This window comes from Triticum aestivum, chromosome 3D, assembly GCF_018294505.1.
Source record: "Triticum aestivum cultivar Chinese Spring chromosome 3D, IWGSC CS RefSeq v2.1, whole genome shotgun sequence".
NCBI lineage: Eukaryota > Viridiplantae > Streptophyta > Magnoliopsida > Poales > Poaceae > Triticum > Triticum aestivum.
Genome location: NC_057802.1, coordinates 374,571,659 through 374,643,747, shown reverse-complemented (window position 1 = coordinate 374,643,747; position 72,089 = coordinate 374,571,659). Strand labels below are relative to the sequence as shown.

At 44.9% G+C, this 72,089-nt stretch overlaps 2 protein-coding genes across 2 annotated transcripts; one reads left to right on the top strand and one right to left on the bottom strand.

Moving 5' to 3' along the window:
• The first annotated feature begins 37,058 nt into the window (after nt 1-37,058).
• On the top strand, nt 37,059-38,920 carry LOC123078986 (30S ribosomal protein S20, chloroplastic). The gene is made up of 3 exons (XM_044501651.1): nt 37,059-37,334; nt 37,416-37,600; nt 38,375-38,920. Exons 1-3 carry the CDS (start codon nt 37,190-37,192, stop codon nt 38,609-38,611), a joined length of 567 nt encoding a protein of 188 aa, XP_044357586.1. The 5' UTR covers nt 37,059-37,189; the 3' UTR covers nt 38,612-38,920.
• A 1,862-nt stretch (nt 38,921-40,782) lies between these two features.
• Nucleotides 40,783-48,528, bottom strand: LOC123078985 (transcription factor-like protein DPB). Its single transcript, XM_044501650.1, has 9 exons — nt 48,341-48,528; nt 48,125-48,240; nt 43,064-43,107; nt 42,665-42,718; nt 42,064-42,204; nt 41,907-41,975; nt 41,616-41,711; nt 41,223-41,293; nt 40,783-41,141 (listed from the first exon to the last, which is right to left on the bottom strand). Exons 1-9 carry the CDS (start codon nt 48,442-48,444, stop codon nt 41,051-41,053), a joined length of 786 nt encoding a protein of 261 aa, XP_044357585.1. The 5' UTR covers nt 48,445-48,528; the 3' UTR covers nt 40,783-41,050.
• Nucleotides 48,529-72,089: the final 23,561 nt, after the last annotated feature.

The window sequence follows — 72,089 nt, the reverse complement described above, 5'->3', positions numbered from 1 at the left end:
GATCATAGAGATGAATATCTGAGTTACGAGTTTGGCACACAATTAAGACATTGTGGAAATTGTTTCACAACTAATACCGCCTGGAACACCACAGTGTGATGGTGTGTCCGAACATCATAACTGCACCCTATTGGATATGGTGCATACCATGATGTGTCTTATCGAATTACCACTATCGTTTATGGGTTAGGCATTAGAGACAATCGCATTCACTTTAAATAGGGCACCATGCAATTCCGTTGAGACGACACCGTATGAACTATGGTTTAGAGAAACCTAAGCTGTCGTTTCTTAAAAGTTTGGGGCTGCGACGCTTATGTGAAAAAGTTTTAGGCTGATAAGCTCGAACCCAAAGAGGATAAATGCATCTTCATAGAATACCCAAAACAGTTGGGTATACCTCCTATTTCAGATCTGGAAGCAAAAGTGATTGTTTCTAGAAACGGGTCCTTTCTCGAGGAAAAGTTTCTCTCAAAAGAATTGAGTGGGATGATGGTGGAGACTTGATGGGGTTATTGAACCGTCACTTCAACTAGTGTGTAGCAGGGCACAAGAAGTTGTTCCTATGGCACCTACACCAATCGAAGTGGAAGCTTATGATAGTGATCATGAAACTTCGGATCAAGTCACTACCAAACCTCGTAGGTCGACAAGGATGTGTACTACTTTAGAGTGGTACGTAATCCTGTCTTGGAAGTCATGTTGCTAGACAACAATGAACCTACAAGCTATGGAGAAGCGATGGTGGGCCCAGATTCCGACGAATGGCTCGAGGCCATAAAATCCGAGAGAGGATCCATGTATAAAACGAAGTATAGACTTTGGAAGAACTACTTGATGGTCATAAGGCTGTTGGGTGTAGATGGATTTTAAAAGGAAGACGGACAATGATGGTAAGTGTCACCATTAAGAAAGCTCGACTTGTCGTTAAGATGTTTTCCGACAAGTTCAAGGAGTTGACTACGATGAGACTTTCTCACTCGTAGAGATGCTAAGAGTCTGTTGGAATTATATTAGCAGTTACTGCATTATTTATGAAATCTTGCAGATGGGATGTCAAAACATTGTTTCCTCGACGATTTTCTTGAGGAAAGGTTGGATGTGATACAACCAGAAGGTTTTGTCAATCCTGAAAGATGCTAACAAATATGCAAAGCTCCAGCAATCCTTCTAAGGACTGGAGTAAGCATCTCGGAGTTGGAATGTATGCTTTGATGAGATGATCAAAGATTTTGGGTTTATACAAAGTTTATGAGAAACTTGTATTTCCAAAGAAGTGAGTGGGAGCACAATAGAATTTTTGATGAGTACATGTTGTTAACATATTGTTGATCAGAAATGATGTAGAATTTCTGGACAGCATACAGGGTTATTTGAAAAGTGTTTTTCAATGGAAAACCTGGATTAAGCTACTTGAACATTGAGCATCAAGATCTATAAGGATAGATCAAAAACGCTTAATAGTACTTTCAAATGAATACATACAGTGACAAGATTTTGAAGGAGTTCAAAATAGATCAGCAAAGGAGTTCTTGGCTGTGTTACAAGGTGTGAGTATTGAGTAAGACTCAAGACCTGACCACGGCAGAAGAGAGAGAAAGGATGAAGGTCGTCCCCTATGCTTTAGACGTAGGCTCTACAGTATGCTATGCTGTGTACCGCACCTGAAGTGTGCCTTGCCATGAGTCAGTCAAGGGGTACAAGAGTGATCTAGGAATGGATCACATGACAGCGGTCGAACTTATCATTAGTATCTAGTGGACTAAGGAATTTTCACGATTATGGAGGTGGAAAAAGAGTTCGTCGTAAAGGGTTACGTCGATGCAAACTTTGACACTAATCCAGATGACTCTGAGTAGTAAACCGGATTCGTATAGTAGAGCAGTTATTTGGAATAGCTCCAAGTAGCGCGTGGTAGCTGCATCTACAAGATGACATAGAGATTTGTAAAGCACACACGGATCTGGAAGGTTCAGACCCGTTGACTAATAACCTCTCTCACAAGCGAGATATGAACAAACCCCATGGGTGTTGGATTCATTACAATCACATAGTGATGTGAACTAGATTATTGACTCTAGTGCAAGTGGGAGACTGTTGGAAATATGCCCTAGAGGCAATAATAAAATGGTTATTATTGTATTTCCTTGTTCATGATAATTGTCTATTGTTCATGCTATAATTGTATTAACTGGAAACCGTAATACATGTGTGAATACATAGACCACAACATGTCCCTAGTAAGCCTCTAGTTGACTAGCTCATTGATCAATAGATGGTAATGGTTTCCTGACCATGGACATTGGATGTCATTGATAACGGGATCACATCATTAGGAGAATGATGTGATGGACAAGACCCAATCCTAAGCATAGCACAAGATCGTGTAGTTTGTTTGCTAAGAGCTTTTCTAATGTCAAGTATCATTTCCTTAGACCATGAGATTGTGCAACTCCCGGATACCGTAGGAATGCTTTGGGTGTACCAAACGTCACAACGTAACTGGGTGGCTATGAAGGTGCACTACAGGTATCGACGAAAGTGTCTGTTGGGTTGGCACGAATCGAGACTGGGATTTGTCACTCCGTATGATGGAGAGGTATCTCTAGGCCCACTCGGTAATGCATCATCTTAATGAGCTCAATGTGACTAAGGAGTTAGCCACGGGATCATGCATTACGGAACGAGTAAGGAGACTTGCCGGTAACGAGATTGAACGAGGTATTGGGATACCGACGATCGAATCTCGGGCAAGTAACATACCGATGGACAAAGGGAATTGTATACGGGATTGATTGAATCCCCGACATCGTGGTTCATCCGATGAGATCATCGTGGAACATGTGGGAGCCAACATGGGTATCCAGATCCTGCTGTTGGTTATTGGCCGGAGAACGTCTCGGTCATGTCTACATGGTTCCCGAACCCGTAGGGTCTACACACTTAAGGTTCGGTGACGCTAGAGTTGTTATGGGAAATAGTATGTGGTTACCGAAGGTTGTTCGGAGTCCCGGATGAGATCCTGGACATGACAAGGAACTCCGGAATGGTCCGGAGGTGAAGATCGATATATTGGACGAAGGGTATTGGAGTTCGGAATTGTTCTGGGAGTACCGGGTGACGACCAGCGTGACCGAAAGGTGTTTCGGAGGCCCCGGCAAGCGTTGGGGGGCCTTATGGGCCAAGGGGAGGGGGCACACCAGCCCACTAAGGGGCTGTGCGCCCCTCCCAACCCCTCTCACATAACGTGGAGAGGTGGGGGCGCCTCCCCTAGGGCAGCCACCCCTCCCGGATTGGGGGGCAAGTTTCCTAGGGGTGGGGGCGCCCAAACCCATCTAGGGTTTCCCTTGTGGCCGCCGCCCCTCCCCTGGGGAACCCTAGGGCGCCTCCTCCACCCCTCTTCCCCCTATATATAGTGAGGGAGAGAGAGGGCAGCCGCACCCTTTGCCTGGCGCAGCCCTCTCCTCCTCCAACTCCTCCTCCTCCTCCGTAGTGCTTAGCGAAGCTCTGCCGGAGAATCACGAGCTCCATTGCCACCATGCCGTCGTGCTGCTAGAGTTCTCCCTCAACTTCTCCTCTCCCCTTGCTGGATCAAGAAGGAGGAGACGTCCCCGGGCTGTACGTGTGTTGAACGCGGAGGCGCCGTCCGTTCGACGCTAGATCGGATCTTCCGCGATTTGAATCGCCGCGAGTACGACTCCATCAACCGCGTTCTTGTAACGCTTCCACTTAGCGATCTTCAAGGGTATGAAGATGCACTCCCTCTCTCTCGTTGCTAGCATCTCCTAGATTGATCTTGGTGACACGTAGGAATTTTTTTGAATTATTACTACGTTCCCCAACACTCTCCACGTACAGTCCACGTCCGATGGAAGCCGTTCCTTGACCACGTTGACCACGCCGCGCCGAGAGAACCAAGGCGGTGGACGACGGCGAGGCCTAGGAAGGGGAAGATGCGGAGCCAGGGAAGACGCGACAGTGGATGCCCACGCTTAGAGGAGTATGAGGGTTCACTGGTTCGCTGCGGTGTGAGGCTGTTGTGGCCGCAGAATAACAGGGGGTGTGGGTGAGTAGAGGGATGGCCTGGCCAGCGGTGGGAGTAGTAGGGGCGGTGAGGCTTCCACGGCATCTTAGCCGGCCACGGGAGGCAGGAGCACGAGGCACGACCGGCGCTGATTTGGGCGGCTGGAGCAAGAAGACCAGAGGTTGAAGAAGCACTACGGCCGTTGGATGGACATCGTACGGTCACTAGAGCTAGAATCGTGCATATTGACTAAGTTGACAAAGCCCTCCGTCCCCGTCAACTTAGTAGGCCCACAAGTCAGTCTGCCACTATACTGGGTCCCAGCTAGCAGGGGGAGTATTCATTTTTTGCGTAATAAGGAGGCACTTCCTTGCGTGCGAAGATATAGCTGGTGGGTCCGAGCTGTCAGCGGCGGTAATGTTTTTTCATGAAATACAGAGGCCCTTTCGGTGGGTCCCAGATGTCAGGTGGAGGAATCATTATTTTGCGTGTAATAAGGAGGCATTTCCTTGCGTGCGGCCATGGACCCAGCTGTCAGCCTCTCAACGTACAGTCCACTTCAGATGCATGTCGGTCGTTGACCACGTTGACCAGGCTGCGCTGAGAGCACCAGGGCGATGGACGACGGCGAGGCCTAGGAAGGGAATGACACAGAGCCAGGGAAGACTCGGCAGTTGTTTCCCATGCGGAGGGGAGTACGACTGTACGAGGGTTTACTAGTTCGTCTGTCGTCGCCGGAGAATAACAGCAGGTGTGAGTGAGTAGAGGGATGGCTAGGCCAGCGATGGGAGTACGGTAGGGCGGTAAGGCTTGCGCGGCAGCACAGCCGGCCGCAGGGAGGAGGGAGCAGGCAGTCTCGTCGGCGCTTGTTTGAGCGGCTGGAGCAGGAAGAGCAGATATTGAAGAAGCACGACGGCCGTTGGATGGACATCCAACAGTCACTGCTTGTGCATCAACCTTTTTTTAGGAAAGCCTCAAATCTGTGGAAAATAGCATACATCCCATCTGCCATTATTTCTAATAATTTACAGCCCATTTGCTAATTCTTAAGGGTTTTTTGGAGCCCATATTCTTTTTGTTAGCATTACAACCCATATTGTGGCCACGGTTAAAAAATTATACGAAATTTTGCATATTTCGGTCCAGTCTGAACTGTTTTTAATCCCGAAATTTCGAGTCACATTCAAACTGATTTTAAAAATAAATGTATATCAATATAAAATCCAACAAATTGTTCACGCATAAAAATCAATGCAATTTAAAATCTTGAAATGAAAAAAAGAAATTTGAAACTAATTGCCAGTTTGATGTGTTTTAAAAATGTATAGCCCATTTCTCATTACTGATAGGCCATTTTCTCAGCCAGCCGAATGAAGCTCTCCTCGTCTTGAAAGATTTGTAGCCCAACAGGCCTGACAAAGCGACTTATTTGGCAAATCACAAAAAAACTGGGCTAGGCATTTTTAGAAAGAAAAAAAAACTACTGGGCTGGTCTGTGGTAAACATAAAAGAGAAGGTTGTCTAGACAGGCCAGAGTGCCCCGCACAGCCCAGTTGACACCCTGCTTCCGTCTCAAAAACAAATTAGATAAATGCCACTCCAATTATGGCAATTCATAAAAATACCACTGCAATTTCCAAACTTTGAAAAATGCCACTGCAATTTTTGCAAACTTTGGAAAACGCCACTGTAATTTCCAAACTTTGAAAAACGCCACTCCAGACTTCAAAAAATGCCACTGGAAATGGCATGAAATGGCATTTTTCAAAGTTTGGAAATTGCAGTGGCATTTCTCGGAAACACCAGATTTGGAGTGGCATTTATCAAATTAACCCAAAACAAAAAAACTGGGCGAGCTGCTGGGTCCCTGGTGTCAGCCGCTCGTTGTGCAATTCTCTCGTTTATTGACTACGTTGACAATGGCATGGGACCCAGATATCAGAAATCCATTAGGAGGAGCCATTTTTTATTGGCTTGAAATAAGGAGGCACTTGCTTGCATACTGCCATGACCTTGGCGGGTCCCTGCTGTCATCCTGTCCACGTAAAATCATCTCCTGATTGTGTACGCGTCAACTTGGTAGGCCCACAAGTCAGCCTCTAAACCCGTGGAGGACAAATACAACCCATTTAAAAAATAACAGCCCATTCCATATGTTCAAACAGAAAGTTCAACATTCAGAGCAAAGTAACAGGTCTGATCCACATATAGAATACTGAACTTCCACGTTGACAACCATCATAGCCAAGTTAACTATCTACTCCCACTAATACTCTAGTAGCGTACAAGTACTAACTTACTCTTAGCTAACTAGACGATGCCGGCCGCCATCTACGGTACATGCTAAACGCCGGCACCGGCGTCCTCCGCCTCGCCTCGGACTTGCCAGAGGTGCGATAGGGCGTGGTGCTCGCGCGCATTGGCCCTTTCCATGCCGGCGTGGTCCACCGAAGCTTCAGCTTCTAAGCGGGAAACCCACTTGACGAGCTGGTAGTAAAAATCGGCGTCGCAAATGCGTGCGTGCCCGACAGCCTCCAGGGCTATTTGTCGGGCGCCGGCCTCCACATAGTCGGCCCAGTTGCGGGCGCTCTACTCACGACTCAGAGCGTCGGTGCGCTACTGCTCCATGTCCCGCTGGCAGCGCAAATCGGCGATACGCTGCTCCTCCGCCAAGCGGTCGCGCTCCAACAACTCCTGCTCCTCCGCCAGGTGGTCGCGTTCGAACAAGTCCTCGATCTCCGCATTGCCATCTAAAGACCGATAGAATGCCTCCTCCCTCGTCTGCCTTCCGGTGAAAAACCGAACACTAGTTCCGGCGGTGACCGCCTCTGGCCTCGCCTATCGCGGACGGGCGGGGGCATGGCGGACGTGGCGAGAGCGAGGATAAGTGGCGAGCGACGTCGAGCCGGTGGGGTCTTATGAGGATAGGGCGAGTTGGGTCACGGTGCCACCGGAGAAGGCCGGGAAATAGTACTTATAGGCGGAAGGTAGCGCGACGGTCATCAGAATTCAATGCATAAGCAGGCATGGCTTAGCGCGCCAGCTTGCCGTGGAAAACTACAGAAACTGAAATTATGACTGTGCCGTCCCGTCCCGTCCGTGCTAGGTCGCACGCCGGCATGACGGTCAAACGAGTGCACTCGAATCATCTCCCTCCTTGTCAATAATGATTCCACGGATTTAAAAGGCCCGCAACAGTTAAAGCGCATCTTTTTTTTGCATCAGTTAGCTGCCTTAATTACGGCCGGCTGCATGCAGGCACTCAGAATCCCTCGTAGCCAGTACGCAGAGCAGCATGCAACGAGTCGCAACCGAGGGCATTACTTGATGAACTTTAGCTGGGAGATAAGGCATTTGCGAACGTTTTCGCTGGCAGTTTCTTCAGATTCGCATGGCATTTTCTTCAGATTAGCTTGTCAGTTTCTTCAAAGGTAGGCATTTTTATTCAAAAAACTGCCACTTTGGATCTTGCGTCGCAATTAAAACTGCCAGGAGCGCATTAGTAGGCTAGCTAGTGATCGATCAGTAACTTGTACCCATCTGGGAAAATGATGACAGATCTAGAAAAAACATTTGTTCTTCCAACTAACATGGATGCTTCTCTTGGCCAACATTCAGTACAGACTGAAAGACAATTTTTTTGTGAAGTCTACAATTCCTCTTGCAAACGTAAGTGGTTTCACCAACAGCTGGAACCATGAGAATGAACCACACATCATGGAGGAACATCCACTGCAATATGATTTGCTCTTCTCTCGATCACACGGCGAGACTATTTTCGGAATACAAACTTTAACTTAGGCAAAATGATGCCCATTGTATAATCAGACCAAAGCAATGAAGCACCTAGTGTTGGCCAATAAATAGTACAGTACTACTTTTCTGCAGTCCATGAAGTGACTATCCAATCTTTCTGTGTCTATTTTCAAATGGCACTGCATGCAGTGACTATACTATTCTCTTGTGCAGTTCAACCAAAATTGCGGTCACTTTGTGTGTTCGCCAAATAGCAACGGGCAGACATCTCTGTCTGCACAAATATCAAGCAGCTAGTAAACATATACCCACCTTGTATTTTCGGTTTAAACATGTCTCTTCCGCTTAGCATCTGTCATGTTTTGCACTGGACAATTTGATACAGTCATGTTTTGCCCTGGACAATTTCATACTAAATTGATTTGCTGGTTCAGAGAAGAAATATAGCACCTATTCTTCATCAGACCAAGGATATCCATGTTCGCAGTGATGGAAGAGGTGAAATCGATACAACCGAAATTGAGCATCCAATCATTGAATCTTGTCCTGCACCTCCAATGTAGGTCCCCCCTGCCAATAAATTCACATGCAAACCACTAGTATTACTATCTAATGATAGTACAAAAATAGTAGCAATATAGTAGCAAGCCATGTACCTTCGTAATGAACAACTCATAGTGCCACCAATTGGATATAAAGGTTTGGAAGAAAACATGCTCCTAATGTTGAACCAGTTGGACTTTTTGTGCAGTTCCACTAAAATCGAGCATCCCTGTTTGCATAGATATTGAAAGTGTGATTACTATAAAAGTGGCACTAGTTGAAGCATAGACTCACAAATATAAGCATTCCAATTTCTTAATGGGAAAAGGTAGCAAGAATATTTCTAACCACCTGTTTGAAGGAATAAATAAGGCAACAGCGGCTGATGTTAGAAAGGCATATATAGTTCTTTCTGAAAGAATGATCGATTCCTGACCTTTCCTCTTCTTTTAAGCATATTTTGTGCAGTTCAACTAAAATAAAATGCCATCACCGCCTTGACAATTCAGTGACACTGTACAAAAGGAAATGACTTAACATTACTTCATGATGTCAGGTATGTAGTCGACAGGCATTAGAGACAAACATACAGACCTCCTCCGATAACATAATGAACATTAATTTTAACAAAGGTGTGACTAACTTTACCGGGATAATTTGATTGAACTCTACACCCTCTATTCCTTAATATAAGACGTTTTCGCGGTTCAATTTAAAGTACCCAAACGTCTAGTATTTAGAAAAATAGGTAGTAGTTTTCTTGAGCACATATCTGGGAAAGCTTGCCACACTTTATTTATGTCCATACGCTAATGCAACACCATTCGAATACTACAAATATACACTAATCCAGTGGCTAGTGCAATAGTAGAGTAGTTATTTATTACAGGGTACAGTACAATGGTTTTACTGAACAGATTTCAATAAACTCTAGCACTGGAAGATTTCTATAAGAATTAACAATACAAAATGTAAAGGTAATAAGTTTCAGCATTGGTATACTAGCTGTGCATGAGCATTAAACCAAATAAAAAAGTCTGAAGGTAACTAGCATTATTAACTAATGATAGTATAAAAAATTTGCAAACCATGTACCTCCAAGGTAAATATCATTTCGAACTCGGGGGGACCTTAAAAATTGCTATCCCAATCTTGATAATCGATCAAACATAAAAACTTGATCGAACGAATCAAGAGAACAGCCGAAGGAGGAGGTGCCCACTCTTGACCTTTCCTCTTGTCTTCATAATTTTTTGTGCAGTTTAACCAAAATAAAATGACATCAGCACCTTGGCATTTTGGTGACACTGTACAAAAAAATTAACTTATCTCATGAAAGTGAGGTATGTAATCTATAAGCATTAATAGTGCAAAAATCTGAAGGTAGTAACAAGTTTCATTGTTGGTATACTGGCTGTGCAACAGCATTAGAATGCCTTAGCTAAAAAATCTTTAATACATCCACAATCAATAGCTAACCATGAAATAATCCAGTGACATTAAATGGCATTGCTTAAATCTATCGGTGGCATTAGACTGAGTGCGGCATTAGTTAAATGTGGCATCACTTTAGCAGTAGCATTGCTTGACTTGACTACTGGCGTTATACTAACAGCAAAAAAGTGACAATAAGAGCATGGGAGGCCCATTCAGACAGTGGGCGCACCAGTACGATGTACCTCCACGGACGCATAGAGTGGTGAGGGAGGTATGGTTGCCCAGAGCAACAAATATCCAGGCAGCATATGTGGATTACGTCCCATTTTTGTTCTCTTTAGCCACCTTTTTCTATGTGATGACAACAAACTGATCGACCTGGTCATTCTCTATTGCGTTGTCATGCCTTTCTACCCTTCTTCAACCAAGAGACACGAGACTCATTCCTTAGCTACTGATCTTCCCCTTTTCAACCTAGATGCGGGTTCGATGCCTACTCTCTTGGACAGTATAGTCTCCCTTCCTTTCCTTATTCAACCCAGACATGGATTAGTCTGCATGAAGTAGTGTTTCCTTTAATAGTGCAAATTAAGGTTTTCGTCTGCGTGACCAGCAGGGCAGAGGATAGCAAATTGAGAAGATAGTGGAGTGCAAAAAGATCCACATGTAGCGACGTGGCAGATGGGGCAATAGAACAAGGGTATGGTTCAAAAAGAGGTAGCATACCTGAGGGTTGGCAGGAAGTGGCTTCGCTTGTGGTCGTCGTCCTCCGCACGCACTACGGCAGTGATCTTGATTTGGAACTGTTGTCGCACGCTCTTCCTCCCTCCTCCATTTGCCTTCACCCTTCCTTCTTCCATTGTTCGATCGTCTTCTCCATGGAGGGAACAAGCCGAAAATGACCCCGTTATTCTTGCCCCGATCTGAAGGATGATGTGGTGGGGGAACTCATTGATCGGTGCGACATCATCACCTCGGCTAGCATGGCAGGTTCGTTCAAGACCATTCTCGACTCAACTAATAACATCATTACAAGGAACCCAAGGGTCCAGGAGCGGTTTGATCTCCCTTATCTTCTTTGCTATAAGCCTGTTCGCATGGGCGCGGACGGCGGAGGCCTCGCCTTGTGCAAGTTGATGCCGCTTGATAATGATACGTGTGATGTCAAGATGCCATCGCTTAAGGGTAAGTACTGGGCTGGCGCAAATGGAGATTGGGTTGTTTATATTGGGTACAATTGCGAGTGGGAACTTGTGAATGTGTACAATCGTCAGCGGATTCCACTTTCAAAAATCTCAGAGTGCCCTGAGGTTGAGCACACAGATGATCTACGTACGTTTTAAAATACGATCATGGTGGCTGTCGTCTACGAAAGATAGCAATTTGTCGAGTTCCCAACCGCTCTTGGAATTACAAGAACTATGAAGTTGTTGCTATGTTTGATAAGCTTGTTGCCGTCGTTACTGATTCCACTGTTCGTCCATGGATATTGCTCAAAAATCAGTTTATGTACATGGATGAGTACTGTGATGCAATTGAATACGAGGATCTTGTGTTTGCTACCACCACTCGTGGCACTGTTTTTGCATGGGATCCTCGTAGTTTCGGTAGGTTTGTCTTCCATCGTAATTATAATTGTTTCAGCCACATGCATGCGGGTTAGCAAGTTTCCCTTTACTAATTAACCTTCTTGTGTTTCCAAGGTCCTGTGAACATTCCACCACCTATACTTGAAATTTTTTATAACCAAGGGGAAGATGACTATGGTGATGATCACGAGAAAGAGGACGAGCAGAACTTATATACTCAGTGGCGCCTGGCAACTAATTCCGATGGGTCACCTCTTCTTGTCTGTATACAGTGCACTGAGATTGTTACTACTGAGGGAGCACGTGTTGTCTCCCATGGTCGCCCTCTCCGGACCTATTCCAACGCCTGTTGCAGGGTATTCGGGATGGATATTAGTGTGCTAGCACCAACACCTTCTCCCTGGTTCAGTATTGATAGTCTTGGAGAAAACTCGCTCTTCCTTGGACCAAACTATCCAATGATGGTGAAAGGCGATCCGGCTGCTGTTGACACAACATTACTACCATTTATGAGAAGCAACTGTATCTATACCTCGGACATTGCGGTGGTTCCCTACCCTGGTCCTGATATATGCCGCTTCAGCCTGGATGACCAGTCCTGCGTTGCTCTCGATATTGACAATAGCTAGCCCTTCCCAGAGCACCTATGGTTCAAAGCAAGCGTTTCCAACACCGAGAATTGGTTGAGTTGAAGTTCATTTCATTGCTTGTTATTTGTTGTGTGATGAAAACTTCAGTATTTACTAGAATGTTTTGTTGGAAATAATCTATAATCCAACATGTATCCTAGTTGTCGTTGTGTGTTCATGACTTGTTGTATGTAATGAATGGTACATTTGCAAATGCATGTCATAGACTCAATTTATGAATGGTTTTCAAGTCACTTCTTGGAGTGTGAGTACCGTAGTAGTATAGCCACCATCCGGTTAGTATATGAAGTTGCCACATCACATAGAGCCAACCTAATATTGGAGTATGCTAGCCCTCCACCGGCGCGCCGCTTCAAATGGCGGACGAAGTGAGAGGTCGCGTCACCTTGTGTCGAGATCTGAGATACCACGTGTACCAGATGAATGACTCCAAGTTCAACCACCGTGATGCTAGGTGCGAGCCGAGGAACACTGTTGGAGAGACCCCCCTCATAATTTTCCTTCATTGGTCGTTTGATTCATAGGATAGAATGCTATAGGATTTTTTCCCTATCTAATCATGTTTTAATTGGCAATCTAGCATCCACTCCAACTTTTGTTTCACTTCCTTTGTTCCTACGAAGAGAGTACTTGCTCTAAATGATGTGCCGCTGCAAGAGCCGCCTATATTAATTAACCATGCTCTAAAAAGGTGGACCAGCTTTGGCTATAGTAGTACTGTACTAGGTTAGTAGGTGACCTTGCACTTGGCTCTTCTCCTCTTCCGGAAGTCGAACAATAATGATGGTACTACAATAGTACTTCTGGCAATCTGACACCAAATGAACTGCTGCACGTCCACCGCTTGTAAGCAAAAGTTTCTCCTCGTGCTGCGAGCCACTGCGCACGTGTTGGCGAGGGAGAAGGCGTAGTAAGCAAGCTTCTCGTTGTTCTGCGAGTTGATGGGACACATCAAAGTTACGTATTTATTAGTACTCTCTTCAAAAAGGGCCGACCATGTCCATGGCTACCATCCCGTGCTCTGTCATTGAGTACATGCACTATTCACGTGCCATCGAGGAGAAAAAATATCGCGTAGTACTAGGTGCCATCGAAGTGCACGACTCACTTACGCACTGCATATCTCCATTTTCTTGCATGACACGCCACCTTGATGCTAGATGTCCCGTGTGTCATGGAGGCATATAGTATGATTTTGTAAAATGGAGGCATATAGATGTCCCGCGTGTCGGCAAAAGGATGAACAAAGCTCATGTCTTAAACGAAAGAGTGGAAGAACATAGATTCCCGACGACCGAGAAGGAGCAACAAACCTCGGGGTGGAGCGTCTGCACTCATAATATTTTATATTATTCAGCGATATAAAATCAACCAAATCTCTCCATGTTCCTATACCATTCTATAGTATGAGAATAACTTTGAACCTAAGCCATTGATTCACTCTATCCAATGGTCATAGTTGGAAAATCCAAACAAAACCAAGCATTGGATCAACTCTTTTTTCGAGATCAACTCTTTTAGCACTTAGATTGTTGCCGCCTGCCCACCTAGCCCACCTATATATCCGCTCATGTGTGATGACCACAGGAGCTATCCACTCAGATTGTATGTTAAAAAAATAAAGGTCGATAACTAATGCGGCACCTCGGGCCAATGCGGCCAGATCGCATTTTGCACGAGAAATTACACACCATGTTTCGTTGACATGTGGTCCTGTTCCAACATGTCAGTGAGACGACGACGAGTCCTTTTGTACAATTTCCGAAAGGACGTGTAGGCCGGGGCGCCTCTTCGTGTACCGTGGCAAACTGGCAACCGTCCACCGACTCTTCGCCTTTCCCTCTCGATTTGGAAATGCTATGGCACGCTCTTCCTCCCTCCTCCATTTGCATTCACCCTTCCTTCTTCCATTGTTCGATCGTCTTCTCCATGGAGGGAACAAGCCGAAAATGACCCCGTTATTCTTGCCCCGATCTGAAGGATGATGTGGTGGGGGAACTCATTGATCGGTGCGACATCATCACCTCGGCTAGCATGGCAGGTTCGTTCAAGACCATTCTCGACTCAACTAATAACATCATTACAAGGAACCCAAGGGTCCAGGAGCGGTTTGATCTCCCTTATCTTCTTCGCTATAAGCCTGTTCGCATGGGCGCGGACGACGGAGGCCTTGCCTTGTGCAAGTTGATGCCGCTTGATAATGATACGTGTGATGTCAAGATGCCATCGCTTAAGGGTAAGGCCTGGGCTGGCACAAATGGAGATTGGGTTGTTTATATTGGGTACAATTGCGAGTGGGAACTTGCGAATGTGTACACTCGTCAGCGGATTCCACTTCCAAAAATCTCAGAGTGCCCTGAGGTTGAGCACACAGATGATCTACGTACGTTCAAATACGATCATGGTGGCTGTCGTCAACGGAAGATAGCAATTTGTCGAGTTCCCAACCGCTCTTGGAATTACAAGAACTATGAAGTTGTTGCTATCTTCGACAAGCTTGTTGCCGTCCTTCGTGGTTCGACTGGATGGATATTGCTCAAAAATCAGTTTCTATACACGGATGTGTACTGTGATGCAATTCAATACGAGGGTCTTGTGTTTGCTGCCACCACTCGTGGCACTGTTTTTGCATGGGATCCTCGTAGTTTCGGTACGTTTGTCTTCCACCGTAATTATAATTGTTTCATCCACATGCATGCGAGTTAGCAAGTTTCCCTTCTCTACTAATTAACCTTCTTCTTGTGTTTCTAAGGTCCTGTGAACATTCCACCACCTATATTTGAACAATTTTATAACCAAGGGGGAGATGACGATGGTGATGATCACGAGCATGAGGACGAGCAGGGCCCATATACTCAGTGGCGGCTGGCAACTAATTCCGATGGATCACCCCTTCTTGTCTGTATACAGCCCACTGCTGATGTTACTACTAAGGAAGCAGGTGTTGTCTCCCATGGTCACACTCTCCGGACCTATTCCAACACCCGTTGCATGGTATTCGGGATGGATACTAGTGTGCTAGCGCCAACACCTTCTCCCTGGTACAGTATTGATAGTCTTGGAGAAAACTCGCTCTTCCTTGGACAAAACTATCCAATGATGGTGAAAGGCGATCCAACTGCTGTTGACACAACGTTACTACCATTTATGAGAAGCAACTGTATCTATACGTCGGACATTGCGGTGGTTCCCTACCCTGGTCGTGATATAGTAGGCCGCTTCAGCTTGGATGATCAGTCATGCGTTGGTCTCGAGATTGACAGTAGTTGGCCCTTCCCAGAGAATCACTTGTGGTTCAAAGCAAGTGTTTCCAACGCCGAGGATTGGTTGAGTTGAAGTTCATTTCATTGCTTGTTATTTGTTGTGTGATGAAAACTTTAGTATTTATAATGTATCCTCGTTGTCGTTGTGGGTTGATGACCTGTTGTATGTAATAAAATGATATGCCTGTGATAAACTTACTAAATTTATGAATGGCTTTCGAGTCGCTTCTCTGAGTGGGTGCTGCGACGAGGCAAAAAAATATTTTTCGAATACATAATTGTACGTGCATTGCAACAGGTTATTGGATGAGGCCAATCAACAATAGTACACTATTTGTACTAGCTTCACATGCTGCACTATCTCTACGTCTACGTACGTAATACAACAAGTTTTAAACTTGAGACCAGCCACCCATCCTCACAAAGAACACTTTTTAACCTAGCACAGACTCCAGGAAATTTGGCCACAGTGTGAGGTGGGCCATATGTTAATGTGTTCGCTGTACGTAACCAGCACCTCGAATCCTCGATACTGCTACTATAAGTAGTAGGAGTAGTAGGGTGGCATGGTCCAGAACAAGCATTCACGTCCAGGAGTACGGCACACGCCACCAGCACGACTTCCATCTGACACCATATTTCTTGGAGTCCATGCTACAACAATCTCTTCAACCTCGTCATTTCTCTAACTCAGCCATCGCGCAGCGGGCGAGGTGGGGGTTTGCCGATAGTCGGTTTCCTCAACTGCGGTCCCACTTGTAAGGCCAACTCCAACGCATGACCCCAAACGGACCTCCGTTTTGCCTGGATTCTGTCCGTTTGGGTAGGGTAATGGGGTCGTGTCCGGGCCATTTCTCGGATGCGGTGGCCGTGCGCCGAACGCGCGGACGCATCCCGACCGCGTACATTTTTCTTTGCAAACACATATTTTTTTTTCATCATTGATTTTTTGGTACATGGAAATACATCACCAAAGTTTTGACTAGAAAAGCAAGACCAAAGAAAACAAGAACCACAATAATACATTTTAGAAGATATCCAACTTCCATAACTGCTCCATCTTACATTGTTGATCTACAGAGGCTCGATCTTACGTGTTTATTTCTTCTTCGAGTGTAAAGAAGTAGACGTGTCTAGCCTCTATTCTATCAACAATTGCACTAGTCTCATCTCTAGCCTCTATGCTAGCTAAAAGTGCTAGAACATCTACTAAATTGCACTCTATCAATATATCGTTGTACTCTTCTTCCCAATACCAAAACTTGCATCCATTCTACACAATAAAATTTTAAGTTAGCACAACTAGTCTAATCCGAGAGCACAACCGAAGATTTGGTCGAGTTCTTCCTTCTTTTGCCGACACGTGGGACATCCAGCATCCAGGTCGTGTCATGCAAGAAAATAGAGTGGTAGTTGAAGCCACGTGATGTGCATCTTGGGTTAAACTGTAAATAGAATCTTACTACTCTTGAGTAACTCCAAAAGCGGCCACCGAAGATCTTTATTGGATTTGTTTTTCATCACCAGCACGTCGAGGTGAAAGATGTGCAGGTTCAGTGGGTCCTCTTGCGTTTTCACTGACATGTGGGACCGCATATGAGCAAACAGACGATGGGCTCCGCGCGTCTGCTGGCTGGCTGAGAAGAGAGATAGAGGAGGGCTGAGCACGGACTCCAGGAAATTTGTTCTACGTAACCAGCACCTCGATATAGTGGGGTGGCATGGGCCATAACTAGCATTCATGTCTAGCAGTACGGCACACGCCACCCACACGAGTCCCATCCGACACCAATTTTCTTGGAGTCCGTGCTACAGCCATCTCTTCTCCCTCCTGTTTTCTCAGCCATCGCACGGTGGGCGGGGTGGGGGTTTGCCGATAGTCGGTTTGCTCAACTGCGGTCCCATTTGTAAGTGAAAATGCAACACAACACGCATTCCCCCTTGAGCGGCGTGCCAGACCAATCGTGTGGGGGTGCGATGCGAACACGGCAGGCTTTTCCTTTTGAAATTGTAACTTGTAAAATTTGGTTCTGCTCCATGGCGCGACCGATAGATAGAAATACTGATTTTCCCTAGAGTAATGAGAAGTTTGGTTCTGGTGCGGTTCATGCATGGAGTACGTATGAAAATTATGAAGTTGATGCGAAAGGTAAGATAATTACTAGTAGTACCATATACTACTACATGGATTTGACGGAAAGATAAAGATACATACAGATCCATCAACGACATCCTCACGCCCTAGTGCACCGGGTCACCAACCGACGTGTGAGGAGCAGCGGTGTTGGCGGCAAGCTCAACGTGCTTATGAACAATGTCGTCCAAGGTTGCCCTGCGGTCCAAGAAGGCCAGCGTCCTATCGCCCTCCTCTTGCATGTAGTAGTCCTTGTGGACGATTTGCGACATGGGTGATTATGTCGATGGTGTCTTGCTGCGCCAGGCGCTACGCAGCGAGTGCGACCTCGAGGTGGACATTCTCCGGCGTGACGACGGGCAGTCGCAGGGCCACCAGTGCGTCGAAGAGGTTGTCAACATAGAGGCCGTTAAGGGTGGCAGGCATCACAGAGCCTGGGCGCGTGGGCTGGAGGCGTACGTCAAGGTCGTCCGCGAGCTTCTTGACGACGGTGAACTTGTCGAGGAAGCCGACGAGGACCTCGTCGAACAAGGAGACGAAGTTGTCGTCCAAGCGGCCCCTCGCCCTGGCGGCCTCAAGCACTACCTGGAGACGTTCCTCGGTGCCGGGCCGCAGGCCGGCATCGTGGACCATCTGGCACAGCTGGCTGATGCTCGCGCTCATCGCCTCCATGGGTCTAGCTTCTAGTCAACTGATCTTGCGATTGGAGTGATCACTCTTGCCCTTGGGTGCGTAGGTGCGTAGGATTTCGTAGATTGGACTGGCGGGAGCCTTTATATGAGAAGTGCAGACTGCGTTGAATTCACGTGCGTGTTGGCCATCTACTCCTCGCCCCTCTACTGCACCTGCCTTTGGCTGTATGACAGGTTGGCCATCCACCCGTTGGGCCCACGTGTCATACACCCAAAGGCAGGTGCAGTAAGTCAATGAAGCTGCGTCCCCCTCCGTGCCGGTGCAGTATAGTCATCTCACCGGACCTCTAGTTGGGGCCAAACGAGAGAACTTTGATGTTTACTGGTTTATTGGTCCCCTTTGCATTTTGCGCCAAGTTTTGACCTTTGATTTAACTAATAAAATGTTAATGCATGTAACCAAAAATGTTGTGTAAGTCACCTTACGAAAACCAAATAATCCCAAAACACTTAGGCACGGTACATTAACTCCCTCCTCGTTTCTTATTTCGTGACATATCAACCAATGAGAGATGTGGGCCGTGCAGCTTTCAATGACTTGAGACTACCAAACATCACATGCGGTGGTTAGTTCATTGCATGTAATCCTATTAAGTAGAAAAATACATTAAGTTATCTCGCCGATAGGAATAGAACAATACACCTTGTATTTATTTACAGAGGGAGTAGTACATTTTTTGTGACATGCATTACTAGATATTGCTAGTCAAATACTAAATCCAGATGGACGTGGTAGTACTACTAAATCCAGACGGTGGTGCTAGTACTAGTAGTAGTACTACCAATGTAGTAGCACTGTACTACCCGTTGGTCAAATTATTACGTGCTGCTCCTCACAGTGAAGTGACAAGACCCTACGCCGGAGATGACACCTGAGTATAGGCGCCGTGTTCGGCATACCATAGTCAGCCTCACCGTCTGCAGTCACTATCATCATGGCTGTAGACCTAGCCTGCTTACAACTAGCCGTGTTCGACATAATTTCCCATGCGTAGATGCCCGTGCATTGCACGGAACACCAAGATTGGGGGGTGGACGGTGCCGGCAGCGGCCATCGCGCCAGATTTTTCCATGGCCTTCTAGATGTGGTGGGGAGGAGATAAGGCTGATTGTGAGAGACAAGGAGTTGTTTGTAAATAGGGAACAAGTGCGGGCATCTTTTTGCAAAACTGGAGAAGTTTGGTTTGTATGCGTCAGATCTAGATCCGACGGCTATTGGTGAAAGATGGCAGGCACAACATCATCACCAACTCAGGACCTGTTTGATTCGCAGGATTTTGAAAACGCAGGAATAGGACACGGCAATATTACAAGTTTCAAACTGATATTACAAATGTTAGGAGTAATGCTGCACCTACGAAGAGGGAATTACTAGGAAGTTTACGTAAGAACTTTCGTTACTTTAGGTGGATGCAGCATTATCGTACAAACTAAAATCCACCGCCCTGACAAGTCACTAATGGGCAAATAAGTTTTCGAGTCTCTGGCCACTTGATGTTTCAAAAACAAATTCAGCTTCTGCGGAGACTTTGTCATTTAGGCTTAGACGCTTGCGGTGATCAGCACGCCATTCATTGTTGCGCCAGAGAACGCCAAACCTCATTACCTTGAGCACACTTGCCTCCAGAACAAAGAACCTGGCCAATTTAATCTCAGATGTGCTGCCTCGGTAGTCGATCAAATCAATTTCTGTAAGATGGAGATCAAGGCATTCGATGAGATTGTTATAGTGCAGCACATTTTTCACTTTCGGGTCTTTTTTATCTGCAAAAGAAGAGAACATATTAGAGCAGCTGGCTGTATAAGATTGCCGTGTCATCAAGAGGTACCAATATCATTCGCTCATACGATAGGGTTGGCTGGCTAGTGATATTTTTTCACTCTCTCTCTCTTTCTCTTTCCTCTCATTTACCTAGGAGTACGTGAAGAGCTTGGGCATTTGTTGCCTTCCACTATGTGGCCGATGCCATATTTCGCAAAAGTATGCCACATAATACGCATCGATGTCAAATCAAAAGATTTTGGCACCGCTCTCGCGATGTGAGAGAGTTGGCACCGCTGTGCACACAGACCCACATGTATAAACAAATCAATCAAACCAACTACACCAGCCTCTCACTCTCCCAAACAAGTGTTTTTTTATTGCCTCAGTCCTCTCTCTCTCCCACGCAAGTGTTTTTTCATTGCGTGAGTTAATTTGGCACCGGAGCAAAGTAGGTGATCCAGATTGGGGCACCAGGTGAGCAATGGAGGGGCATCGATGCCAAATGCATCACAAGTGAATTTGGCACGTGTTTTGGCCTACATAGTGGAGGGCCGTTATAGCCCACTTTTGTACTACCTCTTATTTAGTATAATATTTTGACCATAGATTTACGTAAGAAAATGCCAATGCATGTCACTAAAAATTACACCATTTGAAATTATGTTCAAATACGAATCCAACGATATAGTTCTTAGTGACATGCATTAACATTTTGTCAGTTAAATCTATGGTCAAATTTTGATACTACAAAATAGGAAGAGTAAACCAGGACGGAGGTAGTACTTGCTCTTAGGGTAACCATAGAGTTACTGGAGTAGTCTAAGTTACTTTCCACTATGACTAGCCTAGGCTACTATAGTAGTACAACAAAAAAACGATGCAGGTGATCACGTGAGAAAAAATACTAAAAACATTTCTTTCGGTGCAGTGCGTAGATGCAGTTTTGAACACTACACTTGTCATCGTAATTTGGGAAAATTACGAAAAAATTGAGCTACGTTGTGATTACCGTTTACTAATAGGAAAGACGTTTCACCTCGATGAGTAGCTTCTCCGTGCACGAAAAGCATGTAAGGAATCCAACAACTTGATCCAGATTGGGCCGATAGATTTTATTGCCAAGATCTTCACTGTGCACATAGACTGGGTCAAGCTTGTGGGAATCATTTTCTGGAAGACGGTCGTAAATACATCAAGAAGAAATTTAAAAATGTGAATTTCAAGAAGACGGAGAAGAAGATGAGTGTTGTACCTGAACGATTACGGATCCAATAAAGAGTTCGGAGAATTTGGCAGACGAGTGCACCAACGCTGTCAATTTGGCGCGTCAATGACCCTGATTTTTGTTGGACCTTCTAGATCCGATACAAGCAATCTCTCAAGGAAAGGCGCATTCTCAATGACCATAACATGGAACAGCTGGAGTGATCTCTTCCCAATTGATGTCTTGTTGCGGGGCCAGCAAGACACATAAATCCATCGGAGATTCGTCGAGGCGATGTGGAGGCTAATGAACCCGTGGATCTGCTCAAGACGAAGGTACTCGAGCGCAGTACAGCTGCGGAGTAGGTGCTCCATAGCCTTCTTCGAGATGACAACGTCGAAGAGGTCGAGCTGCTTGAGTTGAGGGAGAAGAAGGGCGGGCGTGACATTAATCTGGGGAAGATAGCAGGAGCTGAAGCTGGCGCGGCGCAGCGTTGGTGCGAGGCGGAGCGCGGACGGCGGCAGAGAGCGACATTGTCCAGCTTCAAAGCTGAGCTCCTCGAGCTGATCTAGGGCGGGGGATAAGAACCACTCGTCGAACTTGGGTTGGACCTTGCAGTTGGTACTGAACATGCGGATGTCAAGGCGTCTGGCTGGCCCAGGGTGCGATGAAAGGATCTTGGAGACTGCGGCCATGCGTTTGCAATCCCCGTCGCAGAGGCAGCTGTCGACGGTGAGGTTGAGGGGGACGCGGCACCAGAGGGGGCGGCACCACCCAGAGAGTAGGGTGGTCCGCACGGCAGATTTGGTGGGGAGGAGGCTGATGATGACAAGCAGCATGTCGTCGGGGAGGCTGCTGATGAAGTCCAGGCTCGCCGGATGCGGTTTTGGCTCGAGCCGCCTCCGCTTGTTGGCTGCCTCGCCATCCATCTCAACCGGCGGCGACGCCGGTGTACACGTGTGCTGGTGTGTGTTGTGTGCTGGGTGTGCGCGAGTGCGTCCTTCGGTGCATGCCGCCGTGCAGTGGTGAATTGTGCGCGAGTGCGTCCTTCACGCGGAAGAAGTGTGTCCTCAATGCGCCCTCAATTTACTAGCGTGCGGGGTGCTACCCCGAGTGGTTTCAACTTTGTTTACTTCACCGCGTGTCAGATGGGCCTCTAGTTTACTTATTTTCACCCACTGCCACATGGGCCAGCACACGAAGATACAGAACACGAGCTGACAAGGCAGCATGTGGACTGGTTGACCGGTCAACTAAACAATATACGGAGCTATACGCTGACACAGTGAGCGTATAATCCGTCGGTATAGAGTGTTCGAGTGAGAGGGGAGGCCCGTGAGAGATAGCAGAGAGAGAGAAAGAGCTACTCCCTCCGTTCGATAATGTAGTTCCAACATTTTTTTAAAAGTCAAACTTTTGAAACTTTGACCAAGTTTATAAAGAAATTACTTATATCTACAATACCAAAGATAAATGATAGTATGAAGTAAGTACATGTTGTGATGAATCTAATGATCGTTCCAGATGTAAATGTTTTTCTCCACATATACCTGGTCAAACTTTTCTGAGGTTTGACTTTTCAAAACATCCATATGCTTATGGACGTGAGAGAGTCCCTAACTAGAGAGAGAGAGAGAGTGAAATAGAAAGAGTGAGTGAAAAAAGTGTGTGTGCGTGTGTGAAAGAGACATGGACAACACTCGATAAAAGTCGAGAAAAAACGTGTGTGTCTTATGCAAACATATCACACATGCATCTTCGACAACGGAAGCAAGGTGAGGAGATAGTGTGTGGTTGTTTGCAACCGAGAGAGCAAGACCCCTAGCACGTGGCCAAGAGGGGTCTGACAAACAAGGGAGAGAGGTCGAGAGAGACGTACGGAGAAAATGCAGACATGGGGAGGAGAGAGTGTATGTTTGTCATAGAGAGATCCCCTGGAGATCGTGATGGGACTACATGGGTGGGAGATCGAGTGACAAGGTGTGTGCGCGATAGAAGATACCCCGAGAGATATCGAGATAGACGTATGGATGGAAGGAGACAATACGTGTGTTCCTGATGGCTAGTGAGAGATAATCATACTTAGGGGGGGAGTGCTTGCGCCTATGATGGAGTGAGGGATTATGGTACTTATTAGGGGGTGCGTGTCACATAGAGAGAGAACAAGGGCGGAGAGTGTTGGATGGGTCTATATGTATAGCGCGAGCGAGACATGTGTATGTGTGAACCAGGGAGATATAAAGTTTGAGAGAGATTGAGGAGCCCCGATAAGGCTGAGTGGTGCGTCAGATAGCTGAGAGGGGGAAAGAGATATTCCATCCGCTCGATAATGCAGTGCATGTAAATTTTTTAGAAGTCAAACTTTGGAAACTTTGATCAGGTTTACGCAAATGTTATTTATATCTACAATACCAAAGATACATCATACGAAACTACATCTCATGGTGAATCTAATGGTATATGTTTGCCGTTCTAGATGTAATTGTTTTTCTCCACGTACATGGTCAAACTTTGTGATGTTTGACTTTTCAATAAATCAATATGCTATGGACCGAGGAGAGTGCCTAAGTCGAGAGAGATCAAGTGCGTGTGAAGGAGAATGAGTAAGTGTGCAAAAAGAGTATGTGTGTGAAAGAGAAAGTGACAACAAACGATAAATTAGAGAGAGTGTGTGTTTTTTCGTTTCTTAGGCGAACATCTCACGCATGCATCTCCGAGATAGAAAAGCGAGGCGAGGAGATACACGAAGATAGCTAGTGTGTGATTGTTTGCAACGGAGAGAGACACCCCTATAGCACATGTCCAATAGAGGTCTGGCCAACAAGGAACAAAGGTCGAGAGGGACACATGGAGAACATGGACGCATGGGGAGGGCGAGAGGGTGTGTTTGTGATAGAGAGATCCCCTCGAGATCGTGAGGGGACTATATGGGTGGGAGATCGAGGGAGGTGCGTGCGCGATAGAAAGATGCCCCGAGAGAAATCGAGATAGACCATGCACATCTTTGTGATGGAGACTAAGATTAGCTAGTCATATACATATAGGGGGGACTGCGTGTGCCTACAATTGAGTGAGAGACCATCATACTTGGCTAGCTTGGCATGAGATTGTGTGTGAGAGAGAGAGATGGAGAGAGAACGAGGGAGAGAGATAGAGTTTTAGATGGGCCTATCGAGTGCGAGTGAGATATGCATGTGTATGTGTGACCCAGGTAGATGGAGAGTTTGAGAGAGAGGGGGAGAGCTCCGAGACGACAGAGTGGTGCGTGAGAGAGTTACGGGCAACGAGCCAAGGAATTTGTGTGCGTACGATGAGTGCACCCAAGATATCTAGCTTGGACTAGAGAATCATACATAGTGTGTGAGAGAGACCTATAGATGGAGTATATATGCATGCGAACTAGAACGACCCCCCACACACACACAAAGAGAGAGAGAGATGGAGAGACAGCGAGAGGGACCAACAAGGTTTGTGTGTTGGATGCGTGCGACAGAATTGAAGATTGTCGGCGAGAGAGAGAGAGAGAGAGAGAGAGAGAGAGAGAGAGAGAGAGAGAGAGAGAGAGAGAGAGAGAGCAGGAGTTCGGGAGAGGGGGAGGTCGCGTTTTATGCATCAAAGACTGATATAAACCATGTTTCAATATAAACTTGCATTCAAATATTTAAATTGGAGAACATGTTGTCTGCAATCCACACATGAATGGATATATGCGTATATCAAACAAGTTCATTAATTTGACTTTCAACATGTTCATGGAGTACTATAATACTGTACAACATGCTACTCGATTGAGGTGTTCAATTTTGGATTTAGTTCACTATTTTGACCTGGTGAACGAGCTATTTCATTGAATCGAGATATTTCATTTTGGGTTTGATTCCCGTTTTTGAGTGGGTCAACTATTTGTCATATAGTAAATCGCTAGCAACGAGCATGTAAAAACACATTACTCCCGAGCATCATCTCTCCATCTAAAAAAGAAGTGGCAAGCTAATATTTCAAAATTTGATTCGAATCGACTTGGTAAGGTAGACGTGGATGCTCGTTCTCCCAAATTTTGAACGAACCGTTAAACATCCTCTGCTCGGTGGAATTCGGCCGAGCATATAAATGGGAGACGCGAAATTACCGTCCTATGTGGGACACACATCAATTGGCCCGTTGTACATCGAGGGTAGGTTCGTAACTTCATCCAAGCACGCCTTCTCCTCGTCCGAAATGACATGTGCCGAATAATTCATAAACCATGGTCGGCAAAACATGCTCTCCTCGCCCGAAATAGCTCGCGCCCACTATTTCAAAACACGCTCTCCTCGCCCGAAATCGCTCGCACCCACTATATTTCAAAACACGCCCTCCTCGCCCGAAATCGCTTCCGCCCACTATATGGGGAGAAGCAAAGTTACTCTACTACCCCCGACCCTCAGTACACAGACCCAAGCCGAGAAGCCTAAAGGCAGGGGTAGAACTGTAACTCCCCCTCACATTTCAGACAAATGCGTCCGTAAAACATGGTTCCACTCCCCTCCCAATCCCCCCCATTCATACCTCGTGGGCGCCAAATCACCTTCTCCTGAGCCGCGAAACCTCAGCCCCTCCTCCATGGCGCCCCCCACCGCACCTCACAGCCGCCCTCCTCCCTAATGCTGGAGCTGGAGCGGCTCCAACTTCGGATCCGTCCAAAGTACCGGCGCTGCTTCCCCGTAGCCGTCGACCGTCGCGACATCGTTGTTTCCCTGCCACCGTTCGCCACCGCAACCGCGCCGGCCTCACCGGCTTGGCAGCTAGACCTGCCTACTTCACCATGCCACCAGATAGATCGCACCCTCATCTCAAATCACTTTATTTAGGCGTTAATTGTCTGAATTTTTATTCTGGGCCAATCGATTCCCAATGGGAAGCAGCACCCCTCAAGGCGGCGGAGCTCCTAGGTTGCCGGTTGGCTGGTGTCTAACGTAAGGGTGCAGGCCGCAAGTTCACCGCCGAAGCAGCGCTTAGATGGCTATCTTAGAGTTGCGTGGGTTGAAGGTACTGCCGCCGCCGGATCTGGATGACAGGGAGTCTTTGTGGATTGGCCCGGGGGCGACGCAACCACGGCAGTGTGGTGGGGCGGGTAGCGGGGTTTTGGCCGGGGCCATAGACGGCGGCGGCAGGCTGCTCTGCCATTGGTCGCTGGCTCTTCGGGGAAGATTCCTAACAGTGTCAGCCGGGAGGCACAAGACGGCCATCAAGCCATCCGGCATAGATCGGACAGTACCAAAATAAAATAAAATTGTGTGACCCCAATTTAGTCTTCAGTCAACAGACGTGTGACCACTCTCGTACCTTGTTGTTGATCTCTTAGTGTATTTCTTCAGATCAAAGAGATGTGTCGTTCTTAAAATTATGCGTTATCTGCATCTTCAGCCACACCGTCTTCCGACTCACCGCAGCTGCTCCAACAAGGGAAGCATACACCAGAAGGGAGCTATAGTCCCCACTCAACAGTTCCCTGCATCGAATGCGCGTGCCCGACATGGACAGCCACAACAACTGCAGGGCCATCGACAAGTCAGCACATGATGCTCACTCCTATGGATGGCGGCCAGATAGGTTGTACCCTCATCTTACTTGTGTGCAACATTTATGGCTTTGTTATTCATCTAAGCATGGAAAATAGATTATCACATTTCACTGTATATTCATGCTGATCTCTTACGGGTCTTGTTCAGGAGTTAACGTTGTTCCATAGTTCAGCTAAGATACTTGTTCTTTAGGTAACGCTGTTCCATAGTTATCATCCATCAGCCAATGCTATCCCACAGGCTGGTGATTATAGTATTATACCACTTCTAGTATTACCTATGTTGTTCTTTAATACTTTTGTGTGCCATCTAGTTAATCTCGAGTACAAACGATACATATTCTGTAGCTTTCATCTGTGTTCTCCCTTTAGTTTTTGAGACCTGTTGCTGCTAGTTAACCCCAGTCCTACTATTTATGTCGTCTCCTACAGGCACTCATTACATAAATCTAACTACTAGTTGTCTTCCATGCATGTCAGATATAATTGCACACACTGATATATCCACAAGAACCTCACGGAGCAATGTAAAGGCCAATAAACTTGATGTCAATGATACCCAATATGATGGAACATGTAAAGGCAGTTCTTCAGAAGACTTGCAGAAAGATGTTGAATCCTCTTCACCCCACAAGGTCCTTGCTCTAACTTGGCCCGTGATATGGGTACAACATGCATATAATGTCCTGGAGTGTATCTACTCTGTTGCAATGCCATGTGCTTAGCATGCTGATCATGCATGTAAATATGTCATGCCTTCCTGTTTTTCAGTACCTATTCCATTCATGATAACATGTTTTCAAATTCAAGTACTGTCATTCTACTCTATCGCAATGCCATCTGCTTAATTTGGACATCATGCTTCTGAATATCTTATGCATTGTTATTCATCAGTATGTACTTCATCTGTCTACCATACCATGTTTTTTTACATTGAAGTGTTGTTCTAGTGCTCTGTTGCAATGCCATCTTAGTTTCCCAATCATACACGTGTATGTTGCCTTAGTTTTTTCTGTACGTATTCCGCTAGCATACAGTTTTACATTCAACTAGTGTTTTTTTACTGTGTTGTCCTGTCGTATCCCTAGCTCTTACACCATACTCCCTCCGTCCGGATTACATGTTGCCGAAATGGATAAAAAGGATGTATCTAGAACTGAAATACGCCTAGACCCATCCATTTTTTTCCGGATGGAGGGAATACATGTCAATATGTCATGCCTTTCTATTCTTCAGTACCTATTCCATCTCTCTGCTGTAGCATGTTTTACAATTGAAGCACCATTCTTCTATACAAGGCATGCAAGGGGAAGACGACTATGTTAGAATTTGAAGGGTTACAAACCAGGTCTTTGCAAAAGATCCAAACGCCAGGAGATAATAAACCAACTCCAGTTTTTATAGATACTGCTCCAGCACAGAGAAACCCAACTCCTACTGATAATAAGAAGATTCCAGTGGCCAAAGAACTAGTCCGCTCCAGTCCAGCAAAAATATGTCAACTCCATTCTAAGAAGCGTGTGCGTATCCTTGCATCATGAAATTTTATAGCATGCTAATCATATTTTGTACATGTTTCTTACCCATCTCTCTTTTAGAAAATAAGCTTAACAGATAGAAGAATTTCTGCACTGGTATCGTCTGTGAGGAAAGATTCTTGCTGGAATTCTCTATGCTCCAATGCAGATGTAAGTACCTGTTGTATATCACTATATTTTTACATCAGCATGTATTTTGTTAATCGGCGTGAATCTAACCTTTATCTGATCTAAATTTAGTTGTAGCAAAATGTATGATTAAAGGCCATAATGTTGATTTTTGTAAGGAAAACTGCCTGGTAGTTTTGCATCCTGAGCTGCATGAGTGTACTATCTCATATCAGTGGGTTTGATTACTTTGGTTCTACAGTGGGTTTTCAGTGTTTTTTATTGTGTTGTCCTGTCGTATCCCTAGCTCTTACATCATACTCCCTCCGTCCGGATTACATGTCACAGAAATGGATAAAACTGGATGTATCTAGAACTGAAATATGCCTAGACCCATCCATTTATTTTCGGATGGAGGGAATACATGTCAATATGTCATTCCTTTCTATTCTCCAGTACCTATTCCATCTCTGTTGTAGCATGTTTTATAATTGAAGCACCATTCTTCTATATAAGGCATGCAAGGGGAAGACGGCTATGTTAGAATATGAAGGGTTACAAACCAGGTCTTTGCAAAAGATCCAAACACCAGGAGATAATAAACCAACTCCATTTTTCATAGATACTGCTCCAACACAGAGAAACCCAACTCCCACTGATAATAAGCAGATTCCAGTGGCCAAAGAACTAGTCCGCTCCAGTCCAGCAAAAGAATGTCAACTCCATTCTAAGAAGCGTGTGCGTATCCTCGCATCATGAAATTTTATAGCATTCTGATCATATTTTGTACATGTTTCTTACCCATCTCTCTTTTAGAAAATAAGGTTAAATGATAGAAGACTTCCTTCATTGGGTTGTATTCGAGGAAAATACCTTGCGGGAATTCTCTGTGCTCCAATGCTGATGTAAGTACCTGTTGTATATCACTATATTTTTACATCAGCATGTATTTTGTTAATCGGCGTGAATCCAACCTTTATCTGATCTAAAATTAGTTGTAGCAAAATGTTGAAGGTGCCAATGTTGATTTTTGTAAAGAAAACCGCCTTGTAGTTTTGCATACTGAGCTGCATGAGTGTACTATCTCATATCATGCACATTACTGAATTGTAGTGCTGCTCTGGTTGCCCATTCATTCATTGTGTCAATGTTGCTTTCATATTACCTTACCTGGCTGATGATAGCTGTGCCATATTGTGTTAATTTGGTGTTGGCTAGTTGCCCAAACATTCGTTGTGCCAATGTTGCTTTCCTATTATCTGACTTGGCCAATGATAGCAATGCTAGTGTCTTAATTTGGTGCAGGCTGCTGAAGATAAGAAGACAAACTCTGAAAACAGCAAGGCAACCCCATTGTTTCTTTCCAATAAATCTAGGCCAGGTAATATGGCAATAACTCATGATTAATCTATTTGGTTCCCCTCCTAATTTATATTATGATGCAGTGGTCGAGACACTCTCCGCTAACAATAATACAAGCCTGCCAAAATCGCCATCTAAATCTGTTCAGTATCCTCTGTCTCAAATGCAATGGAAAACATGTATGTTTGTGAACCAATTAATGGCTAAAGGAATGATGGAAATGGTGGATGAATCAGAGGTGCAGAGTCGTGCGACACAACAACTGATCAATGTTTTCAGAGACAGTGTAGCAAAGCAGCAAGAACTTGCCCACATGCTTATGGGTGTCATCCGTGCTGAGGTTGCAGATTGTGACGTTGTAGATCGTTAGGTTCTGTTCATTTATTTCACTGGCATCAATCTTTGATTGCCCAGTGGATGTAATTTCCTGTAATATATGCTGGATGTGCAACGTTTTCCCTGGATGCCGTACCTTTGCTTGATCGGTTTTGGTCCTGTGCATAATTGCTCGTCGTAATGGGCTCAAATTATCTAATTTGGCCTAAAGACATGTACGAACTTTAGTGGGCCCATTAAGTTAATGGGCCGTTACCAGGCCGAAAGTTAATGGTCGGCCCTCTTAACTCCTGGGTCGTTAACAGGCCGACATCGAAGCGGGCAACAGGTGGGCCCAATTGATTTCACGGGCCGTTAACAGGCCGTTACTAAGTTCAGGCTACATATGGCCAAACTATATTGTGGGCCTTTAGCAGGTCGAAAAAGACAGGGGGCTTGTACTGGACCATGAAGAGCATGGGCCGCTAAGAGGCCGAAAGTCAGGTCGTATTGTAAATGGCCCAACTATGTTGTGGGCCTTCAGCAGGCCGAAAGAGAAACCGGGCTGGTATTGGACCATGAAGGGCATGGGCCGTTAAAAGGCCAAAACTCAGGTCCGACTACAAATGGCCCAACTCATTTATGGTCCGTTAACAGGCTGAAAGGCACACAGGGCCGGGAATTGGCCCAACACTTAAATGGTCGCTAAAAGGCCAAAACTCAGGTCCGACTACAAATGGCCCAACAGATATATGGGCCGTCAACGGGCTGAAAGACACAACGGGCCGGAAATTGGCCCAACACTTAAATGGGTCGCTAAAAGGCCGAAACTCAGGTCTGACTACAAATGGCCCAACTGATTTATGGGCCGTCAACAGGCTGAAAGACACACCGGGCCGGAAATTAGCCCAACATTTAAATGGGTCGCTAAAAGGCCAAAAGATGTACATCGTGAAAATTGGCCCATCCATTGAATGGGCCGTTAACAGGCCGAAATCTCATCGGGCCGATATTGAGCCCAAATATATAGCGGGCTGTTAACGGGCTCGAACTGACGATGGGCTGCAATGGTGTCAAATCTTTAACGGGCCGTTGACGGGCCGAATTGGCACATCTCGTATGGGTCGTGGGCTTAAATGGACCTGACACAAGTAGGCCTTATATGGGCCGACCTGCTAATTTTTACCGGGCCGGCCTTTTTCACCGGAATGGGCCACTGTTGGGCCGTGCCACGTGTCGACCTATCATAGGCGCCTCCTGTCCAATGAGTGGATGACATCTGTCCCAACGGTGAGGCAACACGTGTTTCCTCCGGCCAATGATGATTTTACACGTGGAAAATCCCCATTGGTCCGGGCTGTTAACGGGTTATCGGATCCAAAACCGGACCCGATAGCTTAACGGCGTTCCGTTACGGTGGATGCCACGTGTCGGTCACCCTTGACGAAAGCACTTCTGTGACGCGCGATTTATCGTCATGGAAGTGGACACTTCCGTGATGATAATTTTGGTAATGTCATGGAACACTTCTACGACAGCACAGGTATGACTATCTTGATTCTGTCATAAAATCGTCATGGATGTACATGCATGACAAAAACGCGACCTACTCTGACAAACACGTATCATCACGGAAGTGTATTTTTTTGTAGTGTTGTGAACCATTCCTCATGGGCAAGATGACTAAGACTCCGTTCTCCGGAACAATGGAGCGAGCAACAGACTTGTTGGAAATAATACATAATGATGTATGCGGTCCGATGCGTGTTGATGCTCGCGGCGGATATTGTTATTTTCTAACCTTCACAGATGATTTGAGCAGATATGGGTAAATCTACTTGATGAAACATAAGTCTGAAACATTTGAAAAGTTCAAAGAATTTCAGGGTGAAGTGGAAAATCATCGTAACAAGAAAATAAAGTTTCTACGATCTGATCGTGGAGGAGAATATTTGAGTTACGAGTTTGGTCTTCATTTGAAACAATGCGGAATAGTTTCACCACTCATGCCACCCGGAACACCACAGCGTAATGGTGTGTCCGAACGTCGTAATCGTACTTTATTAGATATGGTGCGATCTATGATGTCTCTTACTGATTTACCGCTATGATTTTGGGGTTATGCTTTAGAGACGGCTGCATTCACGTTAAATAAGGCACCATCTAAATCCGTTGAGATGAAACCATATGAACTATGGTTTGGCGAGAAACCCAAGTTGTCGTTTCTTAAAGTTTGGGGCGGCGATGCTTATGTGAAAAAGCTTCAACCTGATAAGCTCGAACCCAAATCGGAGAAATGTGTCTTCATAGGATACCCAAAGGAGACTGTTGGGTACACCTTATATCACAGATCCGAAGGCAAGATATTCGTTGCTACGAATGGATCCTTTCTAGAGAAGGGGTTTCTCTCGAAAGAAGTGAGTGGGAGGAAAGTAGAACTTGATGAGGTAACTGTACCTGCTCCCTTATTGGAAAGTAGTTTATCACAGAAATCAGTTCCAGTGATTCCTACACCAGTCAGTGAGGAAGCTAATGATGACGATCATGAAACTTCTGATCAAGGTACTACCGAACCTCGTAGGTCAACCAGAGTAAGATCCGCACTAGAGTGGTACGGTAATCCTGTTCTGGAGGTCATGTTACTTGACCATGACGAACCTACGAACTACGAGGAAGCGATGATGAGCCCAGATTCCGCGAAATGGCTTGAGGCCATGAAATCTGAGATGGGATCCATGTATGAGAACAAAGTGTGGACTTTGGTTGACTTGCCTGATGATCGGCAAGCCATAGAGAATAAATGGATCTTCAAGAAGAAGACTGGCGCTGACGGTAATATTACTGTCTACAAAGCTCGACTTGTTGTGAAAGGTTTTCGACAAGTTCAAGGAGTTGACTACGATGAGACCTTCTCACCCGTAGTGATGCTTAAGTCCGTCTGAATCATGTTAGCAATTGCCACATTTTATGAAATCTGGCAAATGGATGTCAAAACTGCATTCCTCAATGGATATCTTAAAGAAGAGTTGTATATGATACAACAAGAAGGTTTTGTCAATCCTAAAGGTGCTAACAAAATGTGCAAGCTCCAGCGATCCATCTATGGACTGGTGCAAGCATCTCGGAGTTGGAATATATGCTTTGATGAGTTGATCAAAGCATATAGTTTTATGCAGACTTGCGGTGAAGCCTGTATTTACAAGAAAGTGAGTGGGAGCACTACAACATTTCTGATAAGTATATGTGAATGGCATATTGTTGATCGGAAATAATGTAGAATTTTCTGGAAAGCATAAAGGAGTGTTTGAAAGGAGTTTTTCAAAGAAAGACCTCGGTGAAGCTGCTTATATATTGAGCATCAAGATCTATAGAGATAGATCAAGACGCTTGATAATTTTTTTCAATGAGTACATACCTTGATAAGTTTTTGAAGTAGTTCAAAATGGAACAGTCAAAGAAGGAGTTCTTGCCTGTGTTGCAAGGTGTGAAGTTGAGTAAAGACTCAAAACCCGACCACGGTAGAAAATAGAAAGAGAATGAAAAGTCATTCCCTATGCATCAGTCATAGGTTCTATAAAGTATACTATGTTGTGTACCAGACCTATTGTGTACCTCACCATGAGTTTGGCAAGAGGGTACAATAGTGATCCAGGAGTGGATCACTGGACATTGGTCAAAATTATCCTTAGTGGAATAAGGAAATGTTTCTCGGTTATGGAAGTGACAAAGAGTTCGTCGTAAAGAGTTACGTCGATGCAAGCTTTGACACCGATCTAGATAACTCTAAGTCTCGATCTAGATACATATTGAAAGTGGGAGCAATTAGCTAGAGTAGCTCCGTGCAGAGCATTGTAGACATAGAATATTTGCAAAATACATACGGCTCTGAATGTGGCAGACCCGTTGACTAAACTTCTCTCACAAGCAAAGCATGATCACACCTTAGTACTCTTTGGGTGTTAATCACATAGCGATGTGAACTAGATTATTGACTCTAGTAAAACCCTTTGGGTATTAGTCACATGGCGATGTGAACTATTGGTGCTAAATCACATGACGATGTGAACTAGATTATTGACTCTAGTGCAAGTGGGAGACTGAAGGAAATATGCCCTAGAGGCAATAATAAAGTTGTTAACTATATTTCCTTATATCATGATAAATGTTTATTATTCATGCAAGAATTGTATTAACCGGAAACTTAGTACATGTGTGAATACATAGACAAAACAGAGTGTCCATAGTATGCCTCTACTTGACTAGCTCGTTAATCAAAGATGGTTATGTTTCCTGACCATAGACATGTGTTGTCATTTGATGAACGGGATCACATCATTAGAGAATGATGTGATGGACAAGACCCGTCCGTTAGCTTAGCATTATGATCGTTAAGTTTTATTGCTATTGCTTTCTTCATGACTTATACATGTTCCTCTGACTATGAGATTATGCAACTCCCGAATACTGAAGGAACACCTTGTGTGTTATCAAATGTCACAACGTAAATGGGAGATTATAAAGATGCTCTACAGGTGTCTCCGATGGTGTTTTTTGAGTTGGCATAGATCGAGATTAGGATTTGTCACTCCGTGTTTAGGAGAGGTATCTTTGGGCCCTCTCGATAATGCACATCACTATAAGCCTTGGAAGCAATGTGACTAATGAGTTAGTCACGGGATGATACATTAAGGAACGAGTAAAGAGACTTGCCGGTAACGAGATTGAACTAGGTACGATGATACCGACGATCGAATCTCAGGCAAGTAACATACCGATGACAAAGGGAACAACGTATGTTGTTATGCGGTTTTGACCGATAAAGATCTTCTAGAATATGTGGGAACCAATATGAGCATCCAGGTTCCGCTATTGGTTATTGTCCGGAAGTGAGTCTCGGTCATGTCTACATAGTTCTTGAACCCGTAGGGTCCGCAGGCTTAACGTTCGATGACGATCGGTATTATGAGTTTATGTGTTTTGATGTACCGAAGGTAGTTCAGAGTCCCGGATGTGATCACGGACATGACGAGGAGTCTCGAAGTGGTCGAGACATGAAGATTGATATATTGGAAGGTTATGTTTGGACACCGGAATGGTTTCAGATGAGTTCGGGCATTTACTGGAGTACGGGGGGGTTACCGGAACCCCCCGGGGGCTTAATGGGCCTACATGGGCTTTAGTGGAAGAGAGAGGAGGCGGCCAAGAGGAGGGGCGCGCCCCCCAAGCCCAATCCGAATTGGGAAGGGGGCCGGCCCCCCTTTCCTTCCTCTCCTCTTCCCCTTCCTTCCCCCTCCTAGTTGGACTAGGAAAGGGGGGAAACCTACTCCTAGTAGGAGTAGGAATCCCCCCTTGGGGCGCACCCCATGAGGCCGGCTGGCCCCCTCCTCCACTCCTTTATATACGGGGAGGGGGGCACCCCATAGACACACAAGTTGATTCTTAGCCGTGTGCGCTGCCCCCCTCCACATATTTCCACCTCGGTCATATTGTCGCGGTGCTTAGGCGAAGCCCTGCGTCAGTAACTTCATCATCACCGTCACCACGCCGTCGTGCTGACGAAAATCTCCCTCGACCTCAGCTGGATCTAGAGTTCGTGGGACGTCACCGAGCTGAACGTGTGCAGATCGCAGAGGTGTCGTGTGTTCGGTACTTGGATCGGTTGGATCACGAAGATGTTCGACTACATCAACCGTGTTACTAAACGCCGCTTTCGGTCTACGAGGATACGTGCACACACTCTCCCCGCTCGTTGCTATGCATCTCCTAGATAGATCTTGCGTGATCGTAGGAATTTTTTTGAAATACTGCGTTCCCCAACAGTACGTTCGGTAGTTGGATCGGTTGGATCGTGAAGACGTTCGACTACATCAACCGCGTTAACTAAACGCTTCCGCTTTCGATCTACGAGGGTACATGGACAAACTCTCCCCTCTCGTTGTTATACATCTCCTAGATAGATCTTGCGTGATCGTAAGATTTTTTTGAATTACTACGTTCCCCAACACTTCCATCCACCGAGCAGGTACCAGCTGCCACTATGGGGGTCACCACACCCGACAAGTGTTTGGTGAAATGCTCGTGCAAACTTTTTTCTCCCTTCTTTGAAGCAATGGATTCGAACATGGAATAGATGTACGAGCACTACGTTGAGTCATCCGACGAGGAGGATTATGCGAATCAAACATCAATGATGCAGGCGGTCTTTACAGACGTGAAGTGTGCGAAAGTGCATGTTCTCAATTTTTGGGGATCGATCAAGGGTCATCACATGACCTTTGGATTTGGCAGCGGTATCCATGTCTGCTAGGTTGACTAAAGGACAAGCTCCTCCTTACAACTACACTTTCAATGTGCATCATTAGAACATGGACCACTATCTGATTGATGGTAGCTATCCTCTATGGACTACATTCGTCAAGACCATCTGTGAGGCAGTTGGTCAAAAAAGAGCTCACTTTAACCAAAGATAAGGACCTAGAAAGGATGTGGAGAAGGCATTTTGAGTGCTTCATGTGTGTTTTGCAGTTGTTCATGGACCTGCTAAACAATGGGACCCCGAGATCTCAGGGGAGATGATGACATATATGACCATGCACGACATGATTGTGGAGGATGAGGGTGCAGATGTTGCCCGAGGTCTGAAATTTAAGAACATGGGTGATCCTATCCAACTTCCACATCATAATCCGGTTATGTTTAATAAGTTTGTTCAAATGCATCAACAAGTTCGGCATCGAGCAACTTATGAGCAGTTCAAAGAAATTTTGATTGAGCATCTATAAGCGGTTAAAGGGGACAACTAGAACATATGAAAGTTGAATTCAAGTTTAAACTATTTAATTTGAAAACTTAGTTGGATTGTAATATTTATTAAATTATAACCACTGTCGCATTTGAATATTTTCACTCATCGAAGATTTGATATGCTATTATTTGAGTTTGCATACTTAAAAAAAATAGAGGCCGATGTTTAGAGGAAATGGTTGGATGACCAGCTTCCGAATCACTGTCCGTGAACCCAGTCCGCGGATAAATATAATGTCCGTTTTGGGGGTCGGCGTTAGAGACACCCTTGTGGAAGACATTATAACTTTAGTCCCGTCTTAGTGCAAAGCAGGCGTAAATCGATTTCCCGCCTTCAGCCCCACGCCGGAGCAACCCACTACTTCCCCGGATAAGATAACATCATCGGCACTGACACAGGACGGGTCTGCAACCCGAACTCCTCCCATCCTGGTCTCCAGCCATGGCCACCGCCACCTCACCGCTCCTCTCCCTCTCTTCCCTCTCGGCCTCCCTCCCCTCCCCTTCCCGGGCACCCGCCTCCCTCTCCCTGCGCGCCATCGCCCCACAGGCCCGCCTGTCGACCTCCTACGCCGCCTTCCCCATCGGTACCGCACTTCCCTTCTCCCGCTCGAGTTTACTCAAGAAAATTATGTTTATTCATCAGTGACCGAGAATGCTTTCCTCAGGTGGGTTCGGAGCCTCGGCGTCGACGGGGAGGCTGAGGAGGAGGGGGCTGCAGGTGGTGTGTGCCGCCGAGCCGCCCAAGACTGGAAGACAGCCGGACTCGGTCAAGAAGAGGGAGCGTCAGAATGACAGACACCGCATCCGCAACCATGCTCGCAAGGCCGAGATGCGCACCCGGATGAAGAAGGTATACAATGCCTAATGGCGGGCGTATCCCTCTATCCGTCAAGTTTGCCACTTAATTTGCACTGCTTGGTGAAAATGGGGAATCGGTGCTTTGAGATAAGCACGTGTTGCTGTAATGCTGTGTATGGGTGAATTTTGAGGGGAGGGGGGTAGAGTAGACTCTATACTGCAAATTAATGGAGTTTAAAATTTTGTAAAATGTGTGTCGATTTCTCCACTTGAAATACATTTTGGTGTTGCATTCTGTCATTCTGACATACCTTATTGTCAGTGTAGATGGATTTGATGTAATATTAACCTACAAACGGATTAAATTTTATTGTATAAGACGAGTGGTTAATTGGATATTGCAAGTGGATTTATTATTGGAATATTGCCCACAAAACATCCGAATAAGGGGACAAAAGTAACAAACCACCAAATTTAGTTTCCGTGGTGTACTTCATCTGAATAATAGGTGTTCTGTGTCATTTCAGTAAATCTAATGGCATGTAAAATACTCCCTCCGTTTTTCTATTATAAGATGTTTTGGATATTTCCGTAGAGACTACATACAGACCAAAATGAGTGAACAAACACACAAAAATGCGTCTATATACATCCAATTCAAGAAAAATGTTAGAACATCTTATAATAGTGAATGGACGGAGTACAAGTTATGGGTACAAGGGTGGTTTCATCTGCACAAACATTCAGTTTTTTTAATGCAGCAATCAATACCAGAAGTTTCTTTTTATACGAGATCAAATGCCGTAAGCTTTTACTCTTTGATTAGGTTTTCAGAGCCCTTGAAAAGCTTAGAAAGAAAGCTGATGCCCAACCTGAAGAAATCATTGAAATAGAGAAAATGATCTCCGAGGCATACAAAGCCATCGACAAGACAGTGAAGGTTGGTGCCATGCACAGGAATACTGGAGACCATCGCAAGTCCAGGCTTGCAAGGAGGAAGAAGGCCATTGAGATAATCCGTGGTTGGTATGTTCCTAATGCCGAACCTGCTGCAACTGCCTAGTTTCTGGGGGAGTCGTCATTGTGAATTTGCAGCAGCTTTTCCTTCATCACATCTTGCCAATTTTGGACAGCATATGTTATTGAACGAACTCAATAGACTGCCAGGTCTTCCCCATGGCAAGTGTTCTGGTACTGGTTACTGTGTTTATGTGCTCGCTATGCAGTAGAAGCTCTGAAACAATATTGGGCCATTGCTTGTCTTACATTCCCTCTGTTGTAAAACTTCAAACTGAAATATACCTGTTGTATGGTGTATGCAGATATCTTCAGCTAGAGATAATATGTTCAGTATGAATGCTTTCTCTCCTTACCTTCTCCCATTGTGAAATGGATATGCATCTCTCACAGCTGTTTTCTTTTGTACTCTAATGAGAAAATACGACCCTGGAAAAGACATATAATCCTTCCTGAGTGATGTATTGCTCTAGGCCTGTTACTACGAAGCTTTCTTATGAGATGGTTTTAAGATTCCCTTGGTTTGATACCATTTTCATATCTTTACAGATATGACCCTAGTGAACTTGTTTTAGACACAGTATATTTTAGATTTTCCTACCTTGACCCTCCTCTGTTTTAAACATTCGCACAAGATTGATTATCAAGAGATGACATTTGACTGTTGGTTCTGTAAAACCCACCTTTTAGGAGGATTGTAACCGTACCCCTATCTTTTGAATGCAATGAAACGCAAAGGTCCTTTGTTTTTTCTCTAAAAAAAGAGATGACGTTTCTCTTAACTGGAGCAACCTGAGACTGGTTCAATACTGTTTACGTAATTTCAACGCGTTCTCGTTCGAAAAGTATTAGTAGTAGTAATAGTCGCGGTAGTAGTAGATGATACTAGTAAGAGTAACAGTAGTAATACAAACACATCATATCAAACATGATATTTGCATTATTACTGTGCTAGGTAGCATGATATCTTTGACCCACTCTATTCAGTGATTTAAACGCTCTTGGCTTGGTCGTGCTAACTGCTAACATATCTCGAGGTTCACAGGTTTGCATTTGTCCTCCTAGCGTCTGCAACACTGACCTGGCGATGATTCTATTTGATCATTAGTCAACATAATGGAATAAAACCCTTTTGATCTCGCAAAAAAAAAACATGCGCTCAGGTGCCTAAGAGCTTCCACCTCGCCCAAGCCGAGGAGGTGGAGGTGGAGCACCTTGCGGCGGAGTCACAGTTGGAGGCAGAGCAAGCGGGCACCGCTGCCTTCGCAACGCTTGTCGCCGATCCAGGCCTCGTGGCTGAAAACCAGGCCATCCTCGACTCTCTCTATCCGAGAGGGAGGTGGCTTATCCACCTCTTCGACATGAGGCGGGAGCAGATCTTTGCGGACAATAAGGAGGAGGAGATGCCGGAGATTTGCCCCACCGCCAATGACCACGAGGTCGGCGGCTCCGGCAAGGGGGCATCGACGTCTTCTTGAACTAGGAGTAGGAAGTTTAGTTCTCTTTACAATCTTTGTATGACGGCCGCTGCATTGCATGGAATTGATGGTTAAAAAATGGGTGGTGTGGTTGCGGACATGGACAAATGAGGGCCGGCCCGCTCCTGTCCGTAGACATATAGGGGTCAGATTTGTTCATTGAGGCTGTAGATGCTTTAAAAGAACTTCGCCGTTGGATTCTTGGAAACTTTTGTGCCGTTGGATTGACATCCCATAATTTTGGTTTATCTTCCTCCTCGAGCTGAAATCCTAATCCCCAAACCCGAACCCATCAAGGTTCTTCCTCCTCTGGCGTCCCCGGCTCGAGGTCGGTACTGTCTAATCTCAAGGGGGAGGGGGCTCATTCAAAATCGAATGATCCAGATATTTATGGTGACTATATGTTCCGAACTCTGTAGTAGCAGTTTCTAAATCACAGACGAAATATATCATGCATTTTGCATAACTTCATCCTACCAAGTAGCAAATGCAGCTTGAAAGGACATTTCTTTCAGCTCTCAGCATTATGTCAGATGAGCTTAGAAGGAAGAAGTATCGATAATCTTGCTACTGATTTGCCTGATTACACAGGCAAGGTCAAGCAATTTGCATACCTTCATGACACTGATCAGGGATGCGGCACTGGAGTGAGCACCGAGCATCACTCGTCCACGCATTAACTGTTGTTAGAAAGTTAAATGACTTGCCAAGGGAAAAGAACACTAGGACAAACAGATCATCAATGATAATCAACGAAGCTTGTGCGCCGAAGCTGCTATAAATGTTTACATAGCAGCACATATACGAATCATCTATCTTAGACCTAATAACCTGCTAGGCACAAAAAGGGGACAAAATTTGCAGGTTAAAATCTTCTCAAGCCTGAGAGATTGTCCTATAAACTAGGTCAAGTTTTCATGACAATATATAGCTATACATAGCTGTGCAAAAGAATCTGGCTGTGCCAGTTCTGACACTTTTAATTCATTTGTAATATTCTTGAGTCTCTAGTGAAGGGTGGCGCGGCCAGCTCTTCCTATGCTGTTACGCCTTATCCCCTCAAGGATTGAGAGATCATCATGCAATGTGAATGGTGCACTGAAAAGAGAGTTGCGGACATCCGGTTAGAAGCTCGAACTGCTAATATGGACAGAAGTATGAAAATAAGAAGATACATACCCATTGAACTCGAAATGGGCAAACTTTGAGTCGTCTGAAATCTCAATTTCCACCCTTGCTTTCCTAGATGTCTGCTTAAAGAAAAAATGGCATTAAATACACTTGCACGTATCTTTTTACTCGTGATCGTCAGTGTTTTATGTAACTACATATCTGAGGGAAAGACATTCCTAGCACCGCGTAGGAATACCATACAATTTATAGTAGCGCCATTCACTACTGTTTGTTCTAATCTATGTTGCTATGCTACGTTAGGTCAGCAATTATAAACATGGGAATGCCAGAGTGCAAGTTGAGCACAAGGGTGATCTAAATACAGTTATATGTTACAGCTTAGTAGCAACTGGCTGGGTTAAGCATCTCTGACAGTTGCAGCGCAAGAAAATAAAATACCTTGACCAATACGAATGGAAGGCGGATGCCATTAACATTCTCTGCTGAGCTTTCCAGTGTTTGGTTACGTAACATGATGTTTTGGAGATCATCAAACTTTAAATGAACAAGAAAGAATCATCAGGAGATATCAAATACACCAGTATATATACAATACTACCTCCGTCCCAAAATATAAGATATTTTTGCAGTTCAATTTTAACTGCAAAAACATCTTATATTTTGGGACGGAGGTAGTAGTAAGAGACAACAAAACCAAAGAAAAGTTGCTGCACATTGTAAGCAACTTACCTGTTTTTCGATTTCCTGGAGGAGTGCCTTCTTGTTCCTAATCTTGTTGACATGTTCTTTACGAACTTCCTATAAAAAAGATGGTAGCAATCAACTCATAATCATACAGGAATGGATTGCTGTGCATCTAACCTGCAAAGTAAGCACAAAAACTGACCTCAAGCTTCTTTATTTTTTCATATCTGTAATTTGAAAGGCCCATCCACCGTATCTCCTTTTTTTCTTTTGCAATAACACGAAGTGCAATGAGAACGTTGAAAGCATCATACACTCTCCGCCTAATATTCTTCTCATCAAACTACAAAGATAAATTTGTTTTCTTTTAGCACAATTACAGATATGATTTTGTTTCTCCTGCAAAAAACAAATAAATATATGATTTTGTTTTTTGCAGTTTGATGAGTTCGATGAGAAATGGACTTGAAAGTTCTCGGTGTGATGTTGACATTTAGCTTTGGTTTCAGTGTTGTAGTGTTTGCTGTAACTTAATCGTCCAGTTTTCTGCTAGGTGGTTGTGTTCCAACGTCATAGTTGCAAAGACAGTAAGGTGGCGGTGCTGGTTAGAGGTTCTAAAACGTGTGGATGTTTGTAATAAGCTTTCTGGAACCATGACATTTGGCGGGCCGACACTCTTTGTATCAGTTCCATACTTCCATGCTAAACGAAATTAGGAGCCATGCTTCTTAATTCAAATTTTTTATAAGTATATGCAAAAAGGGAACAGAGAAGTCTATATTATACAAATAATAGGAACAAACCCCTTGACCAATATGTGCCATGGACTTCAGCTCTGAATAAATTTCATCAGCAACCTGTAATAGAAAGTAGCTGGTTGAGGTAGTTAATGACTCAAGTGGGGAGAAAGTAAATCAGTTCCCAAGCATATATCTTTGAGAGGCGTGTTATGTATCAGCAAAAATGGCATGGCAGCAACGTAATACAAGTATTGATTTTTATGCCTTTCAGCATTTAATGGCAGGATAATTATTTTGCATTGGCATTCAGGATGCTCTTTGTGCTTCATAAGCAGACTTACAGGTTAGATAAAGCCATCCAAAATTACAGCCAAACTCCATTGATATTTAAACATGGCATTCGGGAGTGATTTATCATGGCCAATCAATGAAGGATACACGTGTTTGAGCTTTGGAGAATACCTCATTGTATGTTGTTCTTCCTTTGGCTTCAACTTTCTCACAAACTGCAAAATCATGTCAAATGCTCATCAGGTCAAAGTACCTGTGTGTTAGCAATTCAAGTTTACATTCATGACAGAAAAACATCTCTCATCAAAAAGGTTACAGCGAAACATCTAGTACAAGGGTATAACCCCTCTTTTGCACATCTATGACCTCATGAAATTTCTATCAACGCAACTTCCTCTGACCTAGAACCAGTGTACACCAAAAAGTAACCGCAATGAGCAATGAGCATCGCTATATACTGATACATCATTTGTAATGTCACCCAACATACCATGCTCTAAATCCCAGCATGGCATCAAGCTAACCAACAACGTTTTCTTCCAATCTGACGTGCTTTGTTGTGCCGCTTCTGCAGATGGACTTCGACATCCTCATGCGTATACGCTGGAACAACCTATCTAACTCAGTGCACAGACATACATCAACCTTGGTCTGCTCAGATAAACATTCACTACTTGTAAAATGGTTTGGCAGCCCCCTACCGTGATAGTATTGGTGGCAACAATACTCCAGCATAATACCGTGGAGGAACTACAGCTGACCATTACCACACAAGAGCACAACAGAATACACCACAACAACCAAAAATCAGACAATTGGGGTCTCAACCACCGAACGCCCAGCCTGGGAACCCTCGCCCTCCCCCTCCCGGTCGCTCCCGCGAGCGATGCGGAGGGGAAACCCTAGCCGCCGGCCTTAGGGCCCTCCTCCTCCCCACCTCTCCCCTTGCCGGTGCCGGTCGCGTTGACGGGCAAAGCCCGGTCAGCAGCGGCCGCGGCGAGGCCTCTCGTCCCCCGCTCAATGATAGCCGACGCGGGTCGGTGTGGTTGGGCGGCGGCGCGGCGCTAGCAGAGGGTGCGGCGGCGGCTGGCGCTGGCGGGGCCGATGACTGGCGGCAGCGTGATGGGCTTTGTGGTGCCCCCGGCGTGTTGCGCCCCGGAGTTGTGGCGACAGCCACAGTCGAGAATCACGTGGGCCCCCCTTTGGCGTGCGCGGGGGGAGTGGGCTGGCTCCCGGGGCTTCCCCGTTTGCCCTTGGAGCGGATCTGAAGACGGAGGCCCTCCCTTGAGCTTCTTCTTGCCTCGTCGGTCGGCGCTTGCGGCCTCCTCTAGCGGTTGGTGGGGCAGAGGGTCTGGTAGGGATGGATTGGGGGAAACCCTTGGCCGGTTGCTGCAGCCACGATGCAGGAGGCGCTCCGCCGTCGTTCTCCTTCTTGAGGGCGGCATCGCGATCCTACCCTCACCCTCTCCTTCCCATCCCAGGTGAAAGCCCAAAATCTCTAGATTGGGTGGTGACGGCGCTCTGGCGTCATTTTCTTCTTGAAGGCACCACCTTGGCACAACGGAGTGGTGGTCGAGGCTTCAACACGGGATGTGGTATGTCGGATATTTTCATTGGTGTTCCCGCTCAGCTGCTTGCAGTTGAAGTTGATGCCTGCGAGCGGCGGTGGCGATGTTGGGGCGCTGCGTGGTGCGGTGGCCGTGCTTGTTGTCCTCTCCCCGGCAACCAGATGGTCCTGGTCATGCGAGCTCAGGGGTGAGCGACTCTGCCTGTCGATGGCGTAGTGTCCTCCGATCCAGGACTAAAGGGGGCCTTCTTCGAAGGTAGAGGAGGATGGCGGACCGACAATAGCTGGCCTCTAGGGAGTTGACGGAGCGTGGCAATCCTTCTGCAGTGGCGGGCCACTACCTCGTCTTAGTCACATCATGTGCTCGTCTTGTTCGCCAAGCGCCTCGATGCTCAAGCTTGTGCTTGGTGCATTCGGTACTTGTTAGTGGCTCCTTTGCTATCATGTATCTTTGCCGTTAGTGTTTCTTCTTTTTTCTCTTTTTTTTGCTCTTTTGTTTTGACTTGTATGAACTTGTGATGCGGTGGTTGTTTTATAATACAAAGAGGGGGGAAATCCTTATTCGTCAACTGCCAGGAAAGATCGCTCCTAGCTGGCAGGGTTGCAACAGCTGAACATCCAGCCGTCTGCTTGCAACCGCTGAATGACCGGCGGGGAAAGCCGCCGTTCCTAGACGCATGCTCGCAGCCACCGACCGCCCAACCGGGAAAGACGTCGAACTCCCCTCAAGTCGCCTACTTCCAGCGGCTGAGATCTCAAGCTCTGCACACAACCGCCTTTGACTTTCCCCTCTCCGCCTCGGTGCTGTCTTTTCCTTGTCCATACGGCCAGCGCAACAGTAAAAGAATCTCGTGCCCTTAGAGCCACAACGCGATGGGAACACATGGCACGATTGACTTCACCTGGGCCGAGGCACGCAAGGCATGGTCAACACCGGCTGACCAATGGGGAAAGGAGGAAAACAAACTCTGGATTGTTGTGGGCTCTCAAAATTGTTGCCCTGAGGGCAACTCCAACGCACGACCCCAAACAGACGTCCGTTTTGTCCGCTTTTCGTCCGTTTGGGGGTGGCAATGGGGCGGCGTCCGCCCGGATTTGTGGATGCGCCGGCCGTGCACCCAACGCGTGGCCGCATTTCGGCCGCCAGAGGCCATTTATACTAAAATCAACCATAGCAAGTAGTTCAAATCAAACATAGCAAATAGTTCCACATCCGAAATAGTTTTACAACCCAATTGAAACAAAAACAATATCGAATAGTCTTACAACCCAATCAAAATTTGTTTCCATGAAAAAAAATTAAACCGATAGATCTACTGTTGCCAATATGAGTCCACATGTGCTCAACCAAGTCATCCTGAAGTTGCACATGAGTCTGCCAATCACGCATTTCACGATGAAATTGGACAAACTGTTGAAAAGTTGCAGGAGGTAGCTGCTCAGGCTCAACATTTTCACCCTCGAAATCAAACCCTTGGTCGTAGATGCTATCACCACGCTCATCCTCCACGATCATGTGTGCATGATCACACAAGCAGTCATCACCTCCCAAAGCTTCTGAGTGCTCCATGTCAATGCAGGGTTTCGAACGATACACCATCGAGATTGAAGCACACGAAAAGTACACTCCACATCCTTCCTAGCACTCTCCTGCATTTGGGCAAATCTTTGTCTCTTCTCTCCTTGCGGATTGGGTATGGTCTTCACAAGAGTTGACCACTGAGGATAGATACCATCAACTAGGTAATATCCTTGCTGTAATGGTGGCCATTGTTCTCAAAGTTGACCTCTGGGGAGTGGCCTTCTGCAAGCCTTGCAAACACTGGAGAATGTTGAAGCACGTTGATATCATTGTGAGAACCAGCCATGCCGAAGAAAGAATGTCATATCCACAGATCTTGTGAAGCCACCACTTCAAGTATGATAGTGGCACCTTTCAAATGCCCCTTGTACCGCCCCTGCCAAGCAAATGGACAGTTCTTCCACTTCCGGTGCATACAATCTATACTACCAAGCATGCCCGGAAAGCCCTTATCGGCATTGATCGCCAACAACCTCTCTGTATCAGCGGCAAGTGGCTCTCTCAGGTACTCAGGGCCGAACACTGCCACCACGGCCTTGCCGAAATTGTACATTGAGAGGAGACATATGGACTCACTCGTACGCACATACTCATCCACGAGATCACCAGGAATTCCATATGCAACCATGCGGATAGCCGCAGCGCATTTCTGGTAAGAAGAGAAGCCAAGCTTGCCAAGGACATCCTCTTTGCACTCAAAGTATGGGTCATATCCTACCACTCCCTCCCGAATACGATTGAACACATGTCTCCTCATTCGGAATCAACGACGAAATTGATGTGGTTTGAAGAGTGCAGCATTCTCAAAGTAATCGGCATAGAGAAGGGTGTGGCCTTTCTCCCTATTGCCGTTCAAGGACGGAGCATGGCCGGGGATTGATCTCCTGAACCGAGGCCGCTTCCTACTAATGTGGTCATGGACGACCAATGTAGCCACCACAAGCTCTTCATCATCCGAGGACGAATCATCCGATGAGCAAATGAAGTTGTGAAAGAAATAATAAACCCTACTATCCATTGTACCTTGTGAGCAAAGCGTCGAACGCCTCGGGGTCGTGGTGGAGATGTGGCCAGAAAGTGCACGTCGTGCTCCCCTCGCAGGCAACAAAGCAAGGTTTGGGGTCGGTGGTGATGGTGGGCGCTCTGCCGCAATGCACGCCCTGCCGGAAGTTGTTGCGTTGACGGGCGACGCCAACGGCCGTAGCTTCTCTCACGCCGGCAACAAGGAACCACAAACGCCGGCAAAAAGCTTACCGGGACGCGGGTGTGGGACGGCTATGGCATGGCGTGGCCGTGGTTCGGACGGCCTTGGTGGAAGGCGACACGGACGGGAACGGGGGTGGCGGCAGCGATGGCGGGGGCGGAGGGCGGAGGGAGGGCAGGGGAAGAGAAAAGGGGCGGTTGTGCCACCGATGGGTGGGCCAAGGGGAGGGCGGCACGCGCCCCGCCCGTCCCCGCGCGTCCGTTTAGCCGCAAACGCGGTCCAAAGTTGGGCCGGGAATGGGTCGAAAGTGGACTGAAAACGGACATTGGTTCATTTGCTCACGCGCGTTGGGCCGTCTGCTGTCCGTTTACCCCCAAACGAACGCGGACGGGCCATTTGGGGTCGGGGTCGCGCGTTGGAGTTGCCCTGAATCGACTCATATCGCTCCACCACGGAGCCACTTGCCAACAGGCCCCACCCCATCAGCAGATCACTCCACAAAGCACAGCACATTGACCAAGTCAAATTGTGGACTGAATCTCAACTGGAATACACCAATTGATTGAGAGAGCTCCTGCACCTTCTAACCTAAATTGGCCATTCTAGAATTCAGTTGGGGTAAACAAAGCAATATTCTCCGACAAAATCCCTCGACAAATGGAACCTACACGAAGATTGGAATCTGCTATAGCAATAGCCAGAGCAAAGAAAGCATTGGAATCCCACACATCGTCTATGAAGAACACCAAGCCCCGCATCAAATCGCCCAAACTGGTTCCTTCCAGAAACGTTCCACAAATACCCCAGCAATATATGCGCGACGAACCACGCTAGTTAATTAGCAAACACTCGAGCTTTAACCATGGCGCATAATCTGACCTATTTTGCTGTACTCGCGGAGCCCCCAACCGGTGATCCTCGGTGCCGCAGCCTTCTCCTTCTTCCTATCTTTATCCGGGTCAACAGCCTCCTTCCTTTGGACCGCATTACCGCCGCTGCATCAATCAAGAAACCCACAGAAAAATCCCCTCCCGTAAAGCCTCGATACGAAGGATTTGATCAAGGAACCGAGAGCAAGGATGGGATGGTGGTTACCGTTCGGGAAGCGGGGGGACACTGGAAGCTTCGAGAATGTGCACGCCGGTCAGGTCCAGTGCGGCGGGAGCGGCCGCAGCAGCTCCGCCGCGGGGAGGCGCCATTGCGGTTCGAGTGATGTTTCGGCTGGCCAGAGAGGGGGGAAGAGAGAGGTCGTGTAAAACTCGCTTTTTTCACCCTTTACCAGAGTAGTAACTTTCAGGGAGGAGAGGACAGGTCGTGGACATTTATTACCTGTTCACACCTGTAAATTTCAGGGGAAAAAAAAGAATTCATGAGGGTTGAAATCCTACCAAATTAGAAATAATACCAAAAACAATACAAAATTCACTTGATTCAAATAGGCCCTTAAAACATACAGTGTGATAATATTGAAAACATAAACTTGGTTCTGAACATATTCTCTTTGTTATTAAAAAAAACATATATATCAAGGAGAATTATGAAGTGTTGTTTAGACTAAGAGGTAACGGTGATGCACTGGCTCATAAGTGCCATAAATCTCGTGCATGTATTGGCTCACTACGCCTCCACCTCTGCCTTCTTATACAAAATGAAATAAAAAATAGGAAAATAATAATACACAATTAAATGTAAATTAAACGTGGTAGAAGTACTTATAGAAAACTATATATATCCATATGACCCACACATTTGGTATTTTTCATTCGTAGAAGCATTTCAAGCATCCAGTTCCCTACATAACGATGGTCCATATTAGTGTTGAATGGCACTATAGAAATTAAACCCTATTACCTAGTACTACCCATGAGTCGAGTCCCCATAACCCCTCGAGTTGCGCCCCCTCCAGGGCGATTGAGGGCGAGGGGAGGGGGCTAGCCCCCTACCGCCGCCCCCTCTCCTCGCCCCTCGTCGTCCCCAGTGGCGGGTGCGGGGTAAGCCCGTGCACCACCGGTGATGGGAATGGCAGGGATCTGCTCGTGTTGTTGCTGCCTGGAGGGGTAGGAGGCGCGAGATCCTCCTCGTTCGGTCGTTTATCCAGGCGGCAATCGTGGACGCTGAGTCGGCAGGGGGTGCAGCCGGTCAGCGGAGTGACGGAGTCCTGGATTAGGGGGTGCTCAGCATGTCAGTTGCCCATCCTTTGGGTTGGGCTGAGGACCCCCCTAAGCCTATCCCTGGCAGGCCTAGTTCGTCTGGTCCAGAAACATTAAGAAGGAATGACGCGAAGACTTGGCGTATACTCCAAGACATAGACATAGGACTCGGCACGTTTGCCCCTTAGATACGACCAACCATGTGTAAACCCTAGGTACCCGGTGTCTATATAAACTGAGGTGCCGGAGGGCATAGAGGGAAGATTTCATTCACATCTGATCTCATTGTAGATCCCAACTTTGATGGTGGAACGAAAGCATGAAATCAAAAAAAATCCTACGAACACCCAAGAGTCTAATCTAGAAGATGCATAGCAACCAAGAGGGGGAGTGTGGCTACATACCCTTGTAGACTGAAAGCGGAAGCCGTAAAACGCAGTTGATGTGTCGTACCCCCTTCGCGATCCAATCACCATCCAAAACCGATTCTAGCGCCGAACCGGACGGCACCTCCGAGTTTAGCACACGTGCGGCTCGATGACATCTCCTTCTCCTTGATCCAACAAGCAAAGGGGAGAAGTAGATGGGATCACAACCAGCACGACGGCGTGGTGGTGGTTGTGATGCACCGGTAGGGCTTCGCCAAGCCAAACTGGAAGGAGGTGGTGGGAGAGAAGGGAAGGGGTTGTGCCAGGGAAGGGGTACGACCGCCCTCCCACCCCCACTATATGTAGGGGCAAGGGGGAGGGGTCGGCGGCCCTAGGGGGTAGCTTGCCCCCCAAGCCAATGGGGGGCATCTAGGGTTCCCCCCAACCCTAGGCTCATGGGGCCGAGGGGCGAGTGGTGCCCAGCCCACTAGGGGCTGGTGCTGAAGGAAATATGCCCTAGAGGCAATAATAAAGCTATTATTTATATTTCCTTATATCATGATAAATGTTTATTATTCATGCTAGAATTGTATTAACCGGAAACTTAGTACATATGTGAATACATAGACAAAACTGAGTGTCCCTAGTATGCCTCTACCTGACTAGCTCGTTAATCAAAGATGGTTAAGTTTCCTGACCATAGACATGTGTTGTCATTTTACGAACGGGATCACATCATTAGAGAATGATGTGATGGACAAGACCCATCCGTCAGCTTAGCATAATGATCATTAAGTTTTATTGCTATTGCTTTCTTCATGACTTATACATATTCCTCTGACTATGAGATTATGCAACTCCCGAATACCGGAGGAACACCTTGTGTGCTATCAAACGTCACAACGTAACTGGGTGATTATAAAGATGCTCTACAGGTGTCTCCAAAGGTGTTTGTTGGGTTGGCATAGATCAAGATTAGGATTTGTCACTCTGAGTATCGAAGAGGTATCTCTGGGCCCTCTCGGTAATGCACATCACTATAAGCCTTGCAAGCAATGTGACTAATGAGTTAGTTACGGGATGATGCATTACGGAACGAGTAAAGAGACTTGCCAGTAACGAGATTGAACTAGGTATGATGATACCGGCGATCGAATCTCGAGCAAATAACATACCAATGACAAAGGGAATAACGTATGTTGTTATTGCGGTTTGACCGATAAAGATCTTCGTAGAATATGTAGGAACCAATATGAACATCCAGGTTCCGCTGTTGGTTATTGATCGAAGATGTGTCTCGGTCATGTCTACATAGTTCTCGAACACGTAGGGTCCGCACGCTTAACGTTCGATGACGATTTGTATTATGAGTTATGTGTTTTTGGTGATCGAAGTTTGTTCGGAGTCCCATATGAGATCACGGACATGACGAGGAGTCTCGAAATGGTCGAGAGGTAAAGATTGATATATTGGAAGGTGGTATTCGGACATCGGAATGGTTTTGAGTGGTTCGAGTATTTTACCGGAGTACCGAGGGGTTACCGGAACCCCCAGGGGAAATATTGGGCGTACATGGGCCTTAGGGGAGAAAGAGGGGAGCCTGCAAGGGGTGGCTACACCCCCCCATGGGAGTCCAAATTGGACTAGGGGAGGGGGCGGCGCCCCCCTCTCCCTCTCCCTCTCCTTCCTTTTCCCCTCCGATGAGAAAGGAAAGGGGGGGGGGCGAATCCTACTAGGAGTGGAGTCCTAGTAGGACTCCCCCCATGGCGTGCCCCTCTTGGCCGGCCGCCTCCTCCTCTCCTCCTTTATATACGGGGGCAGGGGCACCCCATAGAACATCAATTGTTCTCTTAGCCATGTGCGGTGCCCCCCTCCAAAGTTTACTCCTCCGGTCATAGTGTTGTGGTGCTTAGGCGAAGCCCTGCGCGGATCACATCACCATCACCGTCACCACGCCGTCGTGCTGACGGAACTCTCCCTCGACCCTCTGCTGGATCAATAGTTCGAGGGACATCATCGAGCTGAACGTGTGCTGAACTCGGAGGTGCCGTACGTTCGGTACTAGATCGGTTGGATTGTGAAGACGTTCGACTATATCAAACCTAACGCTTCCGCTTTCGGTCTACGAGGGTACGTGGACACATTCTCCCCCTCTCGTTGCTATGCATCTCCTCGATAGATCTTGCGTGATCGGAGGAATATTTTTGAAATTGCATGCTATGTTCCCCAATAGTGGCATCCGAGCCAGGTCTATGCATAGATGATATGCACGAGTAGAACACAAAGAGTTGTGGGCGATAATAGTCATAATGCTTACCACCAATGTCTTATTTTGAGTCGGCGGTATTATTGGATGAAGCGGCCCGGACCAACATTACATGACCACGTGCATGAGACCGGTTCTACCGATGTGCTTTTGCACACAGGTGGCTGGCGGGTGTCTGTTTCTCCAACTTTAGTTGAATCGAATTTGACTATGGCCGGTCCTTGTTGAAGGTTAAAACAGCACACTTGATGAAAAATCGTTGTGGTTTTGATGAGTAGGTAAGAACGGTTCTTGCTAGAAGCCCGTAGCAGCCACGTAAAACTTGCAACAACAAAGTAGAGGACCACTAGTGCGCGTCGGTCCTAAACAAACGGTGTTTTACCCCTTTCTACGACGGCATTTGGAACCGTCGCCAAGTGAGTGTGTGCGATAGGGTGTCCTTCCCACACGACCCAGAAATCGTCAGGGATAGGCCCTCCTAGGACCCAGGCTGGGGCCGTGTGCGATCGGGCGAGGCATCGAAACCCAATCATTTCCGTTATTATGTACATCCCACACGGTAATCCGAGAAAATTATTTCCGTAGGTATGTACATCCCACACGGTAATCCGAGAAAATCATTTCCGTAGGTATGTACATCTCACACGGTGAATCGCAGAAAAACATTTCCGTTCGTATGTATATCACACATAGTCAATCCAAGGAATACGTTTCCGTTCTTATGTACATCCCACACAGTCAATCCAGGGAAAACGTTTCCATTCGGATGTACATCCCACACGGTTTTATGTATACACTCGTGTGTGAAAGGTGTAACTATCACACACGCTCTGCCTTGGTTAACTGTTTGCTTTCATTAACTACATCACGCACGATTTGATGTAGAAAACTGTGTGGCATTGGGCTATCCATCACAAGCGCTTTTACTGCTAGAACCCTTTGCAAAGGTCCATGATCGTCTGTTCTATTTTTATTTTTGCCTGTAATTTATTATTCTAATTGGAAATTTTGAAATACGAAACGTGCATTCAAATTTTCAGCACAATGGTTCAACAACGAATCCATAAATAAAATTGCCAGTACAATATGTTCAGTAATTACAGGATTTGGCAGCAATTAACTATGATGAACCATAGTATTTAAAGGCGGTAAAGGTGAAGAGACAAGTGTAAATCATTTTGACTGCCGACGGTGTTGAAGAAGCGGAATGCCCATAATGTGCCTTCCTGCATGCCATAGGCACGAACCACTTTTATCCAACCCCTTGTGACGATCGCCCGCCCATCCTTCACCGCCTTCAGGAAGACTTCTAGAGCATTATCATGGTAGCATGAATTATATACTTTAACCTTAGTTGCCTCCACTCCGGTCATGTAGTTTGCAAGGTAATCATCAGTAAATAGCTTCGGAAACCACTGAAAAGAGAAAAATATCAGATACTGAGGTCTAATAGAGTAACTTGTTGTGGGCAAGGGGAAAAGGCAACACATTACTTACCATCCTAAAGTTCACTGTTGTCTTCGACAAAGTGTAAATAAAGAGCTTAATTCCAATCACCCATTTCTTTCGCCTAACAATCTTTCTTAGTTTCCTCACTTGACGCTTGTTCATGAATATCTCATTGCCCCATACGCAAAAGGGATCGAAGCATGGATCAGTACTCCTCATATATGTACCTACAAGCAACCAGTAAATGTTAGAAGCTAAACTGAGATTGCACAAATGATGTAAAATACAACTACCTATGTTCCTAAGTACAAGTATTTTTTTTGAGATTTCAATATGAACTACATACGGATGTATATAGAATTATAGATATAGTTTAGATTAGAATCTAGATTCACTCATTTTGCTCCTTATGTAGTCTATACTAGAATCTCTAAAAATACTTATATTTAGGAATAGATGGTGTATAAGACATGGGATGAAGCTAACCTCGACGGCAAACAACATCACCGCCCATTGTAGCCCTGTGTAAGTACATGGAAAGCCAATGTTAACTGCAACAGGGTTAACATCCACCAAAAATAGCAAATGGTAATAAAACGGCAGCATCTGTAGTAATATCTTCATTTCGAAAGAGTAGCACGGTAGAAAAGGGACGTATTAAAAAATGGATACAACTGTTAATTGCAACAGGCTTAACAACATCCTAATTCATGTTTTGTAAGTTTGTAGCCATTAAAATACAACTCTTTAAAAATGGATACAACTGTTAATTGCAACAGGTTTAATGGCCATTGAAACCGGTACTGATAAAAATGCAATTGGCAGAGTTAAACATCACAAGGCGGGTGCTGCCAGAGCAGATAATGGCCCAGTTATCTATAAAAAGGTAGGGAAAATAGCTCAAACGTGTTAGGCATGTTTACTACAACATGCTTAATACATCGACGTACAAAACATAGCCATTAATTGCAACTGGTATTGGTAAGATTGAACTGGTGGGTACATACTTGGTAAGTCCTGAGAGGTAGTTGCTGGGGCACTTCATCTTGGCCAGAGCCTGCCCAAAGTCAGCGGCGGCGGAGGCGAGCTGTTCCTCTGGGTCGAAGCGTGGATCAGTGCCACTGACATGTGTACCTACAGGCAACCAGTAAATGGTAGAAGTTAAACTGCAATTGCACAAATGATGTGAAATATTGTAAGACATGGGATGCAGCTAACCTTGACGGCAAACAACATCATCGGCCGTTATGACCCTGCATAAGTACATGGACAAGCATGTTAAGTACAACAGGGTTAGCATCCACCAAAAATAGCAAATGGGGCAGCATCTCTAGTATATCTTCATTGCGGAGAGTAGCATTGTAGCAAATGGACAAACTAAAAAATGGATACAACCGTTAATTGCAACAGGCTTAACAACATCCTAAGTCATGTTTTGTAAGTTTGTAGCCATTGAAATGCAACTGTTTAAAAATGGATTCAACCGTTAATTGCAACAAGCTTAATAGACATTGAAACCGGTACTGATAAAAATGCAATTGACATAGTTAAACACCACAAGGCAGGTGCTTGCAGAGCAGAGAATGGCCCAGATGTCTATAAAAAGGTAGGGAAAGTAGCAAAAATGTGTTAGGCATGTTTACTAGAACATGCTTAATACATCGACCATACAGAACATAGCCATTAATTGCAACTGGTATTGGTAAGATTGAACTGGTGAGTACTTACTTGGTAAGTCCTAAGAGGTAGTTGCTGGGGCACTTCATCTTGGCCAGAGCTCGCCCAAAGTCAGCGACGGCGGAGGCGAGCTGTTCCTCCAGGTCGAAGCGTGGATCAGTGCCACTGACATGTGTACCTACAGGCAACCAGTAAATGGGTAGAAGTTAAACTGCAATTGCGCAAATTATGTGAAATACTGTAAGACATGGGATGCGTCTCACCTCGACGGCAAACAAAAGCATCAGTCGTCATGACCCTGCATAAGTACATGGACAGGCATGTTAAGTGCAACAGTGTTAGCATCCACTAAAAATAGCAAATGGGCAGCATCTCTAGTGATATTAGGGATGGCACCCGCAGGGTTGGGGTACGGGTGGAGCCATCCCATACCCTTACCCATCATCCCAAACCTTACCCATCACCCGTACCCATACCCATTGATGGGTACTATTTTTTCCCATACCCGTCACCCATCAGGGTAAGTGGGTACCCGCGGGTAAAATTACACATATTTGCAACACGCCAATTTGAGCATTACATAGTCATAAACAACAACTTATAACAATAATTTATAAACAACAACACATCATGACATCAACGCATACTCGTTCGTGGGCTAGCTATTGTGGTGTGGCGGCCTAACATGAATGCATGATGAGGTCTTGTTAGGGCTGTGGGATTTATGTAAATATAATATGTTTAATATGTGGATAATAATATATAAGGTCTATTTGTCAGAATATATGCGGGTACATGGGTACATGGGTATGGGTTATACTAAACCATACCCATACCCAATATACCCGATGGGTATGAAATTTTCCTGTTTATGTACCCCATGGGTATTTTTTAGACCCATACCCTTGCCCTAATAGGGTTTTTACCCGTAGGGTACGCGGGTAATGGGCACCCATTGCCATCGCTAAGTGATATCCTGAGTCATGTATCATAAGCTTGTTGCTGGTATTGGTGAAATTGAGCTGGACACGATAATATTTGAACATCACACAGTGTGTAGTACTGAAATAAACAAGGCACGAACATGCTTAATACATCAACCGTACAAATCATAGCCGTTGCAAGTGATATTGGTAAGATTTAGCTGGTCAGATCTTACCTGTTAAGTCCTGGGGGTAGTCGCTGGGGGACTTCATCTAGGCCAGAGCCTGCACCATGTCGGCGGTGGCGGCGGAGGCGAGGTGTTCCTCCGGGTCAACACGCACAGCGGCCATCGCGCCATGGACCGCCATCAGCTCCTGGCGGGGGGGGGGGGGGATTTGGAGGCATGAGGATGTTTCGTAGGCGCCATTTAAGCAATCATGTCGGGGACGTGATAGAGATCGGTGGGTTATCTGACTGGATCCGAGCAGAACGTAGATGTGGTTGAAGTTGTGGTTGCGGCGGCGGTGGTTTGAGATGCCGGTAGGGGGAGGCGCGAGGGAGGGGGGATACTGAGGGGAAGGGGATGTGGTTGGAGGAATAAATTCTGAAATCGCGCGCCTAATGAAAATTGCGGTGCGAAATTTGAAACTTGGGCGGGGGAAACACACAACGCAGACGAAGCGCGTAAAATACTCGTGTGCGAGAAAAAAGAAAGTTGGCAGATCCCGTCTCCAAAAAAATGTACACGTGTACTTGATTTTTTTCGGTCAATGGTACGCCTGGTTTATTAAGAAATATCGCACAGGTAACTGACTTATGGGTCATTAACGCAAAAAACGCAGACGGGTACGACATAGAAACCGTGTGTTTTGTGATCTTCTAATGATTAACGCAAAAAAATGCACATGGGCACACATGCTAATCAACGCTCAAAGCCCAATGATTAACGCAAAAAAACGCACACGGGCACACATGCTAATTAACGCTCAAAGCCCTCAAAGGATGCTCTTACCGACATTATACGTTAATACTACAAACTTAAAGTACTACTGGTAATTTGCTCTAATACTACAAACTTAAACTACTTCTCACATGCTGCCATCAGGGCATGCTGGCCAGACGCCAGCGTTCTCCTTCCCGGCCTTGTAGGCGGCAGCCCACCGTGCTTCGATCTTCGCCAATCTCTCCTCACCACGGCGTGCGGCCTCTTTTTTCTTGCGGTGGTGGGACTCTCTTTTCTTGACTGCTTTCTGCCTTTTCCGCTCCTTCTGTGCGGCTTTGGCCGCCTCTAGATCCACCACCCATTCGGCCATGGCAGCCTCAAAGTCCGCCCATGTAACTGTCTGGCCGGCGGTGGCGATGAACTCGGCGCGGCGAGATGCCATCGCTTCCTTACCATGTGTGCAGTCGCGGGTGGCGAGGAACGCGGCGCGGCGGGATGCCATCGCTTCCTTACGAGTTACTGTGCGCCGCGGTGCCATGGACGACGCCTGGAGAGAGCTCTGGGACGGAGGGGCCGGGCAGCCGTACAGTGCGGTGGTATTCAAGAGCTCAACCACAAATGACAATAGAAATTTGGCTTCCTTACAATTTTGCTCGTTCATTATCGCACACGGTTCATCTTCGTCGCTTCCGGAAACAGTGTGCGCTGAGCCTATTGTGTGTTGCGTTATGATTGGCCGGAACCCCAGCAACGCGGATCGCGTGTGTGCACCGTTGGATGCGCCGCGATCGAACGGCAATCCACGTCCCTCACATCACACCCGTGCACCTGTAGCTGGATTGGATTTATATGCGCTAAATGCCTAGAAAATGCACATAATCCCCTAAATATGGTAAATGAGCCCAGAAAAAAGCCAAATTTGAACACGGTGATTTGCAGGGTGTATGTTCGTCGTAGAAAAAAACTCCAGGGCAAACAACGAAGAAAATTTGGATTCCCCTTCAATCTTGAGGATTTCCCTTTCGAAAGCATGGAACTTCCTCGGTGATGGTTCGATTTATGAAGGGCGTGCATGACAACATAAGCCAAACCTTCTTAAATTTTTACCAAGGCATGGTGAGGTCATACCATGGCACCATGCCAGGCATGTTTTTAAGCATTTATTTCATTTTTTCTATAGTTGAAAACCCAACAAACAGACATTTGTGGTTGACTATTGCCACACATTTCATCGAAATATCTGTCCATTCCTTGTAAAAGGCATGAGAATTTACTAAATGGCACGAGCATGGTTTTCTAGGCCGTTCTTGTGGACCCTTTCATGCATCGATTGTTTGAACTTGAATTATGCGCATTAATGCCTAGGAAATGCACATAATCCCCTAAATATGGTAAATGAGCCCGGAAAAATGCCAAATTTGAACACGGTGATTTGCAGGTTGTATGTTCATCGTAGAAAAAACTCGTGGACAAAGGACAAAGGAAATTTGGACCCCCCTTCAATCTTGGTGATTTCCCCTTGAAACCATGAAACTTCCTCGGTGATGGTTCAATTTATGAAAGGCGCGCATCACGACATAAGGAAAACATTCTCCAATTTTTACCAGGGCATGGTGAGGCCATACCATGGCACCACGCCAGGCGTCATGTTTTCCAACCATGTGTTTCATTTTTTGTATAGTTGTTAACCGAGTAAACGACGCGTTTATGGTTGACTATTGCCACACATTTCCTTGAAATATCTGCCCATTCCTTGTAAAAGGCATGAGAATGTGCTAAATAACACGAACATGGTTTTCCAGACTGTTCTTGTCCACCTTTTCATGCACCGATTGTTCGAATTTGAATTATGTCCATTAATGCCTAGAAAATGCACATAATCCCCTAAATATGGTAAATGAGCCCGGGAAAATGTCAAATTTGAACACGTTGCATTTGAGGCGGTATGTTGATCGTTGGAAAAAAAACTGAATGACAAACTAGGACGGAAATTAGGATTCCCCTTCAATCTTGGGGATTTTCCCTCTCGAAAGCATGGAACTTCCTCGGTGATGGTTCGATTTATGAAGGGCGTGCATGACGACATAAGCCAAACCTTCTCAAATTTTTACTAGGGCATGGTGAGGTCATACCATGGCACGATGCCAGGCGTCATGTTTTTTAAGCATTTATTTCATTTTTTCTATAGTTGAAAACCCAACAAACAAACATTTGTGGTTGACTATTGCCACACATTTCATCGAAATATCTATCCATTCCTTGTAAAAGGCATGAGAATTTACTAAATGGCACGAGCATGGTTTTCTAGGCCGTTCTTGTGGACCCTTTCATGCATAAATTGTTTGAACTTGAATTATGTGCATTAATGCCTAGGAAATGCACATAATCCCCTAAATATGGCAAATGAACCCGGAAAAGTGCCAAATTTGGACACGGTGATTTGCAGGTTGTATGCTCATCATAGAAAAAAACTCGTGGACAAAGGACAAAGGAAATTTGAATCCCCCTTAAATCTTGGTGATTTTCCCCTCGAAACCATGAAACTTCCTCAGATGATGGTTCGTTTTATGAAAGGCGTGCATCACGACATAAGGAAAACATTCTCCAGTTTTTACCAGGGCATGGTGAGGCCATACCATGGCACCACACCAGGTGTCATGTTTTCCAACCATGTGTTTCATATTTTGTATAGCACGAGCATGGTTTTCCAGACTGTTCGTGTGCACCTTTTCATGCACCGATTGTTCGAATTTGAATTATGTGCATAATTAATGCCTAGAAAATGCACACAATCCCCTAAATATGGTAAATGAGTTTGGAAAAATGTCAAATTTGAACACGTTTCATTTGAGGCGGTATGTTGATCATTGGAAAAAAACTGAATGACAAACTAGGACGGAAATTTGGATTCTCCTTCAATCTTGGTGATTTCCCTCTCGAAAGCATTGAACTTCCTCGGTGATGGTTCGATTTATGAAGGGCGTGCATGATGACATAAATCAAACCTTCTCAGCTTTTAACCAGGGCACGGTGAGGCCATACCATGGCACCATGCCAGCCGTCATGTTTTTCAAGCACATATTTCATTGTTCTATAGTTGATAACCCAGTAAATGACGCATTTGTGGTTGACTATTGCCACTCATTCCATTGAAATCTCTGCCCATTCCTTGTAAAAGGCTTGAGAAATTACTAAATACCACGAGTATGGTATTTCCAGACCGTTCTTGTGCACCCTTTCATGCACCAATTGTTTGAATTTGAATTACGTGCATTAATGCCTACAAAATGCACATAATCCCCTAAGTATTGTAAATGAACCCGGAAAAGTGTCAAATTTGAACACGGTGATTAGCAGGGTTTATGTTCATCGTAGAAAAAAAACTCATGGATGAAGGACAAAGGAAATTTGGATTCCCATTCAATCTCGGTGATTTACTATCGGACACGATTCATCTCTGTCGCCTCTGCGAACCGTGTGTGTTCACTCACACATGCAAAAGGAAAAGAAAACCCTCGCTCACTTCGTCCCCACTCACTCGCCGCGGACTCCTCCGCAACTCTGCACCCTAAGCTCGACGGCTATTGGCAGCGGGCGTAGGTCACGCTCCAAACGGCACCGGATTTCGCCTCCACCGCTTTCCGCCGCCTATCTGCGCCGACATTCTAGACTCTGGTCGACTCGGGTTTTCTGCGGGATTGGGCCGGGGATTTTTCTCATGGAGAAGGTAATCAACTTAATTAGCAAAATATTCACTCATCTCTTATCGCAGTCCGTCTGTCGCTGTTAATCAACCGGCGGAAATCACCGTGGAATCATTTTTGTTCTAGCTGATTCATGGGTGTTCATTCATGTGTGCACAGTGCGAGCACAAATAGGGCAACTGTGGTCGTGGCCAGTCGGAAACGAAGTTCTATCTCACCATTCCGGATGACTTCAGGGAGCGCTCAGTATGTTCAATCTCAACCTACCACGGTCGGCATGGCCTAAATTTGTGAACATATACCGTCTGTTGCTACATTATCTATATATTTGCATCAAATCTTTGTTACATTATCTATTTTTAATTCTATATTTTTGTACTTTGCTTGCATCTATATATGGATATGTTCTATCAGTTACTCCCATATTTGCATCTTGCTCGGTTATTTCAATATATCTAATTTACGATCTTAATTTTCATTTCAAGCAGTACATCCCTTGCTTTGCAAGAACAGGAGTAGAAGGAAATCTTGGGCTTTACTTTGCTGATGACTCCCAGGATGTCATATTGACAACGCAACATGGATTTACAATGACGGTTAGCGTAAAACTTGATAAAGATGGTCACTCCTATTTTAATGCGGACCTTTGGAGAAAAATGTCTAAGTGTTATGAACTGAAAGCTGGCAATAAAATTCTAGTGCGTGCACCACAGCCTGGTCTAATTAACATGGATGTTTACTTCCCCAACGTCATCAGCCGATCAAAGTCTGATCGAGGTTAGTGTCCTTTCAACTTTCTCCATGCTGTCATATTACTATTTAAGCAACCAATTGATCACTATTTAAGCAACCAATTGTGATATCATATTCTGACTCCGTTCCTAGGCAGTAACAAATTCTGTTTACCAATTTATGCGCACTATATATTCTTCTGCCATGTTCTGAATAAATAATACCTTTCCACCTTTTAAGCAGGATATGTTGGATGCATAGTGAACGATCTGTATGTTACTAAGCGTACCAAATTTCACTGGAAGGACTTGAAGCATGTCATAAACTTTGTTGATAATCTGACAGAGATAGCACAGCGTATGAACGCTGGATTTTGGATGGGATTAATTAGACCTATGGTGCACACACTGAACAAGACCAATTGTGTGCACAAAGCGCTGGTAAAAAGTCTTATTTTAATGTTGATGCTCATAAACTATATATATCTTCAACGATATGTTACAATTGTTTTTTATTCTACATGTCAACAGAAATTGCCCCCTGTAGCCGTTCCTGGATCGATTTCCCGGCGTGGTCGAATTACACTTGTGCCTGCTAATAACGCCAAAGTGATTGCAAGGTACTGCATTTCCCGCAAAAATGGAACCATTCAAATTAACAAGTTCTCGCTTCTCGTGGCAATGCATCCATATTGGAAAATTGGAGACACTGTTCTACTCCTGCTCTACCAAGGCACAGGAGGGCTCTTCCTTTTCATTGACGAGATGCCGAGTCGCCGTGATCAAGCTGCTTCCAGTGGATAGTTGTGGTTGTTGGCCCTCAGCCTCTTAAAATGTGCTAGCTGTTACTATATATGTTAAGTATGTAGATATGGACCATATGGTTGTTGGCCCTTAGCCTCTTAAAATGTGATAGTTGTTACTATGTTAAGTATGTAGATATGGACCATATGGTTGTCAAAACCGTGTTACGAAGATCCTCCTTTTGTCGAATAGTGTAACCACTATATATATGTTACTCAAATGTTGTTACCCAAGTTCATAAATTTTCATGGAAAGTATTAGTATCATACACAGTTCATTGAGTTTAAGCGTGTGCCCGATGTCCAGAAGGCATTTGCATATTAACTGTCCATATTACAAATTCACATACATGTTCACATAAGGAAACGTATGTGTAACATACTAATCATCGCACACGAGTACTCGCAGATGCATCGTGTGCGATGCTCCTAGCCACCGCAAGCAACTCGTTTGCATTTTTCAAAGTTTTTTGTACACATAGAATCACACACGAAGTAACTGTATTGGCTGTCTGTGTTGTAATTTCTCATCGCAAACAGTTCATCCGAGTCGGATGTTTGCCACGTGTCACACACATCTTGTTTACATGACTCGTTTGTGTTCTTTTGGCTCATCGCAAACAGTTCATCCATGTGAACTGTATGCTGCATATCACACACATCTTGTTAAGTTGAACCATTTCTGTTGTGTTCTCTAATCAAAAGCAGTTCGTCCGAGTTAACCGTATGCCGTATATCGCACACACATTGATATGGCTGCCCGTTTCTGTTGTTCTACCTCATCGCAAACAATTCGAATGGATTAACCGTGTGTCCTGCATCGCACACACATTGTTATGGCTGCCCGTTTATGTTGTTCTGCCTCATCGCAGGCAGTTTGAATGGATTAACTGTATGCCCTGCATCGCACACACAACTATAATCTTAACCGTGTTTGATGCATCCATCATCGCAAACGTTTTGCACCTTTTTGACGGTTTTTTACACCACCGTTTGCGATTATTGCATCGCACACAGTTTCGGCAAAGGGTCTCTGATCGTAGTGTCGCGTTAGCAGCATCCTGCAGTAGTGGACGTCTAACTTGTTTTTGCAGGGCTTGTTGTGATGTGATATGGTCAAGACATGATGCGATATAAATTATTGTATGAGATGATCATGTTTTGTATAAGTTATCGCAACTGGCAGGAGACTTATGGTTGTCGCTTTATTGTATGAAATGCAATCGCCATGTAATTGCTTTACTTTATCACTATGCGGTAGCGATAGTTGTAGAAGCAATAGTTGGCGAGACGACAACGACGCTACGATGGAGATCAAGGTGTCAAGCCCGTGACGATGGAGATCATGACGGTGCTTTGGAGATGGAGTTCAAAGGCACAAGATGATGATGGCCATATCATGTCACATATTTTTGATTGCATGTGATGTTTATCTTTTATGCATCTTATTTTGCTTAGTACGGCGGTAGCATTATAACAAGGTATAAGTGTTCTCCCCGAGTATGCACCATTGATATAGTTCGTCATGTCGAGACACCACGTGATGATCGGGTGTGATAAGCTCTACGTTCACATACAACAGGTGCAAGCCGGTTTCGCACATGCAGAATACTCGAGTTAAACTTGACGAGCCTAGCATATGCAGATATGGCCTTGGAACACTGAGACCGAAAGGTCGAACATGAATCATATAGTAGATATGATCAACATAGAGATGTTCACCATTGAAAACTACTCCACCTCACGTGATGATCGGACATGGTTTAGTTGATATGGATCACGTGATCATTTAGATGACTAGTGGGATGTCAATCTAAGTGGGAGTTCTTAAGTAATATGATTAATTGAAATTTAATTTATCATGAACTTAGTCATGATAGTTTTTGCATATCTATGTTGTTCTAGATCAATGGCCCGTGCTACCGTTCCCTTGAATTTTAATGCATTCTGAGAGAAAGCTAAGTTAAAGATGATGGTAGCAACTACACGGACTAGGTCCGTAACTTGAGGATTATCCTCATTGTTGCACAGAAGAATTACGTCCTGGAAGTACCGCTAGGTGCAAGGCCTGCTGCAGGAGCAACTTCGGACGTTATAAACGTCTGGCAAGCTAAATCTGATGACTACTCGATAGTTTAGTGTGCCATGCTTTATGGCTTAGAATCGGGACTTCAAAGACGTTTTGAACGTCATGGAGCATATGAGATGTTCTAAGAGTTGAAGTTAATATTTCAAGCAAATGCCCGAGTTGAGAGATATGAAGTCTCCAACAGGTTCTATAGCTGCAAGATGGAGGAGAACATTTCTGTCAGTGAACACATACTCAGAATGTCTGGGTACCATAACCACTTGACTCAGCTGGGAGTTAATCTTCCTGATGATAGTGTCATTGACAGAGTTCTTCAATCACTACCACCAAGCTATAAAGGCTTCATGATGAACTATAACATGCAAGGGATGGAAAATATAATTCCTGAGCTCTTCGCAATGCTTAAAGCTGACAACCCACAAGTATAGGGGATCACAATAATTTTCGAGGGTAGAGTATTCAACCCAAATTTATAGATTCGACACAAGGGGAGCCAAAGAATATTTCAAGGTATTAGCAGCTGAGTTTTCAATTGAACCACACCTGGAGATTAATTATCTGCAACAAAGTGATCAGTAGCAAAGTAGTTTGATAGTTTTGATAGTAGTGACAGTAGAAACGGTAACAGTAACAGTGAATGTAGTATTTTGTAGCAAGTGTAACAATGATGATAGTAGTAGTAACGCAACAAGGTCAATATAAATGAATTCGTAGGCATTGGATCGGTGACTTGTTGGATGATATTCATCATGTAATAGTTATAACCTAGGGCGATACAGCACTAGCTCCAGTTCATCAATATAATGTAGGCATGTATTCCGTAAATAGTCATACGTGCTTTATTACAAGAACTTGCATGACATCTTTTGTCCTACCCTCCCGTGGCAGCGGGCTCCATATTGGAAACTAAGGGATATTAAGGCCTCCTTTAAATAGAGAACCGGAACAAAGCATTAACACATAGTGAATACATGAACTCCTCAAACTGCGGTCATCACCGGGAGTGGGCCCGGTTGTTGTCACTCCGGGGTTGCCGGATCATAACACGTAGTAGGTGACTATAACTTGCAAGATCGGATCTAACACATGGATATAATGATGAATTCATAAACGGTTCAGATCTGAGTTCATGGCACTCGGGCCCAAAGTGACAAGCATTAAGCATAGCAAAGTCATAGCAACGTCAATCTAAGAACATAGTGGATACTAGGGATCAAGCCCTAACAAAACTAACTCGATTACATGATGAATCTCATCCAACTCCTCACCGACCAGCGAGCCTACGAAGGAATTACTCACTCCCGGTGGGGAGCATCATGGAATTGGCGACGGAGAGATGAAGAACGAAGGTCCCCCTCTCCAGAGCCCCATACGGACTCCAGATCTGCCCTCCCAAGGAAGAACAGGGCGTTGCGGTGGCTCCATCTCGTGGAACACGATAATTCTTTCTTCCTGATTTTTTTCCTGGAATAATGTAATTTTATAGTATTAGGGGGGTCGTCAGCGGGGCCACCAGGTGGGTACAACCTACCTGGGCGCGCCAGGAGAGGGGGCGCGCCCTGGTGGGTTGTGCCCAACCAGGGGCCCCTCTCTGGTGGGTCTTGGCTCCAGAAATTCTTATTATTTATATAAAAAATCCTCGCAAAGTTTCGTTCCATTCTGAGAACTTTTATTTCTGCACAAAAACAACACCATGGTAGTTCTGCTGAAAACAGCGTCAGTCCAGGGTTAGTTTCATTCAAATCATGCAAATTAGAGTCCAAGTCAAGAGGAAAAGCGTGAGAAAAAGTAGATACGTTGGAGACGTATCAACTCCCCCAAGCTTAAACCTTTGCTTGTCCTCAAGCAATTCAGTTGATAAACTGAAAGTGAGAAAGAAAAACTTTTACGAACTCTTTTGCTCTTGTTTGCATAAATAAGCTTAAACAACACCCAGGTTTTCAGCCAACATTATAACTAACCATGTCAACAATAACATTTAAAGATTATAATGATTCATATCAATGACATAATCAGCTAGCGAGCAATAATAAGATATCTCAAACAGCAACACGTTGTCAAAACAACCATGATATAATATGACAATAGTGGTATCTCACTAGCCCTTTCTGAGACCGCAAAACATAAATGCAGAGCACCTCCAAAGTTCAAGCCACGACTAAACATTGTAATTCATGGTAGAAAAGATCCAGCCATGATGCACCCAACATTAGCTATACACAATGCATAAATCATGACGGCTGTGCTCTACTCAGTTTCTGGCGCTTGTTTTTAGAAGGTGATGATACAACATAAAAGTAAATAGAAAGTCCCTTCGTAGAGGCAAGCAGTGATTTGTAGAGGTGCCAGAGCTCGATTTTTAAAGCAGAGATAAATGATATTTTGGGACATGCACCATTCTCATTCACTTCACGACCGTCAGTTATCAACATCTTCCATGCTAAGCACGCTACTGGCGGTTCCCAAGCGGAAAGTAAAGGTTTTGACTCCATTGGGAGTTTTTGTTTGATTATCAAGAGATGAACTCTTTTTCATGTTTGCAGTTTGGGACTGGGCGTCCCTATTACCGCCCATTTCCTCGTGCGATGGCGAGTGAATAAACACTCGACCTGAGGATAACCCGCTTAGCACGGAAGATATCGACCACCTCCTGTCGTTCCATGAACGATCCAGGCACACAAAACGGATAATTTTTTAGAAGTCTTTAGACGTGGCACATGCAAATTTACTTAGGACGGCAGGGTGATACCGTATATAGGTAGGTATGGTGGAATCGTCTAGAATAACTTTGGGTTCAAGGTTTTTGATGTACAAGCATAATTTCCACTTAGTACAGGCGAAGGCTAGCAATTAAGATTGGGAAGCGGCCAGCTAGAGAGCAACAACGATCATAACCAGGCATTATGCATAAGTAACATTGGACACTAGCATGAGTAGGATATGAACACCATGAACATAAATATTGTAGAGGCTATGTTGGTTTTGATTCAACTACATGTGTGAACATGTACCAAGTCAAGCCACTCGAACATTCAGAGGAGGATACCATATCGTCATACTACATCACAACCATTTTAACGCTATGTTGATATCCAAGATAAATCATTATCAACTCCCAGCTACTTATGCATGGCATGAGAAACTATAATCTCTAATTGTCATTGCAAACATGTTTAATCATAATGGGCTGAATCATGGTCACTAGGTTAAACATATTTACACAACAAGAACAAGTCGAGTTCATACCAGTTTCTCTTTTCCATGGCCAGCTCATCGAATATCGTCATTATTGCCTTTCACTTGCACGACCGAATGATAAGAAAATAATAATAGTGCAAGAGTTCCATGGACTAAGCTGGAATCTGCAAAACATTTTATTCAACAGGAGAAGACAAGGTAAAATGGGCTCTTATTAGTTCAACAGTTATTCATATGAGAGCCACTCAACATTTTCATCGTGGTCTTCTCCTCGGTAAGACTCGAATAAAAAGAAAAGAAATTCAGAGAAACACACTGAAATATTTTTGGAGTTTTTGGTTTTCTTGAACAAGCAAAAAAAAGGGAAAAGCAAAAACGAGAAAAACTATTTACACGGGAAAGCTCCCAACAAGCAAAAAGAAGAACAAGGAAATCTTTTTGGATTTTCTTTTTAGTGCTACTACTAAGCATGCAAGGAAAGTAAACTACTACAACTATTTTTTTGGTTTTTCTAAAGTTTTTCAAACACACAAGAAGAAAGCAAGAAAAATGAATTTAAACATGGATAGTACAATGAAAAGTGTGAACACCGACAACTAGAATGATATGTGAACATGAATATAATGTCGGTGAGAAACACGTACTCCCCCAAGCTTAGGCTTTTGGCCTAAGTTGACAAATGATTCAATGAGAAGATGGCACTGTTCACACTTATCTGAGAGGTAGGGACTGAGATCGGCATTGTGAACATATTGCTCGAATTCCTCCTTAATGCCCACTTGCATCATATACTCATCGCAAGGCCATAAGCATGTTTTGGTGGCAGCATCTCGCGTGGAACTTTCACTTGGTTCAACATAAGATCGGCGAGTAGAACTATCACTAGAGGATGGCCCCGAGGATCGTCTCCTCGAAGAACTCCTTCCAAATAGGTTCATCATGTCCGCGTACAATTTTTCCTATGAACAAAAATCTGAATTTTTAGTTCACAAAAATTTTCCAACAAAACTAATAGCAACTACTCATAGGGATACATAGAGGCCATAGCAAGCATTTAAACTACTTAGAACACTAAGAATTGAACATGCAAGCACATCTACAGCAGCACTAAGAGTAGCTATTTATTCAAAGTATAAACCACTAAAACAAAAACTAATTGGACAAGTGGTGGAGTCACATACCAAGCAACAATCCCCCGAAACAGTTTCTGAAACGGAGCTTCGAGCAAAGAGATCGAAATCCGCGGGTTTGAGCTCAAGAACACGGGAGAGAGAGCAAGAGTGATTTTTTTTCTGGAGGTAGGTGACAATGTGGGATGAAGAGATAAGTAAGGGGGCCCACGTGGGGACCACAACCCCCCACGGCGCGCTAGGGGGTGCTGGCGCGCCCTGGTGGGTTGTGCCCACCAGGTGCACCCCCCTCTGGTATTATTTTTGGTCATTTTTTTATTGCACGGGAAATTCAGAAAACAGACAAAGCATGGCATTTTATTTTATTTTACTAATAAAAATAGAGAATAAAAAGTAGGGACAGAGAGTAGTGCTTACTAAATTCATCAACCTCATACCGTTCAAAAATGATTCATTAATAAGGTTGATCAGGTCTTATTAACGACCACTTTCGATTAGCATGAAACCGAAGAACTTTCGTAAATCACTAAGTTACCTCAATGGGGATATGCATCTCCCCAACAATAAGCCTTTCATATTTCTTTTTGACTGTAGGTAGAGGTATTTGAAAACTTCCAATAGTGATTGTCGGAGATTTTTCAGTAACATTAATACCATTCACTTGGAATTGTTTCTTCGGAAAGTGCACCGTATGCTCATTACCATTAATATGAAAAGTGACCTTGCTTTTATTGCAATCGATAACATCCCCTGCAGTATTCAAGAAGGGTCTACCAAGGATAATCGACATGTTTTCGTCCTCGGGCATCTCAAGTATAACAAAGTCAGTCAAAATAGTAACATTAGCAACAACAACGGGCACATCCTCACAGATACCTATAGGTATGACAGTTGACTTGTCAGCCATTTGCAAAGATATTTCAGTAGGTGTGAGTTTATTCAAGTCAAGTCTTTTATATAAAGAGAAAGGCATAACACTAACACCAGCTCCTAAATCACACAAAGCAGTTTTCACATAATTCTTTTTGATGGAGCAACGTATAGTTGGTATACCCAGATCTCCAAGTTTTTTTAGGTACTCCATCTTTGAAAGTATAATTAGCAAGCATAGTGGAGATTTCAGCTTCCGGTATTTTTCTCTTATTTGTGATGATGTCTTTCATATACTTTGCATAAGGAGGCATTTTCAAGATATCGGTCAAGCGAGTACGCAAAAAGAGTGGCCTCGGCATTTCAGCAAAGCGTTCAAATTCTTCATCATCATTCTTTTTAGTTGACTTGGGTGGAAAAGGCATAGGTTTTTGAACCCACGTTTCTCTTTCTTTACCGTGTTTTCTAGCCACAAAGTCACTTTTATCATATCTTTTATTTTTTGGGTTGTGGGTTATCAAGATCAACAGGTGGTTCTATCTCAACATCATTATCTGGTTCTTTATCATTGTTTGGTTGAGCATCTTCATGTACATCTGCATTATCTTTTTCATTATCACTAGGTGGATGTTCATTACCAGATTGAGTTTCAGCATCAGAGATAGAAGTTTCATTTTCATTATCATGAGGTTTTTCTATTTCAGGTTCACTAGAAGCATGCAAAGTCCTATCACTCTTCTTTTTCTTTTTCTTTTTAGAAGGACTAGATGCACTAGTGTTATTTCTTTGTGAGTCTTGTATAATTCTTTTTAGGTGTCCCTCAGGATAAAGTGGTTCCTGAGTCATTTTACCTCCTCTAGTTGCAACTCTAGCAGCAAAGTCATGCATATTATGATTCATTTCATCAAGCAATTTTCTTTGAGATTTAGCAACTTGTTCTAGTTGAGTTTGAACCATATCATGTTTTCCAACACCTCTAAGATCATTTGAGATTCTAAATAACAAGTCACTCAAGCAAGCAATCATATCAAAATTATATTTCAATTGTTTCATAACATTTGCATTGAAGTGATCTTGTTTTCTAATGTAGTTTTCAAACTCATAAAGGCATTGACTAGGATGCATATTGTGAGGATTATCATTATCACTGAATTTCATAAGAGAATTTACCTCTACCACCTTAGGCAGTGGTGGTGTATTAATCCCATGTATTTCTTCAATAGGAGGTAAATTTTTAACATCCTCAGCTTTAATACCTTTTTCCTTCATAGATTTCTTTGCCTCTTGCATATCTTCAGGACTGAGATAAAATATACCCCTCTTCTTGGGAGTGGGTTTAGCCGGTGGTTCAGGAATAGTCCAATCATCATAATTTTTCAATATGTTACTCAATAATTCTTCAGCTTGAGCAATAGTTCGTTCCCTGAAATCACAACCAGCACAACTATCTAGGAAGTCCCTAGAAGCATCGGTTGGTCCATTATAAAAGATATCAAGTATTTCATTCTTCTTAAAAGGATGATCAGGCAAAGCATTAAGTAACTGACAAAGCCTCCCCCAAGCTTGTGGGAGACTCTCTTCTTCAGTTTGCACAAAGTTAAATATTTCCTATAAGGCAACTTGTTTCTTATGAGCTGGAAAATATTTTTTAGAGAAGTAATAAATCATATCCTGGGGACTACGCACACAACCAGGAGTAAGAGTATTGTACCAAGCTTTATCATCACCCTTTAATGAGAAAGGAAATAATTTGAGAATAAAGTAGTAGCGAGTTTTCTCATCATGAGTAAAAAGGGTGGCTATATCATTCAACTTAGTAAGATGTGCCACAACAGTTTCAGTATCATAACCATGGGAAGGATCAGATTCAACCAAAGTAATTAACTCTGGGTCGACAGAGAATTCATAACCCTTATCAACAATACAGATAGGTGAAGTAGCAAACTTAGGATCACATTTCATTCTAGCATTCAGAGATTTTCTTTATACTTGCATAGTAATTTCTCTAGATCATCTCTATCATTGCAAGCAAGAATATCTCTAGTTGCCTCCTCATTCATAACATAACCTTCTGGTACCTTAGGCAATTCATATCTAGCAAGGCTAGTTCTAGTAGGTGTTTCAGGAGTTTCAGTTTCAAGCTCATCATCAGATTCAACAACATCATGTTGTATAACTCTAGCAATTTTTTCATCAAGAAAATCACCAAGTGGCACATCATCATTATCAAGCAAGGTACTAGCATCATCATAAGCATTATCCATAGCAGAAGTAGCATCATCAATAACTTGCGACATATTAGAATTAATAGCATGTGGTGGTGTTGCAAGTTTACTCATATCAGAAGGTGAATCTAATGCAGAACTGGATGGCAGTTCCTTACCTCCCCTCGTCTTTGTGGGAAATATCTTAGTCTTTGGATCCTTCAGATTCTTCATAGTGATAATATGATAATAATCCCAAGTGACTTGATACGTCTCCAACGTATCTATAATTTTTGATTGTTCCATGCTATTATATTATCTATTTGGATGTTTAATGG

What these genes read in the sequence shown, in the direction of transcription:
- LOC123078986 (XM_044501651.1), top strand. Translation starts at nt 37,190, where the DNA reads ATGGCCACCGCCACCTCACCGCTCCTCTCCCTCTCTTCCCTCTCGGCC. An exon ending in CTACGCCGCCTTCCCCATCG is followed by an intron (nt 37,335 to 37,415) that starts GTACCGCACTTC and finishes TGCTTTCCTCAG; the next exon opens with GTGGGTTCGGAGCCTCGGCG. An exon ending in TGCGCACCCGGATGAAGAAG is followed by an intron (nt 37,601 to 38,374) that starts GTATACAATGCC and finishes CTCTTTGATTAG; the next exon opens with GTTTTCAGAGCCCTTGAAAA.
- LOC123078985 (XM_044501650.1), bottom strand. Translation starts at nt 48,444, where the DNA reads ATGGCGCCTCCCCGCGGCGGAGCTGCTGCGGCCGCTCCCGCCGCACTG. An exon ending in TCCAGGAAATCGAAAAACAG is followed by an intron (nt 41,712 to 41,906) that starts GTAAGTTGCTTA and finishes GTTCATTTAAAG; the next exon opens with TTTGATGATCTCCAAAACAT. An exon ending in GCCCATTTCGAGTTCAATGG is followed by an intron (nt 41,142 to 41,222) that starts GTATGTATCTTC and finishes CTCTCTTTTCAG; the next exon opens with TGCACCATTCACATTGCATG.